A 72,089-nucleotide genomic window follows, 5' to 3' on the forward strand; every position below is an offset into this window, starting at 1 on the left:
TATGCATCATCGAAAATGATTTCATCAAACATAAAGTATTTTCAATCAAGTTCATTTTGTTTGTTGTAGTCATGCATTTTTCTTTTTAGGTGAATCTAACTTTTCATGCTTAGTTTCCCTACAAAAGCCATGCATCATTTTTAAAACCAAAAAAGTAATTTTCATTATAGTAAAAATCGATAATCCATAAATCGTAAGAATCATTATGTATAATTTTGAAAGATAAACTCATTAAGTACTATCATTATGCATCATTACATTATTTTATTAAGCATGATTTCATAAAGTGTTTTCAATCAAAAGTAATATGGAAATAATTAAGATACACATTATCATTAAAACATCTAGCATGATTTAAGTCTAACATTTTCTTCCTTTATCGTAACACATACAATTTTCATGATTATTTTTAAACTTACTAGATAAGCATGATTCCTAATTTTTGTATTTTCATTTATTAAACATGCAATTTTCATTATCATTTTTAAAATTTCTAGCATGATCATTTTTTTTTTGTATTTTCATTTTTAAATATACAATTTTTAAGAAAAATAATTATTCTAAACTAAATTAAAAATAACTCATAAAAAGCATCATGTAATTTCGAAATAAATTAAAGGAGTTTTGATTACCTCATCGTCGAAAGCCGTTAAGGCGTAATTTGCCACCTCGCCTTTGTTGATTTTCTCCTTGTCTTCGAATGAGCATGATTCATCCCAAAGTGCTTCCTTCATCTTGCGTTCATAGCAAGTAGTTGCATTCTTTTTTACTTTGGTTCTTTAACTTTTGTTTCATAAACTTTTTAAATTTCATGAGGAGTTCAAGTTCACCATCACTTGAGCTTATGCTCGAGTGGTCTTCAATTATTCTAGGCCCCAAATCCTTCCTATTCTTTGGAAGGTTGTTCTTGAGTTCTTCACGTGCATTGCACGTCAATTCATAAGTCATCAAAGACCCAATTAGTTCTTTAATCGAAAAATGGTTCAAATCTTTTGATTCTTGTATTATCATTACTTTCGAATCCCAATTTTTAGAAAGTGATCGTAAAATCTTGTTAACAAGTTCAAAATTCGAAAAGCTTTTACCAAGTCCTTTTAGACTATTGACGACATTTGTAAAATAAGTGTACATGTCTCCAATAGTCTCTCTTGGTTCCATACGAAACAACTCAAAATCATGCATTAAAAAGTTGATTTTCGAATCTTTAACTTTGCCAGTGTCTTCATATGTGATTTCAAGAGTATGCCAAATGTCAAAGGCTGTTTCGTAAATAAAAACCCGATTAAACTCAGTTTTGTCTAAGGCACAAAATAGAGCATTCATAGCTTTAGCATTTAAAGAAACGTATTCTTCTCTAAATTATTCCAATGGTTCATTTGAAGAGAAGACATTCAAAAACCATTTTCCATAATACTTCGTAAATTTAAATCCAAAAAAAGTAAGAAAACTCTCATTCGAGGTTTCCAATATGTGTAGTCCGTCCCATTAAATAAGGGAGGAGAAATAAGAGAGTGACTCTCTTGAAAGCTGAAAAGTGCCGTTTCTCATTGGGTGTTAAACCAAATGAGAAAACGTGGCTCTCATACCAACTATTAGGAAAGAGTCGGCACTAAGAAGGGAGGTGGAGGGGGGGGGGTGGCCGTTGGGAGGGTGAATTAGTATATTCCAAGTAGGAATTTGTGAGGTATTTATAGACCCCAAATGGCTTCAAAAACTTGGAGCCAAAATTCAAATCCTCGAGTTTTTGGGGTACGAGTGGTTCCATTGCCAACACTAGGTGGTACCACCACTTGCCAGTCTGACACTACGTGGTACCACTGCTTGACATATTGACATTTGGCTGTACCATCGCCCAATCCGACGCTACCACCGCATGACAATATGGAAAAGTGTGCTCTTGACTTTTCCAACTCATGGGTGGTTCCACCTAACCTTGGGTGATCGAATGGGCCTTCCACTTGGCCCAAAATAGTCCCAACTCAGGCCCAATGGGCCCCTAATTGAGTTGGAATGGTTACACTCGAAAATAACTCAATTACGATGTGAACTAATTCGATCTAGACAAATTATTGCAAAGCACAAATCATCTATTGTCCAGTATGTCATTGGTTCTTCTACCACTTCTTCTAATCCTTTGGCATATCATCCTCTCCTTCGGTGTATTTCCCAATCGGCATGTTGACACCCACAACTTCCGATCTCCTTGGTGCAATGTTCGATCCTTCGGCCTGATGCTCAAACTCACGGCATGAACCCTTCTGCTGACACATCGACCATTCCTCCGGTCTGATGTCCAATCTTCTAACATGTTCAATTCTGGCCCAACTTTTTATTCTTCCTACTTTAATCAATTTGCCTCTCCTGATCGAAGCTAGTCCTATATCACTCAAAACGTAGATTAAATCATAACATTAAAAATTGGTTTTATCATAAAAATATGAGATTCAACATGATATAGGAATGCTCTCTATAGTAAAGACTTAGTTATTTAGATACTTCTCTATGAAGGACTTAGGGGAAGCATCCTACATATTGAGAATTCGGATCTATAGAGATAAATCCAAGAGGATGCTTAGCTTGTCCTAGTTCAGGTTCATAGATACCATTGTCAAAAGGATTGTCATAAAAAATTCCAAGAGATGTCTCATACTGATGAGACAAGGGATATCACTTTCTAGGATTATGTCTACAAAGACTTCTGAATAAAGGACAAATATAGATAGGATACCTATGCCTTAGTGATATGGTCTATCAAATATGCTATGCTATATATTAGGCTTGATATAGTGCATGTTCTAAGTGTCATGAGCAGGTCTATCAAGCAGATCTAGGCTTAGAGCACTATGTGTATAGGAAAGTGCATCCTTAAGTACTTGAGAAGGACTAAGTGTATAGCCTTGTGTGTATAGGAAGGTAAGTGAGAGCGCTATCACCTTCTTGGTGTTATATCTGTTGAATCTCGTATTTTGATAATAAAACCACTTGATATGTGTTTATAATTTAAACTACATTTTGAGTGATGCAGGTCTACTCGATCAGGATTAGACAATTAACGCAGGAGGAATTGACGTTGCGCCGGAGGAGATCACGTTAGGATATTGGATGGCAGAAGACTTCGGACATTGGGCATCAGGCCAAGAGCGAAATTGCGCTAAGGATATCGAGGTTGTGGAGGTCAACCGCCGATTGGGCAACAAGCTGCAAGAGAGGATGATGCACCGAAGAATCGGACGAAGCACCAACCAATGACGTGCCGGGCAACAGAATGTCAATTCGCATTGTAATAATTATCTAGATCGGAGTAGAGTTTTAGCTTGTGTGTGCAGGATTAACTATGATAACGATGAAGACATAAATCAAAACAAAGTGTCGGAGTCAAGCACGAAGGATTCATTGCGAGTTTGAGAGTTCGACGGAAGTCCAAAGGTTCATCGGGAATGCTGCCGGAACTAGCCGAGAATGAGTAGGGAGCTTACCGAAGGGTTTTTCGGAAGCTCGCCAGAAGGTTCGTTGGAAGTTCGCGAAGCTCACCGAGAAAGATCGAAGCTTGCCGAAGAAGCTCATTGGAACTCGTCAAGATCAAATCGTGAAGTCTAGGAGCTTGCTGGGAGTCCGCAGAATGGTTTCCGAGAGTTTATCGGAAAACCGTCGGAAGTTCGCCGGAAGCTCGCTGAAAGAAGTCTTGACTTACGGACTTTGTAATAGCTTAGAAAATGTATTTAAATTCGTAGTTAGCACGTTACTTAGGGTTAGGATTAGGTGTTAATCCTATAAACCAAGTAGGGGCCAATTGGGCTTTAGTTCGGACTGGTTTGGGCTAATTTTGGAGCCCAACCAGTGAGCTAAAATAGTGTAGGCGGTGGCACCGCCAGCATCGGGAACCAAAGAGAATTCAAATTTTGGAGTCCAAATTTGAATCCTCTTGAGGCCTATAAATACCCCTCAAATCTCAACTGAGATTACAACCTTTTGAAAAGCAATAGTTTGAGTTAAGAGCCTTAGAATATTCTTTGCAAGCCTTGTTTTTCATATTGCTTAAGTGTTCACCTCCTCTCATCTTGTTGAAAAGAATTGTAAGAGTGTGAACCACTTGTAAAGGTTGTAAGAGGGGTATTAGTCCTTCCCCTACAAGAAATTTGCTAGTGGAAGTTGGAAGCCTCTTCGAAGAAGGCTTCGCAAGTGGATGTAGGTCATTTTGACCGAACCACTTTAAAAACTACTGCGTTATCTGGTTTGCATCCTACTCTTGCCATTTACATACTGCAAACTTCTCTACTTAGTTACTACGCTTCCATACGTTTCTAAGTTATCAAGCTTCTAAAATCGGTTTCCATTGATATTGCTTTTCATTGTACGAAAGATTTATCAAAACCGAAGTTTTAATCCGCTGCACTAATTCACCCCCCCTCTTAGTGCCGCTCCGATCCTAACAATATGTGAATGACATCCTGATCATTGGGAATGATGTAGGCATGCTATCTACAATAAAGACTTGGTTATCTAGACACTACTCTATGAAAGACTTAGGGGATGCATCCTATATCTTGGGGAGTCAGATCTATAGAGATATATCTAAGAGGATGCTTAGCTTATCCCAATCTATGTACAAAGATACCATTATCAAAAGGTTTAATATAGAAAATTCTAAGAGAGATCTCATACTGATGAGACATGGGACATCGCTTTCTAAGCGTATGACCCCAAAGACTCCTAAAGAAAGGGCGAACATGGATAGGATACCATATGCCTCAATAATAGGGTCTATCATATATGTCATGCTATGTATCAGGCCCAATATAGTGCATGCTCTGAGTGTCACGAGTAGGTATCAAGCGGATCAAGGCTTGGAGCACTAGAAAGCAGTAAAGTGTATCCTTAAGTTCTTGAGAAGGACTAAGGATCTTTTACTGGTATATGGAGGTAGTAGCCTCAAGGTTGAAGGCTACACGGACTCGAGTTTGCAGTCTGATGTCAATGATAGCAAGTAAAATTCGGGGTACGTATACACCTTGAATGGAGGAGCAGTAAGTTGGAAGAGTTCCAAGCAAGATACTATTACTAACTCAACCATAGGGGGGGGGGGGAGGTGAATTAGTGCAGCAGAAAACTTTCGACGATTAAAACTGCATTCGTACGATAAAAGTGAATTTGGTAAGAAAGCCGATTCGTAAATCACTTTAACTTGTGATCAAGCGAGATGCAGTTAAAGCAAGGATATAAAGGTAGTTTGCAATTATGATGGAAATCAGAATGTAAGCACAAACTGAAATATGATCGTACGATAAAACCGATTTCCGTCTTAACGCCGATTCAGAAAATACTTAATTATGAAACACGTTCGTAAATGAGCAGAAGGCAGTAAGCTACTAAGGAGGTTTGCAGTAAAGATAAGATGCTCAAAGTAAATGCAAACCAAGATTTAGAGTGGTTCGGTCAATCTTGACCTACATCCACTTTTGGCTTTCTCCTCCGATGAGGTCACCGACGTCCACTAGAGGCCTTCCTTCAATAGGTAAAGGCCAACCACCATTTTACAATTTCACTCCTTTTGATGGGCTTAGGAGACAACCCTTACAGAATTTTCTCTCCTCTCTTGAAAGATCAAAACTTGGAAGAAAAGAGGGAGAACTTCTAGCCTTTGCAACACTTTTGAGCTCTAAAATCACAGAGTAAGATTAAGCTTTCGATGCCCTTTCATGCAGGAAAGGGTGGGGTATTTATAGGTCCCAAACCAGTTTGAATTCCGAGCTCAAAACTATCATCTCCGAGATTTCCGGGGTCCTGGCGGTACTACCTCCTGACTGGGGTGGTACAACCGCCTGGCAGCTCGGAGATTGAGCCTCTAGGCAGTGCTATCGCCTGATAGGGGCGGTTGCACCGCCTAGTCTCGCTCGGAGACTGAGCCCAGGCGGTGCCACCGCCTGATTGGGGTGGTTGCATCGCTTGGCAAAGCTCAGAGACCGAGCTCAGGCGGTTCCATCGCTTGTCAGGGGTGGTTGCACCGCCCAGCCTAGCTCGGAGACTGAGCCTTGGGCAGTGCTACCGCCGACCCAGGCGGTGGCCCGACCCAAGCGGTGCCACCGCTGGCCAAGAAATCTGGGTCCGAATGGGCTGATCCATTCGGCCCAATTTGGGTCTGTCAAGGGCCCAATTGCCTCAAGATTAAGTTAATGGGATCACCTCCCATTTCTAACTTAATCATTGTGCTAACTACGATATTTCTTAAGACATTTACTGTAACTTGCTCCGGTGCGTCAATCGCTTCTTCCGGCAAGCTTCCGGCGAACTTCCGTCGATCATCCGATGAACCCTCGGTGATGCTCCTGCGGACTTCTGGCAAACTCCTGGACTTGCGACGATCCACTTGGCGAGTTCCGACGAGCTTCTTTTGGCAAGCTCCTGGACTTTTCGGATTTGTTCCCGTAGAACCTCCGACGACCGTCCGGACTTCCGTCAAACTCTCGAACTCCCAACGTGATCATAGTCTTGACTCCGGCGCAACTCCTACTGCATTTCTTTCTTCCATTGTAGTTAATCCTGCACATGTAAAATAAAACTTTGATTGAGACAATTAATCCTAAGCAATTAATCAAGTTGTCCGGTAGGTCATTGGTCCCTCGACGCTTCGTCCGATTCTTCGACGTATCATCCTCTCCTGCGGCCTATTGTCCAATCGGCCAGTTGACTCCGTAAATCTGATATCCTTGGCGCAATGCCCGCTCTTCTTGGCCCGATGCCCGAGTCCACGGCCCGAAGCCTTCTATCGATACGTCGACCGATCCATCGGCCCGACGTCCAATCTTCTGACATGTTCCTTTGGCACAACATGATTTTTCCTGCTTTAATTGTCTCATCCTTATCGAAGCATCCTGTTTCACTCAAAATGCAGATTAAATCATAAACATATATCAAGTGGTTTCATCATGAAAATATGAGATTCAATGATCTCCCCCTTTTTTATGATGACAACCACTTGATGACGGAGTTAACTTTAACTCCCGGAGTTTAAACAAACTCCCCCTATCAATATGCCATATTGATAGAACATTGAATTTAATCTGAATTCAAGTCATTGCAATATTCATCATGAACTTATGCATAAACTTATGCATAACATCATACTTCTCCCCCTTTATCATCAACAAAAAGGAGAAGTTCCAACTCTAATGTGTTTGTAGTATTAATTCAACTTATTGCATGAAAAACATAATATCAAGTTTTATCATCATGCAATCTAGCAATTAAAGATGTGCAAGTTTAGTATGTTTGCTTTTCATGAGATAGCAACTGTTTGTTTCTCTTTAGACTACAAGTTAGCAATTTTTACGATATGCAAGTTTTACTACATACAAGCTAGCAAAGATTTCGAAAGCTAATGCAAGATAGCTTTCTTATGTAAGCTCATGATTCTTGCTTCCTTTGCAATGTTTGAGCTCGTAATTTTGCTTTCGTTGCAAAGTGCATGTTTAGCATCTTGAGATAGGCAAGATAGAACATTTTTGCATTTTCTTGAGATTTCAAGCTAGCAATTATCGGTGATGTTCAAGATAGTAATTTCTTCTCTTTTGAGAAGTGAAATTTTTGCTTTCGTCTTGAATTGTGCAAGCTAGCTAGTTTGCCTCTTTTCATGATGTACACGCTAGAAATTCTTGCTCCCCTTTTGTCATTGTCAAAAAGAAGGGAAGACCCTTATATCAATTTTCAGATTATGACAAAGGTGAGTAATCATTCTTATTTCAAAATTCCATAATTGAGATAAATCTTGAATTCAAATTAAGGTAATTTTAATCATGATTCACATCATATGCAATACATCACATACATCATAATAAAAGGCATAAGTATTGCATGCATCATTTTAGCAACAAATCATAGCATTTCATCACATGGCAAGATATCAGCAAGTAAAATTACGATGCAAGTTCTTGATATCTTAACATGGCATATGGCAATCATAGCATTTCTATCATCAATTTACCATATATTTCGATGCAAGCTTCGTTTGATATCTTAACATAATTCAAATTCAAATATGGCACTAATAGTATCAATTCATATATTTCTCCCCCTTTGTCATCAACAAAAAGGAGAATGATATAAACAAATTTTAAATGTAAGTGTGGTAATGATTCATGCCATAACTAAGTTTATGTCATTTTTCAACAATGAGTGATAGGATATCAATTATACAAATATCTCAAGAAAAACATAACATGGAGATAGCTTTCATTACTTCTTCCTTTTTATTTGTTATTATCTTTTTGCATGGAGGAAAGTTACTTGTGAGCTTACTCGAATGAAGTTAAAATTGATAAGATATTAAAGCACACTTCATTTTTACAAGGATCAAGATATGTGTGTGAATCAAATCCTTGCACGTAAAACTATTTCTCTAAAGATATAAGAAGGAATCATCAAATCCATTTCTCGAAAGATATTTTTCACATGATAAGTCTATGAGAGATGCATTTGCTAGTTGATTCCATATTTCAAAAATCAATGATATGAATCAAACTCGATATGACATTTGTTTATTAAGTCCGGAAGAAAATAATGTATCAAGAAAATCCGATTGTTAGGATCAAGAATATCCGAAAATAAAATTTAACACTTTTATGCATTCGGACAAGGTTTTGCTATAGATTTTCAAGTTCAGTCATGAAGATAAAACATGCTCATGATCATGAAAATTTTTATATCCAAAACACATAATTTCTAACATGTTATTAAGGCATGTAATAGTGTAAAATCATCATGGCAATTAAGTGATTTGATCATTGAATCAAGAAAGTCCAAAAAATAATCTTAACAAGTTCATGCATTGGGGCACATTTTTGCCATAGTTTTTCAAATATACTCATGAAAATAACACATGCTTCTCATCATGTATAACTTAAAATCTCATGCATAAAATTGTCAATCAAAATATTTAATATTACATCATTATGCATTTCTTCAAATCAAACATGATTTTATTTAATCAAAATCAAGAAATAACAATGGAAATCAATGAGATACACATTATTACTTCTTAATCACATATAGCATGATATTAAACTTCTTAATATTTTCATTAAGACATCAAGCATGATTTTAATCAAAATCGGAAATAATCAAGATACACATTTTTTCTTCTTAAGAAAAACATACATATGATCATTAGATTTAAATATAACATTTTATTCCATTAACATAAAATATGTAATTTTTATTATTATTTTCAAAATTAAGAGCATGATCATATTCTTGCATTTTCAATTTTTTTTTAATATGTAATTTTTAAGAAAAATAATTATTCTAAAAAAGAAAATGCATCATGAAAAACATCAAGTAATTTTAAAAAAAATTAAGGGGGTTTCGATTACCTCATCGTTGAATGTCGTTAAGGTGTAGTTTGCCACCTCGCCTTTCTTGATTTTCTCCTCGTCTTCGGAGGAGCTCGATTCGTCCCACTTTGTGTTCTTCTTCTTGCGTTCAAAGCAAGTAGTTCTGTTCTTTTTGTTCTTAATTTTTTGTTTCTTTAATTTTTTAAATTTCATTTGTAGTTCTTGTTCACCATCACTTGAGCTTATGCTCGAGTGGTCTTCAAATGTTCTATGTCCCAAATCCTTCCTGTTCTTTGGAAGGTTATTTTGTTCATCATGTGCATTGCGCACCATTTCATATGTCATCAATAAGCCGATAAATTCTTTAAGTGGAAAAATATTTAAATCTTTTGTTTCTTGTATTACCGTTACTTTTGATTCCCAAGCTTTAGAAAGTGGTCGTAAAACTTTGCTAACAAGTTCAAAATTCGAGAAACATTTGCTAAGAGCTTTTAAACCATTGACGACATCCGTGAAACGGGAGTACATGTCAACAATGGTTTCGCTCGGCTTCATTCGAAAAAGCTCAAAATCTTGCATCAAAAAATTTACTTTAGATTCTTTTACATTACTTATGCCTTTGTGTGTGATTTCAAGAGTGCACCAAATATCAAAAGCCGTTTCGCATGTAGAAATCCGATTGAACTCATTTTTGTCCAAAACGCAAAATAAGGCATTCATAGCCTTTGCGTTTAAAGAAAAATACTTCTTCTCCAAATCTGACCATTCGTTCATCGATTTAGAGGGAAGTTGAAAACCATTTTCAACAATATTCCATAAATCCAAATTCATAGAAATCAAGAAAACTCTCATTCAAGTTTTTCAACAAGTGTAGTCCAATCCGTTAAACAACGGTGGATGAACAACCGATAAGCCCTCTTGAAAGCGATGAAGAGCCATTTCTCTTGGGTGTAAATCCGAAATGAGAAATACCGGGCTCTAATACCAATTGTTAGGATCAAGAGCACTAAGAGGGGGGGGTGAATTAGTGTAGCGGAAAACTTTCGATGATTAAAACTGCATTCGTACGATAAAAGCAATTTTGGTAAGAAAGCCGATTCGTAAATCACTTTAACTTATGATCAACAAAGATGCAATTAAAACAAGGATATAAAGGCAGTTTGCAGTTATGATAGAAATCAGAATGTAAGCGCAAACTGAAATATGATGTTCGTACGATTAAACCGATTTCCGTCTTAACGTCGATTCGGAAAATACTTAACTATGAAACACGTTCGTAAATGAGCAGAAGGTAGTAAGCTATTGAGGAGGTTTGCAGTAAAGATAAGATGCTCAAAGTAAATGCAAACCGAGATTAGAGTGGTTAGGTCAATCTTGACCTACATCCACTTTTGGCTTCCTCCTCCGATGAGGTCACCGACGTCCACTAGAGGCCTTGCTTCAATAGGCGAAGGCTAACCACCCTTTTACAGTTTCACTCCTTTTGATGAGCTTAGGAGACAATCCTTACAGAATTTTCTCTCCTTTCTTGAAAGATCAAAACTTGGAAGAAAAGAGGGAGGAGAACTTCTAGCCTTTACAATATTTTTGAGCTCTAAAATCATAGAGTAAGATCAAGCTTTCGATGCCCTTTCATGCAGGAAAGGGTGGGGTATTTATAGGCCCCAAACCAGTTTGAATTCCGAGCTCAAAACCGTCATCTACCGGATTTCTGGAGTCCTGGCGGTAATACCTCCTGACTGGGGTGGTACAACCGCCTGGCAGCTCGGAGATTGAGCCTTTGGGTGGTGCCACCGCCTGACAGGGGCAGTTGCACCGCCCAGTCTCACTCGGAGACTGAGCCCAGGCGGTGCCACCGCTTGACTTGGGCGGTTGCACCGCTTGACTCGGGCGGTTGCACCGCTTGTTAGAGCTCGGAGACCGAGCTCAGGTGGTTCCACCGCCTATCAGAGGTGGTTGCATCGCCCAGCCTAGCTCGGAGACTAAGCCTTGGGTGGTGCGACTGCCGACCTAGGCGGTGCCACCACTGGCTAAGAAATCTGGGTCCGAATGGGCTGATCCATTCGACCCAATTTGGGTTTATCAAGGGCCCAATTGCCCCAAGATTAAGTTAATGGGATCACCTCCCATTTCTAACTTAATCATCATGCTAACTACGATATTTCTTAAGACATTTACTACAACTTGCTCTGGTGCGTCAATCGCTTCTTCCGGTGAGCTTACGGCGAACTTCCGTCAATCATCTGATGAACCCTCGGTGATGCTCCTACGGACTTCCGGCAAACTCCTGGACTTACGACGATCTATTTGGCGAGTTCCAATGAGCTTCTTTTGGCAAGCTCCTAGACTTCTCGGATTTGTTCCCGTAGAACCTCCGACGACCGTCCGAACTTCAGTCGAACTCTCGAACTCCTAACTTGATCATAGTCTTGACTCTAGCGTAACTCCTACTGCATGTCTTTCTTCCATCGTAGTTAATCCTGCACATGTAAAAGAAAACTTCGATCGAGACAATTAATCCTAATCAATTAACTAAGTTGTCCGGCATGTTATTGGTCCCTCGACGCTTCGTCCGATTCTTTGGCGCATCGTCCTCTCCTGCAGCCTATTACCCAATCGGCTAGTTGACTCCGCAACTCCGATATCCTTAGCGTAATACCCGCTCTTCTTGGCCCGATGCCCGAGTCCACGGCCCGAAGCCTTCTGTCGATACGTCGACCGATCCACTGGCTCGATGTCCAATCTTCTGACATGTTCCTCCGGCACAACATGATTTTTCCTGCTTTAATTGTCTCATCCTTATCGAAGCATCCAGCATCACTCAGAACGTAGATTAAATCATAAACATATATCAAGTGGTTTCATTATCAAAATACGAGATTCAACACTATACCGGTCAACAAGGAGTTGATTCCCTTTTATTGCGATAACTACGAGGCGATTGCTCAAATGAGGGAACCTAGGTCTTATCAGAAGTATTCTGAGGCAGTTCTAGCTTATTAGAGAGATCGTGGCCCGAGGAGATATAATAGTGGAAAGAGTTTCATCCGAAGATAACATCATAGATCCACTATTAAAGCCATTATCTCAGATTGTCTTTGAGTGTCACAGGAGTCTAATGGGGATCAAATACATACATGATTGGATTTAGGTCAAGTGGAAGATTGCTAGTCATAGTTGCCTCACAAGCCAATCACGTGAGTGATGGCACATATGACATGTTACACATTCTTTTTGCTTATTATATTTTAGCATTTTTATCATTTTATATTGCTTCTTGCATATATACATATATATTATGATGTCTGTGGATTTTTACAATGAGAATCAGATCGTGATGAGATTATGATAATGAGACCGATTCGCCTTTAAACATAGACCCTAAATAATCCTGGTCATATGTTACTTAAGAGGGATATCGAGATAACCAGACAGACTGGTGTGCTATATACCTATCTATATAATGGAGGCAACTTGTCTCATAGTTGCTTGTGTGGGGATACTAAGGATACAATGCAGGTACTTATTGGAGAATGAGTTAACTGATTGATTCACTCATGGAATACTAGATAGTTAATGATGACTTATTGTCAAATAGTGATTTTGTAGTCCTAGTAGTGTATCTTGTCCTTAGACTTGAGACACCAAGGTTATTCGGATTGAGAGAGAAAGAGTTTTCCAAGAGAATCTGAATAGAGTGAGACTCGAGGGAAAACCGTATGGGCCTGATAACACCATGCCCGATATATGGTCTCTAGGATATTAGATGGATGAGGGATTATAAGTATACGTAATTAAGGATAGATAGGTCCAAAGGATTGGATTCCCATATATCGTTTGGGGACTATGGTGTAGTGGCATAGTACATCCGTAGTCGATGAGTCGAGTGAATTATTATGGAGATAATAGTTCACTAAGCCAGAAGGAGTTCTGATAGGTATGATTCACAGCCAGCTTGATATTGGGCCTAGAGGGCCACACATATATGATAGGTGTTGCGACGAGTAGATGTTTGGATATAAGATATCCGTTGGAGTCTCTATGTTATTGGATATCCAATAAACCCATGAATTGTTAGATCCCATAGATAAGATCCAATAAGAGCTAATAAGAGATTATTGGGTAGAGACACACTAATCTAAGAGACTTGGGTAATTGGATGGAGATCTAGCACCCAATAGGGCAGGATTAATTAGGGTTAATTGGGAGCCTCTGTAAATAGGAGGGAACTAAAGGTCCATAGGCTGAGGCTTCTTAGTAGCCACCTCCTATTCTCATCTTCCCTTCTCCTCCTCAAATAGCAGGCTTGGAGATTTAAGAAGCGTCGTTACAGCCCTGTTGTGTGGATCACCACTAGAGAGGAGGACGCTTTACCTCCTTCATCCACTCCTACAGATCTATAGGGATTCAAGGAAATACGATCTCCCTAGGTAAAATAATCTTTCATTAACGCAGTTTCATATTTCACGAATTTTGTGCACTAATATACTCACAACGATTAACACCTTTTTGGAAAATTTGGGGTTTTTTATTTTTTGTTCTTTCGTTGCGCATGTGATGTCGCCACTAGATTTTCCAATAGTAGTGTCTGAGCTAGGTTGTTCGTGCGAAAGATTGGTTTTAAACTATGTGTGTTGTGTTTTGGAGAATCTTTTGACATCAAAATCATTTATGCAAAAGCGAGAAAGGGTAATGACTATTGCTGCCCTCGCAGATGGCAGCATGCATGCAGCTGCCTACAGCGGTAGCCGTAGGCAAGCAACACAACACAGGCACTACGCTTACAGCAATCGGCTGACGACCTACTTGTAGTCGGCTTGCAGTCGGCAGGGGTTGCAGCCAGCGGGTGCCCCACCTGCGGGCGCTGCTTGCGGGCACAACACCCACAGGGGTAGCGCAGCTTGCGGGTGACCCGCTTGATGGGGTGACGCTCGCCCGTGGGTGAGCCACCTGCAAGGGCGGCACTCACTCGCTGGTGAGCCGCCCGCAAGGGGCGACACTTGCGGGCACTGCTTGACATAGTCTCAGAGACTGTGCCACGACGGTTTCACCTGTTGGGTCACTGTTTGAGCCTTTTCACTTGGCCCAACACAGCTCAAACTTGGGTCCAATTGACCCCTAATTGAGTTGGCCCAATTCTAACCCAATTATGTGCTTACTATAAATTTTAAGGCATACACTAAGCTAAATAAGTCCGATAAGTCTAGATTTCTTCTGGCGAGCTTCCAGTGATCTTCCGGTGAACTTCTGACAATCTCTCAGCAATGTTCCAATGGACTCCCGATAAGCTCCTGGACTTCACGACGATCTTCTTGGCGAGTTCTGATAGATTTTTTTGATAAGCTCCTGGGCTTCTCGGTTAATTCTGTAATATCTCTTACTTCTTAAATTTATTTATAAAGATGTATTTGTAAATCAGAGGACCTATATGTAAATATAGCAAATATAGTTATTAAACTGTTAGGCTGTAGAAAAAGAAAAATTATGGTTTTATCCCACCGCCTCCCACGCACTCTGTTTCCATCAGTGGGGCGTTGGGGAGAAGAAGAGACGTCGAGAAGAAGGGAAGAAGAGGAGAAGAGAATAAAAAGAAGAGAAGAAGAAGAAGAGGGAGAAGAAAGGGAAGAAGATGAAAAGAGGAAGGTGGCTGCGGCAAGGGCTGCAGCGAGGAGGTGTGAGGCGTCGGGGAGGAGAAGGGAAGAAGAGGAGAAGAAGAGAAGGAGAAGAAGAGGGCGAAGAGAAGAAAAGAAGAAGAAGAAGGAGAAGAGAGGGAAGAGGGAGAGGAAAGGGAAGTGGCTACAGCTAGGGCGACAACACCTCTGTTTCCTGCACGAGGAAACAAAAGAGGTGTGGGGTGTCGGGGAGGAGAAGGGAAGAAGAGGAGAAGAAGACGAAGAAGAGGAAGAGAAGAAGAAGAAGAAGAGGGAGAAGAGGCTGCGGCACCTCTGTTTCCCGTAGGAGGAAACATAGGAGAAGAGAGGCAGTGCGTTGGGGAAAAGAAGCGGAGGAAGGAGAAGAAGAAGAAGAAGAGGAAGGAGAGGGAAGAAAAGGAGGGAAAGAAGAAGGGGATGTGGCTGCGGCGGTGGCAGCTGCATCTGGAAGAGAAGAAGGAGAGGAAGAAGAGCAGGGGAGGAAGAAGAGGCTGCGGTTGTTGCTGCGGCTGAGGCTATGGCCGTGGTTGCTGCTGCGGCGGCTGCGGCTGCAGCAGCTGCATCAGTGAAATAAGAAGAGGAAGAGGGGAAGGCGACTGTGGCCACACCTGCGGTTGCAGCGGCAGCAACGGCGTGGCTGTGGCAGCGGCGGTTGCTGCGGCTGCTGCATTTGGGAAAGAGAAAGAAAGGAAGGAAAAAAAAAGAGGTTGTGGCCGTGTTTACGGCTACGGCTGCGATTGTAGCAGCTGCGTCTGTGAAAGAAGAGGACAAAGAAAGTAGTACAGTGGAAGGGGCTGCGGTTGTGAGAACGGCTGCAGTCGTGGCTGCGGCTACGACTGTGGCGGTGGCGGTGGCGGTGGCTGTGGCAGCTACGTTTAGGAAAGAAAAAACAAAAGGAATGAGACTAAGGGAGAGCAGGTGACTATGCCTCTATATACTGCACGAGCTGCAGTTGTGGAGGAAGAAAGAAGACAGATGTAGAAAATGAAATAGGGAGAGGACACGAAGGAAAAGTAGAAGAAGGATTTGGGCTTACACCTTCTTCGGATCTTTGGATCAAAACCTTCGAAAGGCAAGTGTTTTGATCCTTCCTATTATATATGTTTCAATCTTTTCTACTGCAATTTCATCTTTGCTTTTGCCTTGAATATGAAAACTTTGAATTGTTCTAGCCTTGCATTTGATACATCTCTTATTTAGACGTAATGATTTGAATATGGAAAACTTTCAAGATTCTGACCCTTCCACATAATTTTAGCTATAAATCCTTGCATAGATTTTCCATCTAGATAAAACTTATTTGATCAGAATATATACTCGTAAACATTTCTTTTGATAGCTTATTTGAATAATTTGGAGTAGATTTGCCTGCCTAAACTTCTGTTTCGATGGACCCTACGGATTCTGCAAAATAAAGTTCGTACCTTCTAACCTTTCGATACTAAACTGCTTGCTGGGAATTCTGATTTATGCAAAATTTACTTTGTTGGAAACTAGACTCCTAGATATTTTTTTTATACCTAGAATTAAAGATTTTGAGTACAAATACCTACCCAGCTATCTATTGAATCCGATCCTATGAATTCGACCAAACAGAGATTTTGTTCTCCGACCTTTGTTTACCAAATTATTTGTAACTCTATGTTGGGAACTTCAATTCTTATGAAGCTTGTTTTATATGAATGTAGGTTGAAATATCTTTTCAATGATATATTTCCTGAGTAAATTGGAGCATAATTGATAATTTGAATCATTTGTCCAATGTGCCTCTCGAATTCTGCCAAAAATTGAGCGTTGGTCGATTTCGCCTGTTCTTGTTCAATTCCTTTTGGAAATTGATTTCATTTAGAATTATTTCTTCAATTAAGCATTATATTACTGCTTTGAATTCTTGTATGATGTTGTTCTTAAATTATTTGCATTCTTGAAACCTTTTATGTAAAGTTTATATTGTATCACATTGTTTCGTATGGACACATGTATATTCTGTTGTTTCGCATGTGCTTCCGATATATGTGAAAATCCTTGTATACTCTTGCCTTTAGTTCCTTTCAAGTTTGAATGCATTTGTGTAAGATTATGTTTGCATTGTATTGACTCATAAAGGCATATGTACGTTTCGTTGTTCTGCATGTGCTTCCGATATGTGCTAATTTTATTATTCACACTGTCCTTTTGTACTATGGTGTTTGTGGGATACAGTGAACCTTTGCCAAAAATGGTAAAGAGAGTTATGTATAGAGCCTGCGATGCTCTATGGGCCCACTTTGACTTCACCTAAACATGGGTGGATGGAGCTCCCAAACGTAGGAGACTTTTGTCGGGTGGTCATTCAGAAATTGATGAATCATATTCTATCTGTGGTCCCAGTGCACCTTCTGTATGTTTGATATGATATCTAGAGATTTGGTTGTGTTTTTATATATGCTTTGGATAAGAATGATATGAATGCAACGTCAAATACGACATTTGAGTTTCTGTTTCGTATTTATTCTTTGATATACTCCGAAATGGTTTATATGACATTGATATGCTTAGAAATATTTCATATGCTATTGATATGTTCCGAAATGCTCCCTATGCCTCTGTAATGTTCATACACCATTGATATGCTTTGAAATATTTCATATACCATTGATATGTTTCAAAATGTTTCATTGTCATTGATATGCTCCGAAATATTTCATACACCATTGATAAGCTCCGAAATGTTTCATTCGTTATTGATATGCTACGAAACATTTCATACATTATTGATATGCTCCGAAATGTTTCATTTGCCATTATTATGCTCCAAAATATTTCATCTGCCATTATTATGCTCCAAAATGTTTCATCTGCCATTATTATGCTCCGAAATATTTCATTTATCATTGATATGTTCCGAAATGTTTCATACGCCATTGATAAGCTCTGAAATGTTTTATTCGTTATTGATATGCTCCAAAACATTTCATACACCATTGGTACGTTCCAAAATATTTCATCTATAATTGTTATGCTCTGAAATGTTTCATATGCTATTGATATGCTCCGGAACATCTCATATGCTACTGATATGCTCAAATTACTCTGTGCTCCATTTGTTATAAACCAAATATGTTTTGATTGAAATGACATTTATGATTTTGTATCTAATGAGATGGTATCCTTGAATCTCTTGTATTCTGCCTTGCATTGTGATACCTTATTTGTTTGAAACTGTCCTTTTTCGTTCTGGATATGTCTTGTCATTCTTTGAGATGTTTGAATTGGGTTGAGGTAGTGGAGAGCTATTCAAAATTTTGGGCAAGTCTTGTTGGTTGTTATGTTTGTTGAATCTTGAATTTTGATGATGAAACCAATCGATATGTGTTTATGTTTTAATCTACGTTTTGAGTGACGTAGGATGCTTCGATTAGGATGAGACAATTAAAGTAGGAAAAATCATGTTGTGCCGGAGGAACATGTCAGAAGATTGAATGTCGGGTCGGTGGATCGGTCGACATATCGACAGAAGGCTTCGGGCCGTGGATTCGGACATCAAGCCAAGAAGAGCGGATATTGCGCCAAGGATATCGGAGTTGTAGATTCAACTAGCCGATTGAGTAATAGGCTGCAAGAGAGGACGATGATTCATTTTATCAAATCTCTTATTTTTGTAAATAGCAAAAATTGTAGGTGTACAAGGAAGAGATCGTGATTAAAAAAAAATCTCAAGTAGTAAATCCAAGAAATCAAGATCATGATTTGAATACAAACTCATTCAAATTCAAATCGTCAAATCAAAATTATTTTCAAGAGATTCATAAAAAGATGATCAAATAAATTCATCAAAGTCAATAAGATAGAGAAAAAAAAAATTTAAGAAAAATACTTTTCTCTTTTTAATTGTTTCAATTCATGTGATTAACTTCATTCAAGTATGCCCTTTTTTTTATGCCAAATAAAAACATGCATCAACATTTAGGATCAAAAACTAAATTTCATAATAAAAACCATTTATCTTGCTTATAACAAAAAAAGCCACTTTTATTATCGTAAAAATCAATAATCCATAAATCTCAAGAATCATCATGCATAATTTTGAAATTTATTAAGCATGATCATTATACATCATTACATTATTTCATCAAACTTAAAGCATTTTCAATCAAGTTCATTGTAGTCATGCCTTTTCTTTTTAGGTGAATCTAACATTTTATGCTTAGTTTCCATACAAAAGCCATGCATCATTTTTAAAATCAGAAGGCAATTTGAAAATCATTAAGATATACATTATTACTTCTCCAACACATACATAAAATTAATCATATTTGGTGTGCAAGTATTAGATTAACATTTTATTATATTTTCATATAATTTTTATGATCATTTTCAAAAATTACTTAGAAAGATAAGCATGATTCCTAATTTTTGCATTTTCATTACATTATGTAATTTTTAAAAATAATTTTTTTAAACTAAATAAAAAAGAAAATACATCATGGAAAGCATCAAGTAATTTTAAAATAAATTAAGGGGATTTCGATTACCTCATCGTTGAAAGCAGTTAAGGCGTAGTTTGTCACCTCGCCTTTGTTGATTTTCTCCTCATCTTCAGAGGAGCTCGATTCATCCCAATTTATGTTCTTCTTCTTGTGTTTAAAGGAAGTAGTTGCATTCTTTTTGTTCTTGTTCTTCAGTTCTTGTTTCATGAACTTTTTAAAATTTTTAGTGAGTAGTTCATGTTCACCATCACTTGAGCTTATGCTCAAGTGGTCTTCAAATGTTTTAAGTTCGAAATCCTTCCTATTCTTTGAAAGGTGGTTCTCGAGTTCTTCACGTGCATTGCACGTCATTTCATTGGATCAAAGACCCTATTAGTTCTTCGATCAGAAAAGTATTTACATTTTTTGATTCTTGAATAGCGATTACTTTTTAATCCCAAGTTTTAGAAAGTAAGTGAAAATTTTGTTAACGAGTTCAAAATTTGAAAAACTTTTACCAAATGCTTTTAGACTATTGACGACATCCGTAAAATGGGTCTACATGTCTTCAATAGTCTCTCTTGGTTCCATACAAAACATCTCAAAATCATGCATCAAAAAATATATTTTAGAATCTTTTACACTACTTGTGCCTTCGTGTGTGATTTCGAGAATATGCCAAATATCGAAGGTCATTTCGCACAAAGAAACCCGATTAAACTTCGTTTTATCTGTTGAATCTTGTATTTTGATGATGAAACCAATTGATAATTATGTTTATGTTTAACTGCATTTTGAGTGATGCAGGTCTACTCGATCAGGATTAGACAATTATCGCAGGAGGAATTGACGTTGTGCCGGAGGAAATCACATCAAGATATTGGACGGCAGAAGGCTTCGGACGTCGGGCATCAGGACAAGGAGAGCGAAGTTACGCCAAGGATATCGGGGTTATGGAGGTCAACCGCCGATTGGGCAACAAGCTGCAAGAGAGGACAATGCGCCGAAGAATCGGACGAAGCGCCAACCAATGACGTGCCGAGCAACAGAATGTCAATTCGCTTTATAATAATTGTCTAGATCGGAGTAGAGTTTTTTGCTTGTGTGTGCAGGATTAACTACGATAATGACGAAGACATAAAGCAAAACAAAGTGTCGGAGTCAAGCGCGAAGGATTCGTTGGGAGTTCGAGAGTTCGACGGAAGTCCGAAGGTTCATCGGGAATGTTGCCGGAACTAGCCGAGAATGAGTAGGGAGCTTGCCGAAGGGTTTTTCAGAAGCTTGCTGGAAGGTTCGTTGGAAGTTCGCGGAGCTCACCGAGAAAGATCGGAGCTTGCAGAAGAAGCTCGTTGGAACTCGCCAAGATCAAATCGTGAAGTCTAGGAGCTTGCCGGGAGTCCGCAGAATGGTTTTCGAGAGTTTATCGGAAGACCGTCGGAAGTTCACCGGAAGAAGTCTTGACTTACGGACTTTGTAATAGCTTAGAAAATGTCTTTAAATTCGTAGTTAGCACGTTAATTAGGGTTAGGATTAGGTGTTAATCCTATAACCCAAGTAGGGGCCAATTGGGCCCGAGTTCGGACTAGTTTGGGCCAAGTTTGGAGCCCAACCAGTGAGCTGATTTGGCCTAGGCGGTGGTACCGCCCAGCACCCGAGAGCTGGGCGGTGACACCTCCTGGGTTGGGCGGTTGCACCGTCCAGCACCCGAGCGCTAGGCGGTGGCACCGCCAGCATCGGGAACATAAGAGAATTCAAATTTTTGGAGCCCAAATTTGAATCATCTTAAGGCCTATAAATACCCCTCAAGTCTCAGCTGAGAAGATAACTTTTTGAGCAGCAAGTGATTGAGAGAAAAGTCTTAGAAGAGTCTTTGCCTTTCTTGTTTTCAATTTTCTAGTGTTCACCTCCTTCTTTCTTGCTGAAAATCTGTAAGAGAGTGAACCGCTTGTAAAAGTTGTAAGAGGGGTATTTATCCTTCCCTTTCAAGAGATTTGCTAGTGGAAGGTGGGAGCCTCATCGAAGAGGGGCCTCGCAAGTGGATGTAGGTCATTTGACCGAACCACTATAAAATCGGCGTAATCTCTGGTTTGCATTTACTTATTGTCATTTATATTATTGCAAACCATTTGCACTTTAATGCTATACTGCTTTGTCTCCGTCTTACTTATCTCTTCAAGTTAAAACGCAATCGAAACGATTTTAAACGAAAACGTTGCTTTTATCGTATGAAGTTTCCGAAAAGTGTTTAAATCGTGAAAAGTTTATCGCACTTCACCGCTGCACTAATTCACCCCCCCCTCTTAGTGCCGCTCCGATCCTAACATTATCTAAGGCGCAAAATAGAGCATTCATAGCTCTAGCATTTAAAGAAAAAAGCCTTCTTCTCCAAATCATTCCAATCTTTCATTAGAAGAGAAGACATTTTAAAACCAAATTCAACTATGTGCCATAAATCGAGATTCAATGAAAGCAAGAAAACTCTCATTCGAGTTTTCCAATAAGTGTAGTCCGTCCCATTGAAAAAGGGAGGACGAATGAGAGAGTGACCCTCTTGAAAGCCAAAAAGAATCATTTCTATTTGGGTGTTAAACCAAATTAGAAAATCGTGGCTCTGATACCAATTGTTAGGATCAAGGGTCGGCACTAAGAGGTGCAGCGGTAAAATAACGATGGTTTAAAAACTTTCGTATGATAAAATTGTTTTCGTCATAAAAATGTTTTCGAAAACTTAACTTGAAAGCAAGTTCGTAAAAGTAATGAAGGCAGTAAGCATTTAGAAAGGTTTGCAGTAAAGATAAATTGCACAAATGTAAATGCAAACAAGATTTTAGAGTGGTTCGGTCAACGTGAACTACATCCACTTTCGGCTTCCTCCTCCGACGATGTCACCGGCGTCCACTAGAGGCCTTCCTTCAATAGGCAAAGGCCAATCACCTTTTACACCCCTCTTCTCCTTTTTATCGAGTTTAGGAGACAACCCTTACAAGCACTCACTCTCATCTCTAAACAAATATCTAAGTTTAAGCTAGAGGAGGGAATACACTTATGATCGTAGCAGCATTTTCTCTCTTTTAATCTCTCTATGCTTGTGTGCTTTAACTAGGGATGAGAGGGGGTATTTATAAGCTTTAAGTTGATTCAAACTTGGAGCCTAAAACATTCCCATCCTTGGTTCCCCGAGCATGGGTGGTACCACCACCTACGTTGGGCGGTACCATCGCCCAGTGTCAGTTTGGCTAACACTGCCCTAGGCGGTACCACCGCCTGGGGTGCTGTGTCGGGCGGTACCACCGCCTGGCATCCTGCTAGGGGTGGTACAACTGCACAGACTTGCGGTACCACCGCTTGACACAGTCTCGAAGACTATGCCACGACGGTGAGACTTCTTGGGGCATTGTTTGGGCTTCTTATTGGGCCCAACACAATTCTTACATGGGCCTAGCTAGCCCCTAATTGGGTTGGCCCAAATCCAAGCCCAATTACGTGCTAACTACGAAATCCTAGGACATTGGCTAAGCAAAACAAGTCCCTATGTCTATTCTTCTAGCGAGCTTCAAGAGAACTTCTAGCGAACTCTTGGACTTCACGATGATCTTCTTGGCGAGTTTCGACGAGCTTCTCTAGCAAGCTCTGAGACTTCTCGACTGGTTCCTCCAGAACTTCCGACAAACGTCCAGACTTCCGACGAACTCTTGAACTCCCAATGTAATTGCATCCTTGACTCCGGGACTTCATTTTGCTTTATGCCTTACTATCGTAGTTCTATCAATAAGCCATATTGATAGGAGGAGTTTTTTTAAACTCCGAGAGTTAAGGTTAACTCCGTCGTCGATTGATTGTCATCATAAAAAAGGGGGAGATTGTTGAATCTTGGATTTTGATTATGAAACCAATCGATATGTGTTTATGTTTTAATCTACGTTTTGAGTGATGTAGAATGCTTCGATTAGGATGAGACAATTAAAGCAGGAAAAATCATGTTGTGCTGGAGGAACATGTTAGAAGATTGGACGTCGGGCCGGTGGATCGGTCGACGTATCGACAGAAGGCTTCGGGCCGTGGATTTGGGCATCGGGCCAAGAAGCGCGGATATTACACCAAAGTTATCTGAGTTGCGGAGTCAACTGGCCAATTGGGCAATAGGCTGCAAGAGAGGACGATGAGCCGAAGAATCGGACGAAGCATCGAGGGACCAATAACATGTCGGGCAACTTTATTAATGCTTAGTATTAATTGTCTAGATTGAAGTGTGATTTTACATGTGCAAGATTAACTACGATAGCAAGGCATGAAGCAAAATGAAGTCCCGAAGTCAAGGACGCGAATACGTTGGGAGTTCGAGAGTTCGTTGGATGTCCAGACATTCGTTGGAATTTCTAGAGGAACCAGCCGAGAAGTCTCGGAGCTCGCTAGAGAAGCTCGTCGGAACTTGCTAAGAAGATCGTCGTGAAGTCCAGGAGTTCGCCGGAAGTTCTCCGAAAGCTTGCCAGAAGAATAGACATAGGGACTTGTTTTACTTAGCAAATGTCTTAGGATTTCATAGTTAGCACGTAATTGGGCTTGGATTTGGGCCAACCCAATTAGGGGCCAGCTAGGCCCACGTAAGAATTGTGTTGGGCCCAATAAGAAGCCCAAACAATGCCCCAAGAAGTCTCACCGTCATGGCACAATCTTCGAGACTGTGTCAAGCGGTGATACCGCTAGTCTGGGCGGTTGTAGCGCCCCTAGCAGGGTGCCAAGCGGTGGTACCGCCCAGCACTGCACCCCAGGCGGTAGTATCGCTAGACCTTAGTGATGGTACTGCCAGACTTGGGCGGTGGTACTGCCCATGCCCGGGGAACCCGGGATGGGAAAGTTTTAGGCTCCAAGTTTGAATCAACTTGAAGCCTATAAATCACCGCCTAGGGCAGTGTCAGCCAGACTGACACTAGGCGGTGGTACCGCCCGTGCCCGGGGAACCCGGGATGGGAAAGTTTTAGGCTCCAAGTTTGAATCAACTTGAAGCCTATAAATACCCCTCTAATCCCTAGTTAAAGCACACAAGCATAGAGATATTAAAAGAGAGAAAACGCTACTGCGATCATAAGTGTATTCCCTCCTCTAGCTTAAACATAGATTTTTGTTTAGAGAGGAGAGTGAGTGCTTATAAGGGTTGTCTCGTAAACCCGGCAAAATGAGAAGAATGGTGTAAAAGGTGATTAGCCTTCACCTATTGAAGAAGGCCTCTAGTGGATGCCGATGACCTCGTCGGAGGAGGAAGCCGAAAGTGGATGTAGGTCACGTTGACCGAACCACTCTAAAATCTGGTTTGCATTTACATTTGTGCAATTTATCTTTACTACAAACCTTTTTAGGTGCTTACTGCTTTCATTACTTTTACGAACTCACTTTCAAGTTATGTTTCCGAAAATGGTTTTATGTCGGAAACGGTTTTATCGTACGAAAGTTTTTAAACCGTCGTTATCTTACCGTTGCACTAATTCACCCCCCCTCTTAGTGATGACCCCTGATCCTAACAATTGGTATCAAAGCCACATTTTTCTAATTTGGTTTAACATCCAAATAGAAATGACTCTTTTCGGCTTTCAAGAGTGTCACTCTCTCATTCGTCCTCCCTTTTTCTGTTAGGATCAGGGGTCGGCACTAAGAGGGGGGGGGGGTGAATTAGTGCAGCGGCAAGATTACGTCTCTATTAAAACTTTGTTCGATTTAAACCATTTTCGACGAAAAATCTTAACTTTGAAATCGTACGGAAACGTATTTGATATAAAGGAAGACAGTTTGCAATTAAGATAAATAGCACAAAGGAAATGCAAACCTGATTTTAGAGTGGTTCGGCCAACGTGATCTACATCCACTTTCGGCTTCCTCCTCCGACAAGGTCATCGGCGTCCACTAGAGGCCTTCCTTCAATAGGCGAAGGCCAATTACCTTTTACAACTCAATTCTCCTTTTACCAGGATTAGGAGATAACCCTTACACCCCCACTCACTCCTCTCTCAAACTATTCTAACACTTTAGATCTTTGAGAGGAGCTCACACAAGATTGCAGCAGCGTTTCTATACCTTTTTTTCTCTCAATACTTGTGTGCTTTAACCAGGGATGAGAGGTGTATTTATAGGCTTCAAGTTGATTCAAACTTGGAGCCTAAACCTTTCCCATCACGAGTTCCCCGGGCACGGGCGGTACCACCGCTTGCGCTAGGAGGTACCACCGCTTGCGCTAGGTGGTACCACCGCCCAATATCAGTCTGGCTGACATTGCCTTGGGCGGTAACACCACCTGGGGGGCAGTGCTGGGTGGTACCACCACTCAGACTGGCGGTACCACCGCCTGGCACCCTGCTAGAGGTGGTACAATCGCCCAGACCGGCGATACCATCGCTTGACACAATCTCGAAGACTGTGCCACGATGGTGATACTTTTTGGAGCACTGTTTGGGCTTCTTATTAGGCCCAACATAGTTCTTACATGGGCCTAGCTAGCCCCTAATTGGGTTGACCCAAATCCAAGCCCAATTACGTGCTAACTACGAAATCCTAAGACATTTGCTAGGCTAAACAAGTCCCTATGTCTATTCTTCTAGTGGGCTTCCGACGATCTTCCGACGAACTTCCGATGATCTCTCAACAATGTTCCGGCGGACTCCCGGTAAGCTCTTGGACTTCACAACGATCTTCTTGGCGAGTTCCGATGAGCTTCTCTGGCAAGCTCTGAGACTTCTCGGCCGGTTCCTCCAGAACTTCCGATGAATGTTCGGATTTCCGACGAACTCTCGAACTCCCAACGTGATCTCAATCTTGACTCTAGGACTTCATTTTGCTTCATGCTTTGCTATTGTAGTTAATCCTGCACATGTAAAATGAACTTCGATCTAGACAATTAATACTAAGCATTAATAAAGTTGTCCGGCATGTCATTGGTCTCTAGACGCTTCGTCCGATTCTTCAGCACATCGTCCTCTCTTGCGGCATATTGCCCAATCGGCCAGTTGACTCTGCAACTCTGATATCCTTGGCGCAATATATGCTCTTCTTGGCCCGATGCTCAAATCCACGGCCTAAAATCTTCTGTCGATATGTCGACCGATCCATCGGTCCGACGTCCAATCTTCTGACATGTTTTCCTCTGGCATAACATGATTTTTCCTACTTTAATTGGCTCATCCTAATCGAAACAACCTACGTTACTCGAAACATAGATTTAAACATAAACATTATTAATTGGTTTCATCATCAAAATCCGAGATTCAATAATTTCAATGAGACGGACTACACTTATTGGAAAACTCGAATGAGAGTTTTCTTACTTTCATTGAATCTCGATTTATGACACATAGTCGAATTTGGTTTTAAAAGATCTTTTATTCCAATGAAAGATTAGAATGATTTGGAGAAGAAGATTTTTTCTTTAAATGCTAGAGCTATGAATGCTCTATTTTGCGCCTTAGATAAAACATAGTTTAATCGGGTTTCTTTGTGCGAAACGGCCTTCGATATTTGGCATATTCTCGAAATCACACACGAAGGCACAAGTAGTGTAAACGATTCTAAATTATATTTTTTGATGCACGATTTTGAGATGTTTTGTATGGAACCAAGAGAGACTATTGGAGATATGTACACCCGTTTTACGGATGTCGTCAATAGTCTAAAAGCACTTTGTAAAAGCTTTTCGAATTTTGAACTTGTTAATAAAATTTTACGCTCACTTTCTAAAACTTGGGATTCAAAAGTAATCACTATTCAAGAATCAAAAAATTTAAATACTTTTCTGATCGAAGAACTAATAAGGTCTTTGATGACCTATGAAATGACGTGCAATGCACGTGAAGAACTCGAGAACCACCTTCCAAAGAAGATTTCAAACTTAGAACATTTGAAGATCACTTGAGTATAAGCTCAAGTGATGGTGAACATGAACTACTCACTAAGAAATTTAAAAAGTTCATGAAACAAGAATTAAAGAACAAGAACAAAAATAACGCAACTACTTTCTTTAAACACAAGAAGAAGAACATAAATTGGGATGAATCGAGCTCCTCCGAAGACAAGGAGAAAATTAACAAAGGCGAGGTGGCAAACTATGCCTTAACCGCTTTCAACGATGAGGTAATCGAAATCCCCTTAATTTATTTTGAAATTACTTGATGCTTTTCATGATTCATTTTCTTTTTTATTTAGTTTAGAAAAATTATTTTTTAAAAATTACATAATGTAATGAAAATGTAAAAAATAGGAATCATCCTTATCTTTCTAAGTAATTTTTGAAAATGATCATAAAATTGTATGAAAAATATAATAAAATGTTAATCTAATGCTTGCACACTAAATATGATTAATTTTATGTATGTGTTTGAGAAGTAATAATGTATATCTTAATGATTTTCATATTGTCTTCCGATTTTAAAAATGATGCATGACTTTTGTATGGAAACTAAGCATGAAAAGTTAGATTCACCTAAAAAGAAAAATGCGACTACAATGAACTTGATTGAAAATACTTTATGTTTGATGAAATAATATAATGATGCATAATGATCATGCTTAATAAATTTCGAAATTATGCATAATGATTCTTGAGATTTATGGATTATTGATTTTTAGGATAATAAAAGTGGCTTTTTTGGTTATAAGCAAGATAAATGGTTTTTATGATGAAATTTAGTTTTTGATCTTAAATGTTGATGCATATTTTTATTTGGCATAAAAAAAAGGGCATGCTTGAATGAAGTTAATCACATGAATTGAAACAACTAAAAAGAGAAAAGCATTTTTCTTGAATTTTTTTTTTCTCTATCTTATTGACTTTGATGAATCTATTTGATCATCCTTTTATGAATCTCTTGAAAATAATTTTGATTTGACGATTTGAATTTGAATGAGTTTGTATTCAAATCATGATTTTGATTTCTTGGATTTACTACTTTGAGAGTTTTTTTTAATCAAGATCTTTTCCTTGTACACCTATAATTTTTGTTATTTATAAAAAGAAGAGATTTGATAAAATGAATCATGTCTTTTGTAATTCAACGGGTCTTATCTTTCATGACATGATGTCTTTGTATTTATGACTTGTATGCATTGAAATGATTGAAATATTTTACACTATTTTGTTCTTCCCTTATTCTTTTTTGTTTACAATGATAAAAGAGGGAAAAGTTATTATCATGGTAGGAAGTAATTTGACAAATTAATACCATCATGATTTGAAACATTTATGATTTGGAATGATGCATGCAATACTTATGCTTTTTATTGTGAAGATATATGTGATGCATATGATGTGTATTTCCAGCGTGCACATCACAAAAAGAGGCAAACTTACTAGCTTGCAATCTCAAGAAGCAAAAAGTTGCAATCTCAACAAATGCAAGAAATGCTATCTTGCGATCTCAAGCAAAAGTGCTATCTTGCCTATCTCAAGAAGCAAAACATGCTAACTTGCACATCTAGCAAAATTGATAAATTTGCATATTTCTAGAAGCAAGAGTTGCCTTCTTGAACATCTCAAAACTGCTAGTTTGCATGTTCTAAAATGTTGTAAAATTTGCTAGCTTGTATGTTGTAGAACTTGCTATCTTACTACCTTGCATATCTACGATGATAGCTAAATTGCATGATGATAAAACTATAGATTATGTTTATCAAGCAATGAGTTAAACTTATATTTCCAAACACATTAATCGTGGACTTCTCCTTTTTGTTGATGACAAAGGGGGAGAAGAATGTTGATGTCATGCATGATTTGATCATGACATGTTTGCTTAGATTTTTGAATCCAAGAGTTTCTATCAATAAGCCATATTAATAGGGGGAGTTTGTTTAAACTCCGAGAGTTAATGTTAACTCCGTCGTCGATTGGTTGTCATCATCAAAATGGGGGAGATTGTTGAATCTCGGATTTTGATGATGAAACCAATCGATATGTGTTTATGTTTTAATCTACATTTTGAGTGGCGTAGGATGCTTCGATTAGGATGAGATAATTAAAGCAGGAAAAATCATGTTGTACTAGAGGAACATGTCAGAAGATTGGACGTCGGGCCGGTGGATCGGTCGACGTATCGACAGAAGGCTTCAGGTCGTGGATTCAGGCATCGGGCCAAAAAGAGCGGATATTGTGCCAATGATATCAGAGTTGTGGAGTCAACTAGCCGATTGGGCAATAGGCTGCAAGAGAGGACAATACACCAAAAAATCGGACGAAGCATCGAGGGACCAATGACATGCTGGACAACTTGATTAATGGTTAGTATTAATTATCTAGATCGAAGTGTGTTTTTACATGTGCAGGATTAACTACGATAGCAAGGCATGAAGCAAAATGAAGTCCCAGAGTCAAGGACGCGATTATGTTGGGAGTTCAAGAGTTCGTTGGATGTCCGGACGTTTGTCGGAAGTTCTAGAGGAACGAGCCGAGAAATTGTTAGGACTCTAGCTAGGAGAGTCCTAATTGAGAGGGATATTCATGTAAAATCTACCTAAGCCGACCCTTATTAAAGAGGTGAAGAGGCCGGCTAGGGTTAGGAGGTTATTTCTTAGAGAAGAATTAGGAGTTGTAAAGGAATAGGAGTCTTGAGTAGAAGTCCTATTAGGAGTCTTGAGTAGGAGTCCTATTATGAGTTAGGGTTTAGAAACCCTATAAATAGCCATGTATTCCTCCTCTTTTGGATAAGTAATAGATGAATCTTTTCTGCAGCCTTTGAGCAGCAACTTGGAGGGAGGAACCCCTATCGAGTTCCAAGGAGGCTGATCCCCTAAAGAGATCAACCCCAAGTTTAGAATCTGCAAGGGTTCTAACACTTGGTATCAGAGCAGCGTTCTTGGCGTCTTGCTGCCCTTCCACAGCCATCTATCAACCCTCCACAATCATCCAAAGCAATTCCCACAATTGCTTAAAAGATCGTATTGGAAGACTCGAATGAGGATTTTCCTCATTTCCATGGATTTCGAGCTTTGGACTATTGTCAAAAATGGATTTAAAAAATCTTCTCTTTCGATGAGCGAATGGGATAAATCGGAGAAGAAGGTTTTTGCTTTAAACGCAAAGGCTATGAATGCCTTATTTTGTGCATTGGACAAAAATAAATTTAATCGCGTTTCAATTTGTGATTCGACTTTTGATATTTGGAGAACTCTTGAGGTCACTCATGAAGGCACTAGTAGAGTGAACGAATCCAAAATCAACATTCTTGTGCACTCTTATGAACATTTCCGAACGAAACCAAGTGAGTCCATCGGAGACATGTACACCCATTTTACGAATTGCATCAATGGACTCAAAGCTCTTGGTAAAGGTTTTTCTAACTTTGAACTAGTAACTAAAATATTAAGATCCCTTCCAAAAAGTTGGGATCCAAAAGTTATGACTATTCAAGAGGCTAAGGACCTTAAAACATTTCCTCTCGAAGAACTTATTGGGTCTCTAATGACCTACGAAATGACGTGCCATGCTCATGAAGAGCTCGAGAACCCCATTCCAAAAAACAGGAAGGATATAACACTTATAACACAAGAAAACCATTTGAAAGGAACATCAAGTGATGAGGACAGTGACAATGAAATTACACTTTTAACTCAAAAATTTTAAAAATTTATAAGAAAGAATAAATTTAAAAATAAAATAAAAAACAAACTTGAACATAAAAAGGACCAAGTAATATGCTACGAATGCAAAAAGCCGAGACACTTAAAAAATGAATGCCCCTAAGCCAAGAAGAAGCAACCGAAGAAGATGAAAGCTTTAAAAGCAACTTGGGACGATTCAAGTGATTCCGAAAGTGAAGAAGCTAGAGGAGGCAAACTTCGTGCTAATGGCTTTAGGAGAAGAGATATGTGATTTAATTAATGAAGATTTATCTTTCGATGAACTTTCTATCGCTTTTCATGAATTATTTGATGAGTGTAGAACTATTAGTAAGAAGTTCAATCTATTAAAGAAAGAGCATGTCTTACTACAAAATAAGCTTGATAGTCTTCAGACTCCTCCATGCTCTAAGTGTGAACACTTAGAAGCAATAAAAAATAAAAATTTGCTACTTAAAGAGACCTTAAATAAGTTTAAGGTTGGTAGCAAGGGCTTGGACATGATCCTTGCAAACAAGAGTCACGTGGCAAATAGAAGTGAAATTTGTTTTGTGATAGGATCTCACCAAAATCCTACCACTTTCATTAAAGGACCCACATTACATGTTTCACCTCATTTGAAATGCAATTTTTGTTGTAAATCCGGACATGTTGCTTACAAATATCTATTTAGAAAAATTAGTCCACATAAGTTGATATGGGTTCCTAAAGGACCTATAAATAGTTCAATGATGAATAAACAAATTGGTAGATCAATTTTTGAGGCACCCAAAATCAAATGGGTACCTAAAAACCATCCTTTTTTGTAGACAAACCCACAAGCTAGGAGCAAGAGATGGTATCTTGATAGTGGATGCTCAAGACACATGACTGGAGATCCATCTCATTTCTCTATGCTCACTAGCAAAGAAGAAGGGTACGTCACCTTCGGAGATAACAACAAAGGCAAAACCATTGGCAAGGAAACCATAGGTAACAAATTAAGTTTTTCAATTGATGATGTATTGCTAGTTGATGAATTAAAATATAATCTCTTAAGTATTAGTCAATTATGCGATAAAGGTTACATCGTTAGATTTGAATCTAATATGTGCATTATTAAAAAACCAAACAATAACATGTCAATGATTGCTTTAAAACAAAATAATGTCTACACCATCAACCTTGATGAACTTGGTAATGAAATGTGCTTCTCCGCTTTAAATGATGATGCTTGGCTTTGGCATAGGAGATTAGGCCATGCAAGTATGAAACTAATATCTAAGATCTCATCTAGAGAATTAGTACGAGGGATTCCCAATATGAAGTTTGTTAAGGACAAAGTATGTGATGCGTGTCAACTAGGTAAACAAATAAAAACTAGTTTCAAACCAAAAAATCAAATTAGCACCACTAGACCATTACAATTGATTCATTTGGACTTATTTGGACCAATTGACACGACGAGCCTAGGAGGAAGCAAATATGCCTTTGTAATTGTAGATGACTATAGTAGATATACTTGGACCTATTTCTTGGCTTACAAAAGTGATTGTTTCAAATGTTTCTCTAAATTTTGTAAACTTACTCAAAATGAAAAAGGCTTCATGATTTCATCAATTCGGAGTGATCACGGTGGCAAATTTTAAAATCATGACTTCCAAAGATTTTGTGAATCTAATGGATATAACCACAACTTCTTCACTTCAAGAAATCCTCAACAAAATGGAGTAGTTGAAAGAAAAAATAGAAATCTACAAGAAATGGCAAGAACTATGTTGAATGAACATAGTCTACCTAAGTATTTTTGGGCCGAAGCCGTTAATACGGCTTGCTACGTCATGAATAGGGTTCTAATAAGACCATCTCTATCAAAAACTCCCTATGAATTATGGAATAACAAAAAACCAAATGTTTCTTATTTTAAAGTTTTCAGTTGCAAATGCTTTATTTTGAATGAAAATGATGCCTTAGGAAAATTTGATGCCAAATCCGATGAAGGCCTCTTTCTTAGTTACTCTTCTGTTTCTAAGGCTTTTTGTGTTTTTAACAAAAGAACCTTAGTTATAGAAGAGTCTATTCATGTAGTTTTTAATGAAATTTTTGAGTTAAATAAAAATAATTTTGATGATGATCTTGGTTTTGATAATTTGAATTTAAATGAACCCCCTCCTCAAAATAGCAACTTGGATACATTTTCTTCCTTACCTAACGAATGAAAGTATGTGGATGCTTATCCAAAAGAGCTAATTATCAGAGATACATAAAAAGGGGTTCAAACTCGTTATTCCTTCAAGAATTTTTGTACTAACGCCGCCTTCCTTTCTCAAATTGAACCTAAATGCATTGACGAAGCCTTGAAAGATGATTCATGGGTTATTGCAATGCAAGAGGAATTGAACCAATTTGAGAGGGATGAGGTATGGAAGCTTGTTTCTAGATCTAGTGGCTATTTAGTCATTGGTACTAAATGAGTCTTTAGAAACATGCAAGACGAATGCGGTATCGTGGTTAGAAACAAGGCTACACTAGTGGCCAAAGGTTTCAACCAAGAAGAATGTATCGACTACGAAGAAACCTTCGCTCCTGTGGCAAGGTTAGAAGCCATTAGGATGCTCCTTGCCTATGCTAGTAGTAATAATTTTAAACTATTTCAAATGGATGTCAAAAGCGACTTCTTGAATGGTTTTATTTCTGAAGAAGTATATGTCGAACAACCTCCCGGATGTGAAAATTCTCTTCTTCCTAATCATGTATTCAAATTGACTAAGACTCTCTATGGCTTGAAACAAGCTCCTAGAGCTTGGTATGAAAAGCTTAGTTCCTTTCTTATTTTAAATAATTTTACCAAAGGCAAGGTTGATACTACATTGTTTATCAAACACTTTGAAAACAATTTTCTTATTGTGCAAATTTATGTTGACGATATTCTTTTTGGTTCTTTGGATGAATCACTATGTGAATCATTTGGTAAGTGTATGAGTCATGAATTTGAAATGAGTCTAATGGGTGAATTAACCTTCTTTTTAGGATTACAAATTAAACAACTTAGTGATGGTATATTTCTTAATCAATCTAAATATACATTAGAATGATTAAAATGATTTAACATGGATGGTTCAAAAGCGATAAACACTCCTATGAGTACTTCCACTAAGTTAGATATGGATGAAAATAGTGAAAACTTTGATCAAAAAACGTATAAGGGAATGATAGATAGTCTACTTTATCTCACCGCGACTAGACCGAATATAATGTTTAGTGTAGGACTTTGTGCTATGTTTCAATCTAATCCTAAATTATCCCATCTTAAAAGTGTTAAAAGAATTTTTAGATATCTTAAAGGAACTCCCAATTTAGGATTATGGTATTCAAAATCTGATAAATTTGATTTAATAGCTTATGCAGATGCCAATTTTGGCGGATGCAGGATAAATAGAAAAAGGACATCCGGAACATGTCAATTTTTAGGACATGCACTTGTTTCTTGGACTTCCAAGAAACAAAATTTGGTTACACTATCTACGGCGGAAGCCGAATATATAGCTGCAAGTGCATGCCATGCACAAGTTGTTTGGATGAAAAATACATTGGAAGACTATGAAATTTACTTGAAGAACATTCTCATAAAATGTGATAATACAAGTGCTATTTGTCTTACCAAAAATCCAATTCAACACTCTAGAACTAAGCATATCGACATTAGGCATCATTTTATATGTGATCATGTCCTTCACAATAATGTCATTCTATAGTTTATTGACACAAAGCATCAATTAGCAGACATTTTACAAAAGCCTTAAATGAAGATCAATTTGACTTTATTAGAAGAGAACTAGGCATGTTAAATTGTCCTTGTGAATGAGCTTGATTATATGTATTTTCCAAAATTTTTCATCCTCTTTCCAGTTTTCGTGGATTTGACTTCTTCTTTATTTTTCGATTCTAAATGATATCTTAAAGAGCAATCCAAGACCCTATCCTATCTTGAATCAAACACCTTTGAAAACAAAAAAAAAAAAAGGGAGGGAAAGAAAAAAAATTTTTTGGCACGCCAGCGGTGGCACCGCTAGAATTGGCGGTAGCACCGCCTGGGCGCTCGGTCCCTAAGAGGTGGCATTGCCCGATAATCCTCATATAAGTAGATGAGTTAGGGTCGGCGGTGGAACCGCCCCCAACCCATGAGAACCCTCCCTAGAACTCCCACAAAACCCTAAACCTCTCTCACCCTCATTCTAACCTCTAGAAGCCTAAGAGAGGGATTCTTGTTGATTTAAGCTCTCTACCTCCCAAGGAAATCTACATAGGGTAAGATCTAAAATCTTTCTTTCTTCCTCTCATTATTTAACCTATTCTTTACGGTTCCTTCATGATCTATCATCTTGATTAGATATGGCTCCTAAGAGATCATCAAGAACCAAAGGGAATAGGGTGGAAGGAGATTCCTATGACCAAAACCTTTTTAGATCTAATGAAGTAGCTCTTAGGTTTCCTAATTTCGAAACAAGAACAATACATAAGGGCAAACATGTTGATCTAGATGAACTTGGAAACCTAGAACCCATTAGATGATTTGCACATTTAGATGCCTTACCTCTCCTACAAATCAATGAATAAATTTATCTTAGGTTAGTTAGGTTATTTTACGCAAACTTATGTGTGGACAATCATAGCTTAACTACCTACCTCTTTGGAACACAAATTCAAATCTTTGATAGTGTTGAATCTCGGATTTTGATGATGAAGTCAATTGTCATTTGTTATCTAATCCATATGTTGAGATAAGTGTGCAGGATTAAATATGATGAAAGAAAGACATGCAGTAAGAGTTGTGCCAGAGTCAAGACCTTGATCACGTTGGGAGTTCGAGAGTTCGACGGAAGTCCGGACGATCATCGAAGGTTCTACGGGAACAAATCTGAGAAGTCCAAGAGCTTGCCAAAGAAGCTCGTCGAAACTCGCCAAGTGGATCATCGCAAGTCCAAGAGTTGGCCAGAAGTCCACCAGAGCATCGCCGAAGGTTCGTCGGATGTTCGCCGGAAGTTTGCCGGAAGAAGCGATTGACGCACCGGAGCAAGTTGCAGTAAATGTCTTAAGAAATATCATAGTTAGCATGTAGATTATGTTAGGAATGGGAGGTGATCCCATTAACTTAATCTAGGGGTAATTGAGCCCTTGATAGACACAAATTAGGCCGAATGGATCAACGCATTCAGACCAAAATTCCTGCTAGGTGGTGGCACCGCCCAAGAGATGGTCTCCCAGGAAAGCTGGGCGGTGCAACCGCCCAGGTCAAGCGGTGGCACCGCCTGGGCTCAGTCTCCGAGCGAGACTAGGTGGTGCAACCGCCCCTGACAGGCGGTGGAACCGCTTGAGCTCGGTCTCCGAGCTCTGCCAAGAGGTGCAACCACCCCAGTCAGGCGGTGGCACCGCCTGGGCTCAGTCTCCGAGCGAGACTGGGCAGTGCAACCGCTCCTGTCAGGCGGTGGCACCGCCCAAAGGCTCAGTCTTCGAGTTGCCAAGCGGTTGTACTGCCCCAATCAGGAGGTAGTACCGCCAGGACCCCGAAAATTCAAGAAATGACATTTTTGAGCTCTAAATTCAAACTAGTTTGGGGCCTATATATACCCCACCCTTTCCTGCATGAAAGGGCACCAAAAATCCAATCTTACTCTGTGATTTTTAGAGCTCAAAAGTGTTGTATGAGTTAAAAGTTCTCCATCCTCTTTTCTTCCAAGTTTTGATCTGTCAATAGAGGAAAGAAAATTCTGTAAGGGTTGTCTCCTAAGCCCGTCAAAAGGTGTGAAACTATAAAAGTGTGGTTGGCCTTCGCCTATTGAAGGAAGGCCTCTAGTGGACGTCGGTGACCTCATCGGAGGAGGAAGCCAAAAGTGGATGTAGGTCAAGATTGATTGAACCACTCTAAATCTCGATTTGCATTTACTTTGAGCATCTTATCTTTACTGCAAACATCCTCAGTAGCTTATTGCCTTCTGCTCATTTACGAACGTGTTTCATAGTTAAGTATTTTTCGAATCGGTGTTAAGATGGAAATCGGTTTTATCGTACGAACATCATATTTCAGTTTGCGCTTACATTCTAATTTCCATCATAACTGCAAACTGCCTTTATATCTTTGCTTTAACTGCATCTCGCTTGATCAAAAGTTAAAGTGATTTACGAATCGACTTTCTTACCAAAATCGCTTTTATCGTACGAATGCAATTTTAATTGTCGAAAGTTTTTCGCTGCACTAATTCACCCCCCCCCCTCTTAGTGCTCTTGATCCTAACAATTGGTATCAGAGCGGGGTTAACTCTCAAATAGATTAAAACCCAAGAGAGATGGCATACGTCGGAAACCAAGAGGGCCACTCTATTACACGTCCACCCATGTTCAATGGGACGGACTACACCTATTGGATGACCCGAATGAGGATCTTCCTTATTTTAATGAATTTTGAACTTTGGAATCTTGTCAAAAATGGATTTTTGAAGCCTTCTCTTCCAATGATCGATTAGAATGAATTGGAGAAGAAGACTTTCTCTCTTAATGCAAAGGCTATGAATGCCTTCTTTTGTGCGCTTGATAAAAATGAGTTTAATCGTGTTTCGGTTTGTGAAACCGCGTTTGATATTTGGCATACATTCGAAGTGACTCACAAAGGCACAAGTAGAGTGAAAGAGTCAAAAATCAATCTTTTGATACATTCTTTTAAACTTTTCCGAATGAAACCGAGTGAGACTATTGGCGACATGTACACCCATTTCACGGATGTCGTCAATGGTCTAAAAGGACTCGGCAAAAGTTTTTTGGATTTTGAGCTCGTAAATAAGATTCTAAGATCCCTTCCTAAGAGTTGGGACCCTAAAGTCACTGTTATTCAAGAGGCTAAAGATTTAAATAACTTCCCTCTTGAAGAACTAATCGGGTCATTAATGACCTATGAAATGACTTGCAAGGCTCATGAAGAGCAAGAAGACATCCTTCCAAAGAACAGGAAGGATATGACATTTAGAACTTTAGATGACAACTTGAGAGAAAACTAAGTGATGAGGACTATGATGATGACTTGGCACTTCTAACAAGGAAATTAAAAAAATTTATTAAGAGAAACAAGTTTAAAAGTGACACAAAAAATAAACTTGAACCCAAAAATGACCAAGTTATTTGCTACAAGTGCAAAAAGCTGGGACACTACAAAAGTGATTGTCCCTAAGCCAAGAAGAGAGCATCAAAGAAGAAGGCGCTTAAAGCGACGTGGGATAACTCGAGCATGTCCAAATAAGAGGAGTCCAACACTAAGCAAGTTGCTCATTACACCTTAATGGCCATCGGAGAAGAGGTAACAAATTTAATTGATGCAGATTTATCATTTGATGAATTATTAAATGCCTTCCATGACTTATTTGATGAATGCAAAACAATTAGTAGAAAATAGAAATTACTGAAAAATAAGCATGATAGTCTTGTTAGCAATTTTGATAAATTAAAAACTGAATATCATGATAGTTTAGCTCAATGTGAAAAATGTCATGATCTAGAAACTCTCCAAAAGGAAAACTTACTACTTAAGGACACCTTGAAGAAATTCGAGGTTGGTAGCAAGTCTTTGAACATGATCCTTGCAAACAAGGGTCACATTCCCAAAAGAAGTGGAATCGGATTTGTGAGAAGTCCTCACCAAAATCCAACCACCTTCATAAAAGACCTCATCTTACATGTTCGACACCAAAGCAAATGCAACTTTTGTTGCAAATATGGACACAAAACACATCAATGTTCATTCAAGAAAATTAGTCCGAACAAATTAATTTGGGTTCCTAAAGGAACCATGATAAACTCTATGCAACATGATAAACAATGTAGATTAGTTTTTGAGGCACTCAAAAGCAAATGGGTACCTAAAAATTATCCTTTCTTATAGAGACATACACCATCACAAGCTAGGAGCAAGAGATGGTACCTTGATAGTGGATGCTCAAGGCATATGACCGGAGATCCATCTCAATTCTCTAAGCTCACTAGCATAGACGAAGGCTATGTCACCTTCGGAGACAACAACAAGGGTAAAATCATTGGCAAAGGACCATAGGTAACAAATCCAACTTATTTATTGAAGATGTTTTGTTAGTTGATGGTTTAAAACATAACCTCTTGAGTATTAGTCAATTATGTGATAAAGGATATATCATCAAATTCGAATCTAATGCTTGCATCATTGAAAAACCACACAAAAACACATCTATGATTGCATTAAAACATAATAACGTATACACCATTGACATCAATGATCTTTGCAATGAAATGTGTTTCTCGGTTTTGAATGAGGATGCTTGGCTTTGGCATAGGAGATTAGGTCATGCTAGAATAAAACTAATCACTCAAATATTATCCAAAGAACTTGTACGAGGAATTCCTCATATCAAGTTCTTCAAATATAATATGTGTGATGCTTGTCAATTAGGAAAATAAAATAAGGGTAGTTTCAAATCTAAGAATCAAATAAGCACTTCTAGGCCCTTACAATTGATCCATATAGACTTGTTCGGACCAATCTCTACATCAAGCCTAAGAGGTAGCAAATACGCCTTTGTCATTATAGATGACTATAGTAGATACATATGGACTTATTTCTTGAAACACAAAAATGAATGCTTTAGATATTTCACCAAGTTTTGTAAACTTGTTCAAAATGAAAAGGGTTTTATGATTTCATCAATTTGAAGTGATCATGGTGGTGAATTTCAAAACCGAGATTTCCAAGAATTTTATGAATCTAATGGATACAACCACAACTTCTCTACTCTAAGAAATCCTCAACAAAATGAAGTAGTAGAAAGAAAGAATAGAAATTTACAAGAAATAGCAAGAACCATGTTGAATGAACAGAGCCTACCCAAATACTTTTGGGTCGAAGCCGTAAACACTACATGCTATATTTTGAATAGAATTCTAGTAAGATCCTTACTCACCAAAACTCCCTATGAGTTGTGGAATAATAAAAAACCCAATGTTTCATATTTTAAAGTTTTTGGGTGTAAGTGTTTTATCTTGAATGAAAAAGATGCCTTAGGAAAATTTGATGCTAAATCCGATGAAGAAATTTTTCTTGGTTATTCTTCGGTTTCTAAAGCTTTTCGTATCTTCAATAAAAGAACTTTAATTATAGAAGAATCCATTCATGTTGTTTTTAATGAGATTTTCGAAATCAAGAAAAATGATTTTGATGATGATGTTAATTTCGACTCTTTGAATTTAAATGAAACCCCTTCTCCAACTAGTAACTTGGATGCATCCACTTCTGAAACACCCTTACCCAAGGATTGGAAGTATGTAGATGCTCATCCTAAGGAGCTAATCCTAGGAGACACATCTAAGGGGGTCCAAACACGTTCTTCTCTTAAAAAATTTTGTGCCAACGCTGCTTTTCTCTCCCAAATTGATCCTAAATATATTAACGAAGCCATGAAAGATGATTCATGGATTATCGCAATGCAAGATGAGTTAAATCAATTTGAGAGAAATGAGGTATGGAAGCTTGTTCCTAGGCCAAATGACCATTTAGTTATTGGTACTAAATGGGTCTTTAGAAACAAGCAAGATGAATCTGGTATCGTGGTTAGAAATAAGGCTAGATTAGTGGCCAAAGGCTACAACCAAGAAGAAGGTATCGATTACGAAGAAACCTTCGCTCTTGTGGCTAGATTAGAAGCCATAAGGATTCTCCTTGCCTATGCTAGTAATAATAATTTTAAGTTATTTCAAAAGGATGTTAAAAGCGCTTTTCTTAATGGTTTTATTTCTAAAGAAGTTTATGTTAAACAACCTCTCGGATTTGAAAATAATAGCCTCCCTAATCATGTATTTAAATTAACCAATGCTCTCTATGGTTTAAAACAAGCCCCAAGGGCTTGGTATGATAGACTAAGTACTTTTCTTATTGAAAATAATTTCACAAAAGGTAAGGTCGATACTACATTGTTTATTAAGAATTTTGAAAATAATTTTCTCATTATTCAGATTTATATTGATGATATTATCTTTGGTTCTACGAATGAATCCCTTTGTGAATCTTTTGCTAAAACCATGAGTCTCGAATTTGAAATGAGTTTGATGGGAGAATTAACCTTTTTCTTAAGCTTAAAATTAAGCAACTAAGCAATGACATCTTTATTAGTCAAACTAAATATGCTTTAGATCTGCTGAAAAGATTTAATATGGATAGCTCAAAAGCTATTAATACTCCTATGAGCACCTCCACTAAGTCAGAATTTGATGAAAGTGGAGAAAGCTTCGATCAAAAAACTTATAGGGGTATGATAGGAAGTTTACTTTACCTCACTACAACTAGACCAAACATCATGTTCAGTGTAGGACTTTGTGCTAGGTTTCAATCGAACCCTAAGATATCTCATCTCAAAGTAGTTAAAAGAATATTTAGATATCTTAAAGGTACCATAAATCTAGGATTATGGTATCCAAAATTCGAGAATTTTGAGTTAATTGCTTATGCTTATGCGGATTTTGCTGGGTGTAGACTAGATAGAAAAAGCACATCAGGAACATGTCAATTTTTGGGACATTCTCTTGTTTCTTGGTCATCTAAGAAATAAAACTCGGTTGCTCTATGAACAACCGAAGCTGAGTATATTGCAGCTAGTGCATGCTATGCACAAGTTGTGTGGATGAAAAACACCTTAGAAGATTATAAAGTCCATCTTAAAAATATTCCCATTAAATGTGATAACACAAGTGCAATATGTTTAACAAAGAATCTCATTCAACACTCAAGAACAAAACATATTGATATTAGACATCACTTTATACGAGATCATGTCACAAATCATGATGTAATCATAGAGTTCATAGATACTAAGCATCAACTAGCATATATTTTTACAAAACCACTAAGTGAAGAACAATTTGATTTCTTTAGAAGAGAATTAGGAATGTTAATATGTCCGAATGCATGGACTTGTTAAGATTATTTTTTATATTTTTTAATGATCAAATCACTTAATTGCCATGATGATTTTACATAATTACATGCCTTAATTACATGTTGGAAATTATGTGTTTTGGATACAAAAATTTTCATTATAATAAGCATGTTTTATCATCATGATTGAATTTGAAAATCTATAGCAAAACCTCGTCCGAATGCATGAAAGTGTTAAATTTCATTTTCGGATTTTCTTGATCCTAACAATCGGATTTTCTCGATACATTATCCTCTTCCGAACTTAATAAGCATACATCATATCGAGATTGATTCTCATCATTAATTTTTGACATATGGAATCAACTAGCAAATACAACTCTCATACACTTATCATGTGAAAAATATTTTTTGAGTAATGGATTTGATGAAATGATTCCTGCTTGTAAATTCCTTCTTATATAGATGATAGTGTTTTTATTTGCAAGGATTTGTTTCACATACATATCTTGATCCTTATAAAAATGAAGTATGATTTAATCTCTCATCGATTTTAACTTCATTCAAAGTAAACTCACAAATAGCTGGTATCACAAATAGCCTTCCTCCTTCATGCAAAAATATAATAACAAATAAAAAGGAAGAAGTATTCAAAGCTATCTCCATGTCATGTTTTCCTTGAGATGTTTGCATAATTGGTATCCTATCACTCATTGTTGGAAAATGACATGAACCTAGTTATGACATAATTACCGCACTTATGCTTAAAATTTGCTTATATCGTTCTCCTTTTTGTTGATGACAATGGGGGAGAAATATATGAATTGATGCTATGAATGCCATATTTAAATAAGAAATATATGAATTGATGCTATGAGTGTCATATTTGCATTATGTTATTGCCATATTTGCACTATGTTATTGCCATATCATGATAAGATATCAAGAACTTGCATAGCAACTTTACTTGTTGATATCTTGCCATGTGATACTACGATTGCTAAACACTTGAAACGTTTGTATTATGTTAAGATATCAAGAACTTACATCGCAGTCTTACATGTTGATATCTTACCATATGATGAATTGCTATGATTGCTATCTTTCACATTTGAAATGTAAAACCTGAAAATGGGTGTCAAGCCTTGACATCATTTTCAGAGAAATACATCATGATAGGAATCATGATGGGAGTATTGATAAGGTTAAACGATCTTAACTTATCAATATGTCTCTTGAATTCAAAGGCTTTGAATTCAAGAATGATTTATCTCAAGTATGACATATAGATAGGGGGAGTTAAGGTTAACTCCGTTATCAATTGATTGTCATTATCAAAAAGGGGGAGATTGTTGAATCTCGGATTTTGATGATGAAGCCAATTGTCATTTGTTATCTAATCCATATGTTGAGATAAGTGTGCAAGATTAACTATGATGAAAGAAAGACATGCAGTAGGAGTTACGCCGGAGTCAAGACCTTGATCACGTTAGGAGTTCGAGAGTTCGACGGAAGTCCGGACGGTCGTCGGAGGTTCTGCGGGAACAAATCTGAGAAGTCCAAGAGCTTGCCAAAGAAGCTCGTTGGAACTCGCCAAGTGGATCGTCGCAAGTCCAAGAGTTGGCCAGAAGTCCGTTGGAGCATCGCTAAAGGTTTGTCGGATGTTCGCTGGAAGTTCGCCGGAAGCTCACCGGAAGAAGCGATTGACGCACCGGAGCAAGTTGCAGTAAATGTCTTAAGAAATATCGTAGTTAGCATGTAGATTAAGTAAGGAATGGGAGGTGATCCCATTAACTTAATCTGGGGGCAATTAGGCCCTTGATAGACCCAAATTAGGCCGAATGGATCAACCCATTCGGATCAGAATTCCTGCCAGGCGGTGGCACTGCCCAGGAGATGGTCTCCTAGGAAAGCTGGGCGGTGCAACCGCCTAGGTCAGGCGGTGGCTGTTAGGATCGGAGCGGCACTAAGAGCGGGGGGTGAATTAGTGCAGCGGTAAAGTACGATAAACTTTTGACGATTTAAACACTTTCGAAAACTTCGTACGATAAATGCAACGTTTCATTTGAAACCGTTTCGATTGCGTTTTAACTTGAAGGGATACGTAAGAAGAAGACAAAGAAGTAGAGCATCAATGTGCAAATGGTTTGCAATAATATAAATGACAATAAGTAAATGCAAACAAGAGATCATGCCGATTTTAAAGTGGTTTGGTCAAATGACCTACATCCACTTGTGAGGCCCCTCTTCGATGAGGCTCCCACCTTCCACTAGCAAATCTCTTGAAGGGGAAGGGTAAATACCCCTCTTACAACTTTTTACAAGCGGTTCACTCTCTTACAGATTTTCAGTAAGAAAGAAGGAGGTGAACACTAGCAAATTGAAAACAAGACTAGCTAAGACTTTTCTAAGACCTTTCTCTCAATCAATTGATTCTCAAAAAGTTGTAATCTCAGTTGAGATTTGAGGGGTATTTATAGGCCTTAAGAGGATTCAAATTTGGGCTCCAAAATTTGAATTCTCTTTGGTTTCCGAGGCCGGCGGTACCACCGCCTGTCAGTGGCGGTGCCACCGCCCAGCTCTCGGGTGCTGGGCGGTGCTACTGCCCAGTCTAGGCGGTGCCACCGCCTAGGCCAATTCAGCTCACTGGTTAGGCTCCAAACTTGGCCCAATTCAGTCTAAACTCGAGCCCAATTGGCCCCTAATTGGGTTATAGGATTAACACCTAATCCTAACCCTAATTAACGTGCTAACTACGAATTTAAAAACATTTTTTAAGCTATTACAAAGTCCATAAGTCAAGACTTCTTCCGGTGAGCTTCCGACGAACTTCCGACGGTCATCCGATAAACTCTCGGAAACCATTCTGCGGACTCCCGGCAAGCTCCTAGACTTCACGATTTGATCTTGGCGAGTTCCAATGAGCATCTTTGGCAAGCTCCGATCTTTCTCGGCGAGCTCCGCGAACTTCCAACGAACCTTCTAGCGAGCTTCCGAAAAACCCTTCGGCAAGCTCCCTACTCATTCTCGGCTAGTTCCGGCAGCATTCTCGACGAACCTTCGGACTTCCGTCGAACTCTCGAACTCGCAACAAATCCTTCGCGCTTGACTCCGATACTTTATTTCGCTTTATTTCTTAATCGTTATCATAGTTAATCCTGCACACACAAGCCAAAACTCTACTCCAATCTAGACAATGATTACAAAGTGAATTGACATTCTATTGTCCGGCACATCATTGGTTGGCGCTTCATCTGATTCTTCGGCGCATTGTCCTCTCTTGCGGCTTGTTGCCCAATCGACGATTGACCTCCGCAACCCTGATATCCTTGGCGCAATTCCGCTCTTGGCCCGATGCCTGATGTCCAAAGCCTTCTGCCATCCAATATCCTAACGTGATCTCCTCTGGCGCAATGTCAATTCCTCCTGCGTTAACTGTCTAATCCTGATCGAGTAGACCTGCATCACTCAAAATGCTTTTAAACATCTAAACACAATCAATTAGTTTCATCATCAAAATCTGAGATTCAACAATCTCCCCCTTTTTGATGATGACAACTAATTGATGACTAATGGAGTTAAACTTAACTCCCCAGAGTTTAACTAAACTCCCCCTATCAATATGCCATTGATAGAACACTTGGATTATCCCAAATCCAAGTAACATTCATCATATGTTATGAAAAACATTTAAACCATCATGCAAATATATATAAAATATTCAATTCAATGTATGAAGTCATCAATATACTTCTCCCCCTATGTCATCAACAAAAAGGAGAAGTAGCTCTAGCTATTTTAAAAGATATTCAAGTTTTTGTAACATGAAGCTAGATTTTTATCACAACATATAAACACAAAAGCATAGTAAGATTCTTAAGTTCAATCATGGCAATTCAACACTTGCTTCTTGTGCAAGATTGCACTTTGCTTTTCTTTGCATGTTCTAACTAGCAAAAGCTTTCTCCCCTTTGTTTTTGTCGAAAAGAAGGGAAGAGTACAAGCTAGCCAGCATTTGCCTTGAGCTAGCAATCTTTCTCCCCCTATGCCATTGCCGAAAAGAAGGAGAGGAACCAATGATTTAGACTTTTACATAAATTATGAATTTGCATCAATCAATATTTCAATCATCACATGATATATACAAGACAAAAATGCAAAGAAATCATGTCATGAAAGACATCAATTGTTAAACATGATATGATAATAGTCTAAAAAATTTTAATTTGTGATACATGTGATACATCGCGATACTAAAAAATTTAATGCGATGCTTTTAAGGATATCAACCTATTTTTGATACAAAGCATGGCAAGAGCAATTTTGTTGCAAGTTTTCTAAGTTTTGCATTTTTGCTTCTTTCGAGATAGCAATTCTTTGCTTCTCTACAAGCTAGCAACTTTTACGATATGCAAGTTTTACTACATAGAACCTAGCAAATTTAAAAATGTGCAAGTTGGCATATTTTCTTTTCTTTGTAATGTGCATGATAGTATTTATTTGTAATGTTCAAGATAGCAAATTGTACATCATGCTAGCTAGCAAATTAAAGATGTTAAAGAAAGCAAGCTCTTTCTTCTCTTTTGAGAAGTGTCATTTTTGCTTCCTTAGCAAAAAAACCAAACTAGCAAGGGACCATATTTTACATGAGGCAAGCAAACAATTTGGCAAGTGTTACATTTGTATCTTTTCTTTAGATGTGCAAGAAGGTAAGCAAGTTTTTGCATTTTTTTTTTGACTTGTGCAAGGTAGCTAATTTCTCTTTGAGATGACCCTTTACATCAATTCAAGATAGCATATTAGCAACTCTTTCTCCCCCTTTGTCATTGGCAAAAAGAAAGGAAGATTCAAGTTATGAATATCAAAATAATAATTTTATCATGAATATTTTATCACTGCATGCATCATTATTGCATGCATAATACAAAATCATCATATATATTTTCAAAACATATAAACTCATCATTATATGCATGATTCCAAATCATCATTCATATCATTTCAATCATTGTTTCAATCATCACTATAACTCATCATGCACAAAATATAAAATCATCTAACATGATACAAACATTTATTTTCAAAATATTTATCACGAGTTTTATGTATGATACCATTTTTCATATTGAATATATCATCACAATAAAAAGCAATTGCGTGCATAATTTCAAATCATAAATGTTTCAAATCATGATGGTATTAACTTGTCAAATTTCATCTTACCATTCATAATCATAACTTTTCATTTGTATGCATCAAAATAATATCAAGAGTTTTTCATGCATAATTTTATATCACCACATAAGGAATATCAAGAAGAAAGTAATTGGGTGATGTGATAAACATTTCATGAATACAAGGAATTGCATAAAAATTATATCATGAAAGATTAGAACATGTGAATACCAAAAGACATGATTTCTTTTTGAAAAAAAAACTACTCATAATTAATCAAAAGAAAATCTTAAGAGATCGATTAATGAAAAAATTTTGATTCATAATAAGTCTTAATTTGTAAATATCACGGAATCAAGATCATGATTTTGGATAAAACTCATTCAAATTCAAATCACCAAAAATCATTTTTATGGTTCACAAAATTCGTAACATAAGTAGATTCATGATTTCATTAATAATATAGTTTCCCGTTTTTAGGTATTTCATTTTAAGTGATTGATTTCATGTTAGTATGCCTTTTCATTTATGTTAAATAAAAACATGCATCAACATTTAGGATCGAAAAATGAATTTCATCATAAAACCATCAAGATCAATAAATTCTCAAAAATGAATTGTTAGGATCAAGAAAATCCGAAAATAAAATTTAAAACTTTCATGCATTCGGACATGGTTTTGCTATAGATTTTCAAATTCAATCATGAAATTAAAAATGCTCATGATCATGGATATTTTTGTATCCAAAACACATAATTTCTAACATGTTATTAAGGCATGTAATAGTGTAAAATCATCAAGATACACATGCATGGATTAATCCTAAGCACTATCACATATCATATAATTATCATCCCTAATGTTGCATACATCATTCAACATTTCAAAACATAACATGCATGAAACCTTAGCAATATACTTTTCATGATCAAATTTAAAATTTTTCAAAGATGTAAAAAAGAAAAAATGATATAATTTTTGAAAAATAATTTTTTATTTCCTATTCTAAATTAAGCACTCATGAAAGACTTCAAGTAATTTCAAAATAATTCAAGAGAGTTGAGTTACTTACCTTGTAGTCGAAGCCCGTCAAAGCCCAATTCGTCGTTTCACCTTTGGAAGTTCTTGATTCATCCTTGGTTCCCTTCCTCTTCTTTGGCCTCTTCCTCCGTTCAAGTTCATTTTTTATTTTAGATTTATGTTTAATAAACTTATTAAGATTTAGTGTTCGAAGTTCAAGTTCATTATTGTCCTCATCACTTGAGTCATCGCTCAAGTGGTATTCATTTGTCCGGAGTTCCAAATCCTTCCTGTTCTTTGGAAGGTGATTTTGTTCATCATGTTCATCATGTGTTTTGTACAACATTTCATATGTCATCAATGAACCAATTAGTTCTTCAAGTGGAAAAATATTTAAATCTTTTGTTTCTTGTATTGCGGTTATTTTAGGATCCCACCTTTTTGGAAGGGATCTTAAGATCTTGCTTACGAGATCAAAATTCGAAAAAGATTTACTAAGAACTCTTAGATTATTGACGACATCTGTGAAACGGGTATACATGTCGCCTATAGTCTCGCTTGGTTGCATTCGAAAAAGCTCAAAATCATGCAATAAAATGTTAACTTTCGAGTCTTCGACTCTACTAGTTCCCTCGTGCGAGATTTCAAGTGTTCGCCAAATATCAAAAGCCGTTTCGCACGTAAAAATCCGATTGAACTCATTTTTGTCCAAAGCACAAAATAAGACATTCATAGCCTTTGTGTTTAAAGAAAAATATTTCTTCTCCAAATCCGACCATTCGTTCATCGGTTTAGAGGGAAGTTGAAAACCGTTTTCAACGATATTCCATAAATCCAAATTCATAGAAATCAAGAAAACTCTCATTCGAGTTTTCGAATAAGTGTAGTCTAATCCGTTAAACAACGGTGGACGAAAAACTGATAAGCCCTCTTGAAAGCCATAAACAGCCATTTCTCTCGGGTGTAAGTCCGAAATGAGAAATATCGAGCTCTGATACCAATTGTCAGGATCGAAGCGGCACTAAGAGGGCGGGGTGAATTAGTGCAGTGGTAAAGTACGATAAACTTTTGATGATTTAAACACTTTCGGAAACTTCGTACGATAAATGCAACGTTTCGTTTGAAACTGTTTCGATTGCGTTTTAACTTGAAGGGATACGTAAGAAGGAGACAAAGAAGTAGAGCATCAAAGTGCAAATGGTTTGCAGTAATATAAATAACAATAAGTAAATGCAAACTAGAGATCACGCCGATTTTAAAGTGGTTCGATCAAATGACCTACATCCACTTGCGAGGCCCCTCTTCGATGAGGCTCCCACCTTCCACTAGCAAATCTCTTGAAGGGGAAGGGTAAAGACCCCTCTTACAACTTTTTACAAGCTGTTCACTCTCTTATAGATTTTCAGCAAGAAAGAAGGAGGTGAACACTATCAAATTGAAAACAAGACTAGCTAAGACTTTTCTAAGACCTTTCTCTCAATCAATTGCTTCTCAAAAAGTTGTAATCTCAACTGAGATTTGAGGGGTATTTATAGGCCTCAAGAGGATTCAAATTTGGGCTCCAAAATTTGAATTCTCTTTGGTTTCCGAGGCAGGTGGTGCCACCGCCTGTCAGTGGCGGTGTCACCGCATGTCAGTGTCTGACACTGACAGTGGACTGGCAGTGCCACCGACCAGTCAAGTGGTGCCACCGCCCAGCTCTCAGGTGCTGGGCGGTGCTACCGCCCAGTCTAGGCGGTGCCACCGCCTAGGCCAATTTAGCTCACTGGTTAGGCTCTAAACTTGGCCCAAACTAGTCCGAACTCGAGCCCAATTGGCCCCTACTTGGGTTATAGGATTAACACATAATCCTAACCTTAATTAACGTGCTAACTACGAATTTAAAGACATTTTTTAAGCTATTACAAAGTCCATAAGTCAAGACTTCTTCTGGCGAGCTTCCGACGAACTTCCGACGGTCTTCCGATAAACTCTCGGAAACCATTCTACGGACTCTCGGCAAGCTCCTAGACTTCACGATTTGATCTTGGTGAGTTCCAACGAGCTTCTTCGGCAATCTCCGATCTTTCTCGGTGAGCTCCGCGAACTTCCAATGAACCTTTTGGCGAGCTTCCAAAAAACCCTTCGGCAAGCTCCCTACTCATTCTCGGCTAGTTCCGACAGCATTCCCGATGAACCTTCGGACTTCCGTCGAACTCTCGAACTCGTAACAAATCCTTTGCGCTTGACTCTGATACTTTATTTTGCTTTATGTCTTCATCGTTATCGTAGTTAATCCTGCACACACAAGCCAAAACTCTACTCCGATCTAGACAAGTATTACAAAGCGAATTGACATTCTGTTGCCCGGCACGTCATTGGTTGGCGCTTCGTCTGATTCTTCAACGCATCGTCCTCTCTTGCGGCTTGTTGCCAACTTGGCTGTTGACCTCTGCAACCCCGATATCCTTGGCGCAATTCCGCTCTTGGGCCGATGCCCGATGTCCGAAGCCTTCTGCCATCCAATATCCTAACGTGATCTCCTCCAGCGCAATGTCAATTCCTCCTACGTTAAATGTCTAATCCTGATTGAGTAGACCTACATCAATCAAAATTCTTTTAAACATCTAAACACAATCAATTAGTTTCATCATCAAAATCCGAGATTCAACAGTGGCACCGCCTGGGCTCAGTCTCCAAGCGAGACTGGGCGGTGCAACCGCCCCTGACAGGCGGTGGAATCGCCTGAGCTCGATCTCCGAGCTTTGCCAAGCGGTGCAATCGCCCTAGTCAGGCGGTGGCACCGCCTGGGCTCAGTCTCCGAGCGAGAATGGGCGGTGCAACCGACCTTGTCAAGCGGTGGCACCGCCCAAAGGCTCAGTCTCCGAGCTGTTAGGCAATTGTACCGCCCCAATCAGAAGGTACTACCGCCAAGACCCCAGAAATCTGGGAAATGACATTTTTGAGCTCTAAATTCAAACCAGTTTGGGGCCTATATATACCCCACCCTTTCCTGCATTAATGGGCACCGAAAATCCAATCTTACTTTGTGATTTTTAGAGCTCAAAAGTGTTGTATGAGTTAAAAGTTCTCCTTCCTCTTTTCTTCCAAGTTTTGATCTGTCAAGAGAGGAAAGAAAATTCTGTAAGGGTTATCTCCTAAGCTAGTCAAAAGGAGTGAAACTGTAAAAGGGTGGTTGGCCTTCGCCTATTGAAGGAAGGCCTCTAGTGGATGTTAGTGACCTCATCAGAGGAGGAAGCCAAATGTGGATGTAGGTCAAGATTGACCGAACCACTCTAAATCTCGGTTTGCATTTACTTTGAGAATCTTATCTTTACTGCAAACATCCTCAGTAGCTTACTGCCTTCTGCTCATTTATGAACGTGTTTCATAGTTAAGTATTTTCTAAATCGGCATTAAGATGGAAATCAGTTTTATCGTATGAACATCATATTTCAGTTTGCGCTTGCATTCTGATTTCCATCATAACTGCAAATTGTATTTATATCTTTGCTTTAACTGCATCTTGCTTGATCACAAGTTAAAGTGATTTACGAATCGGCTTTCTTACCAAAATCGCTTTTATCGTACGAATGTAGTTTTAATCGTTGAATGTTTTCCACTGCACTAATTCACCGCCTCCCAATGGTCTTGATCCTAACAGATAGTACTTTATGTGAGTTAATTAGAATTACCAAAGAGGATATGGGCTGTTATTTTAGAAATAAATGGGATATCAATGCAATAGGAGCAACTTACTCCGAAGCCTTAGAAACTATTTTTGTAAATCTGAACCTAGGCATCATTCCCAAAAGTTACGAGCACTTATTGCCCTTTAACTCTAAATTTCTTCATCACATCATGACTAGCATACTACTTCCCAAACAATTTCATCATGATGAAATTAGTCAAATAGAGCTAAGCACTATGTATTGGATTATGACCGGCCAACATAATTGTTTTGGATACTTAATCCGGCAACATATACAGGACATAATAGCTAAAGACACAATGTTACCATATGGGGGGTTAGTTACTCGATTAGTACTTGCCCATAATATTTGTGTCTCACCCGATGAAGAAATAATTCAAGTTGATCGATTTATCACTATCAATAGAAACCTACTCAAAAGACTTTGGTGCACTTTTAGCAATGGTATATCGATTAGGCAACCTAGAAGGACTGATCCAGTTCCCCCACCAATAGAATGCCCCGAAATACCAATTTTTAGGAAAAATGAATCTCCTCCTCCTAGTCCCTTTGGTGCAGCACCTTCAAAATCAGCTCCTACTTCATCTTCTGAAGATCTCATTATGGTAGAATTACATCAGATCAAATCACAACAAGAGAAACTCAAATCACAGCAAGAGCAAATTCAATTACATGAATCAAAAGATAGATGTCATGTCTAAGAACTATGGATTTCCTCCTAAGGATTAATCGATATGCCTTCTTATTCTGCTACCTTGACATGCGATCCTTGTATGATTAATCTTAATGCCAAGTTAAAGCTTTGTCAATTTTTTTGCCATCTCCTTTTTATGAATGTTGAATTTTTCTAATGAGATGAATTTTGTATGATCAATCTTAATGCTGAATTCCTTTCTAATGATTTTATGATCACAAATTGTACGCTTAAAGTCTCATCTCTTTTTTGTTGATGACAAAGGGGGAGAAGAATGAGCAAAAGATTGATGACTTATGCAAATGTGATAGCATGACTTATATGAATTGCAAAAGCTAATATGTTGTGTAATGCAAATGTCTTTTATGCATCGCAAATATGATAACATGACTTATATGAATTGCAAAAGCTAATGTCTTATATACATCACAAATGTGATAGCATGACTTATATGAATTGCAAAAGCTAATATGTTGTGTAATGCAAATGTCTTATATGCATCGCAAAAAATGTCTTATATGCATCGTAAAACTTTTTGAGAATATCGCAATATGAAAGTTTTTAGATTGGTTGTCGCTTCATCTCATGATCATATGAAATCATGCCTTACATTTATATCATGAGATTCATGTTCAAAGTTCATATCTCTTGTCAAAATGTTAGTTGTCTTTTACCATTCGACTTGAAAATAATTTTCATAGCTTGAAATTATGAGAAATATGAAGTTTTGTATTTGCTCATGTTTATAGAGAATAACGATAAGTTCAAAGGATAGAACTTATCGGTTTAGGCTTGAAGTCAAAGAGATTCAATTCAAGTGTTTTTATCTTCTCATTATATGTCATATAGATAGGAGGAGTTATGTTTAACTCCGTCATTAATTGATTGTCATCATCAAAAAGGGGCAGATTGTTGAATCTTGGATTTTGATGATGAAATCAATTGATGGGTTAATTGATCTAATCCATATTATTGAGTTAAGTGTGCAGGATTAACTACAATAGCTTGAAGACATAAAGCAAGTCTACCGGAGTCAAGTTCGATGGGTGTTCGAGAGTCCACCAAGAGTCCGAAGATTCGTCGGAAGTGCTACCAGAACCAACCGAGAAGAAATCGGGGACTTGTCGAAGTTTCCGGAAGTCCACCGAAGAGATCGTCGGAGGTTTGCGGAGATCACCAAGAAGGTTCGGCTACTTGTCAAAGACTCGCTGAACTCGCCACAAGATCGGGAGCCTGTTGGGAGTCCGTTGGAAGAAATCCGAGGGTGTATCGGAAGTCCGTCGGAAGATCGTCGGAAAGCTCGTTGGAAGGAAACTCGATGTTGCCGGTTAAAAACCTGCTTAGGACTATGTCTTAATTTCATAGTTTGCATGTAATTAGGGTTAGGATTAAGAGTTAATCCTATAACCTGGTTAGGGGCCAATTGGGCCCTAATATGAAATGGTTTGGGCCAAATTTGGAGCCCAACCAGTGACCCATAAGGATGGGCGGTGGCACCACCAGACTGGGCGATGGCACCACCCAGAACTCGAAGGATCGGGTGGTGGTACCGTTGGACTAGGCGGTGGCACCGCCTAGCACCCGAAAGGTCGGGCGGTGCACCGCCAACTCCGGGAACCCAAAGGAATTCAAAATTTAGAGCCCAAATTTGAATCCTCTTGGGGTCTATAAATACCCCTCAATTCTCAACAGAGAAGACACCTTTTGAGAAGTTAGAAATTGAGAAAAAGCCTTAGCAAAGTCTTGTTTTTTCAATAGCTTAAGTATTCACCTCCCTCTTTCTCTTTGAAAAATCTGTAAGAGTGTGAACCACTTGTAAAAATGTTGTAAGAGGGGTATTTGGTCCTTCCCCTTCAATGTGATTTACTAGTGGAAGTTGGGAGCCTCATCCAAGAAGGCTTCGTAATTGGATGTAGGTCATTTGATCGAACCACTTTAAATTATTGTGTTCCTTGAATGTGTGAGTGTTTAACTTTCTGAAACCTTTATATACTCGAGCTATTTTTACTAAGTCATTCTTTGTCGAATCGAAATCTCTACACATTTACAAAATCGTTTTCAAACTTATGAGTTTTAATCCGCTGCACTAATTCAACCCCTCCTCTTAGTGCCGCTCTAATCCTAACAGGTCACGACGACCGAACCACTATAAAATTGGTGTCTTCTCTTCTTTGCCTTTTTCCTTTATATTGCTTACTGATTTGGCTACTCACTCCACTTCACACTTTCTCTAAGTTCAAAAACATTTCTTATATGATTTTATTGAAATGATTTTTCTAAATACTTGATGTTTTTACGTAAGCACTAATTCACCCCCCTCTTAGTGTCAATTTCGGTCCTAACACATTTGATAAAACTCGTATTGAAAATACGTTTAACTTGAAATATAAGTAAAAGTAGTAAGCAACAAAATCAATTAGTAATTGTAAAAAAAAAAGCATAAACAAAAATGCAAACCAGATTTATAGTGGTTCGGTTGTCCTGACCTATGTCCACTCTTGATTCCTCTTCACTCGAGGCTATCGACTTTTACTACCGATCTTTTTTTCAACGGACGAAGACCAACTATCCTTATTACAACATTTTTTTCTTTTTACAAGCTCAGGAGAGAACCTTCACACTTCTCTTTTATAATAAGACCTCACTCCTTCCTTAGAAAGACTTCTAAACGGTACGAAGAAGAGACAACAATTTAAGAGAGATTACATACTTTTTTCTTAAGAATTCTTTCCCCTTTCTACTCTTTTTCTTGCTATCCCAAGCAAGAATAAGTGGGGTATTTATAGGCCCCAAATGGTTTCAAAAATGGAGCCAAAAATTCAAATCCCTAGGTTTTCGATGTACTAGCGGTAGCACCACTTGCATTGGGCGGTACCACCGCCTGCCACCCTATGCACTAGCGGTATGACTGCCTATGCTGGGTGGTACCATCACCTGACACAGTCTGGGAGACTATGTCTAGGTAGTACCATTGCTAGTCTAGGCAGTACCACCACCTAACACTCGGCGATACCACCGCTAACCCTAGCAGTACTACCGTCGGGTTTTTTGAAAAGTATGCTTTGTACTTTCCAGCTCATATGCAGTTTCACTTCTTGGCTTGGTGGTGCCACCGCTTGACTCAACTTTCGGTCATTGAATTGGCCTACCAATAGGCCCAATTCAGTTTTGATTCAGGCTCAATAGGCCCCTAATTAAGTTGGCATTGTTACACCTAAAACCAACTCAATTAAAACCTAACATACTTCATTCAAAACATAAATAATTATAAACATGAATTCTATGTTATCCGGCATGTCATTATTCATCTGACGCTTCGTCCGAACCTCCATCACTTCGTTCGAACCTCCGACGCTTCGTCCGAACCTTCAACGCATCGTCCTATCTTTCGGCGTATTGCTCGATCCATCAACATGTTGACCTCCCGTAAAATCTGATCTTTTTGGTGCAATGTTTGATCCTTCTGAACCGATGCCCGAACTCATGGCACAAAGTCTATCTTCCGGCACATCGACCAATCGTTTGGCCCGATATCCAATCTCTAACATGATCTATTCTAGCTCAACGTCTGATTCTCCTACTTCAGTCAATTTACCTTTCCATAATTAAAGTTAGTCTTGTGTCACTCAAACACTCATTAGATCATAACTTCATTAATTGATTTAATCATCAAAATCCGAGATTTAACACATTACGATCTATAATCAATGTGCTACAATATTTAAAGATCAATTTAAATTTATTGATAAGTTATTGGCTAATACTTTAATGAAAGAACTGATTGAAATTCAAAATGATAGTATTTAAGGAATTTAATATTATATCCTTAATATAACTAATAAAGTTGTAAGCTCAAGAATCAAGAATATTGAGCATTATTGTAATTGAGTCTTTTTTGGTATAATTTATTCTTAATCCTCTTTCTTATTAGTTTGACTCGTTTAAAATTTACTATAATAAAATTAAGGATAAGTGAAGCTTAAATGTGTTTACTAGTATATATATATTTAGAAATAATTAAGAAAAAGTAAGGAAGATTCTTAATATTTTGGATACTATAAGGAGTGGGTAACAATAAAAGAAAGTTGAAGCATAAATCACCTGAGTTTATAAATACTATATAAACTCATAAAAGAAAAATCTTCATACTAAAGTGCTACTTTTGTAGTAAGGAAAGTCACGTGAAGAAAAACTACAAGGTTTAGTTTAAAAGGAAATATATAAGTCTGACCTTTATATATTTCAAATCAAACGTTAGAAAAATTCTTTTTCAATACTCGATAGATTTATTTTGATGTTTCAACATACGTTACCAATAATAGATATTTATTTCAATGTGAAAACTAAAAAAGAATGAAATATTCATTGTTACAAGAATCATCTTAAAGCAAAAGCAATGGTAGTTGGCACTTATCGCCTATGCCTAGAGATAATTTATTTGATGGATCTTGGTGATATATTTTTATAATTCTAGAAAATTTAGGTTTTTTACCTAGAATTGTTATAATATTATTTATCTCTTGATAGTTGTAAACTTAGTATGATTCAATATAAGTTAACCTTTGAATTATGTATAATAGTTTATACAAAATTAATGTAAATTTTGAGTTTACAATGATCTTATAATAAAATATTAGAATGAAATATAGTTTCATAGACTCCTTCAGATTATATATGCTTATATATATAGTTCACTCTATGGTTTTAAGAGATATTTTATCACTTTTATAGATAATCCATAGATATATACTTATATATATCTAATCCAACTATTGACACCTTAGGGTATACATAAATGAAGTTGATAGATAATTAGATTAAAAAAAAGTCAAAATTATCATATCTAATAAGGATAATAATTTTATGGCAGTTATGAAGAACTTGATCATAATTCTAGTTCTTTTGTTAAATTCTTGAAAAAATAGGGTATATGTGCCTAATATGATTTATCAAACGTGCCATATTAGAATATGATTGTTGAAAAGTGAAATCATACTATTATGGATATGGTTAGGAGATGATGGGGTTATTCTTCTATACCTGAATCATTGTGAGGAGAAACTCTAAGGACAATTATGTACATCTTAAATAGGGTTTCTAGTAAGTTAATTCTATTAACTTCTTTTGAGCTATGGATCGATAGGAAACTCAACTTAAGATATTTACATATTTAGAATTGTCATGTAGAGATAACGGACTTCAATTCACATGAAATAAATTGAATTCAAGGGCTACTTTTAAATATTTTATTATTTATTCAAAAAATTCAAAGGGGTACATATTTTATTACCCTAATCATATGTTAGGACCCTTTTTTTTGAGCTTTTGAATAATGTTTATTGAGTCTGTTTAGTCTAGTTGTTTATTGAGTCTGTTTAGTTCAAGTAGAGGTTTATTTAATATTTATTTATTATTAAGAGTCGAAGTCTTGGTGGAACTCTATAAATAGTGATGTAACCCTTTCTTTAAATCAATCAATCAATGAACCAATCAATGAATGAAATATTATTCTAATATGTGGACAAACCCTAGGAGGCTGATCCCCTCGAAGTGATCAAGGAGGCTGATCCCCTCGAAGCGATCAAGGAGGCTGATCCCCTCAAAGTGATCATCCCCTTTTCTTTCATTTCTTCTATTTCTTTTACGATAAAACCTTAGAGTTCTATCATTTGGTATCAGAGCAGCAAGGTTATCTTCATCTTAAAAAAAAAAAAAAAAGGAGAGAGAAGAAGAAGAAGCTGCAGACACCCTTGCTTCCCCTGCTTCCAACCAGCCCACCCGCCGCCGCTGCTCTCCGGTCAGCGATCATTGTCGCCGTTGCTTGGAGGCCGACGGACCACCATTGCCACCGCTGCTACTCAGCCAGCAGCAGCCACCACCACCACCGCTGCCTCCTTCTCCACCATCACCTACCTCCCCGTGCGTCGCAGTCGCAATTGCTTGACCTCCCCTCCTCGGCGATCTTTGGTGATGCTGCTCCCAGCCGCGCCACCACAGCTGCCTCCTTCTCCACCGACACTCGCCTCCCCTTGGGTCGCAGCCACAATCGCTGGTTGCCTCCCTCCTCGCGGTGACCAAAACAGGGCAACTCATCGATTGCCCTTGTTTCCAACCACGTCACCACCACTGTCCATCACTTTTCCCAATGGCCTCGCCGTCGCCCGCCCCCCAATCACAACCCTAGCTGCCTCCCCTTGGGTCATAGCTGCAGACGTCGGTTTCTCTCTAGCACCACCGCCCCTGCTTCTTGGCAGCCAGGACCCTTGTTTCAGCCCGCCGCACTGTTGCTTCCCTTCTTCCCCACCGCCGCTGCAAGGCAACTCCTCCACCATCGCCGCTCGACCACCGCTGACGCTGCTCCCCGGCCAATGACCTTCACCTCCTCGCCGGCCCATCTCGCTCGAGTGAGAAGGGCCACGGCCGCTACTTCGTAGCCAGCGGACCACCCCCTCGTCGCTTCTACCATCGGCGACGCTACCCCAACCATGCCACCATTGCTGCCCCCCTTGGGTTGCAGATACAGTCGCTCGACCATCCTTTCTCATGGCGATCAAAACAAGGCAACCACGAACGTCGCAACCACCGCCATTTCCTCAACCGCACGTGATCCCTCGGCGTCACCAACGCCTCCTTCTGCAGTGCGCTAGAGACAGAGCAATGTTGCCTTCCATCCATGCTGTCACAGCCACCGCAGTGGCACTACCCCCAGCCACACCACCATCATTGCCTCCTAGCCCTCAATAGCAGCGATCCCTCCATGCAGCAACTGCAACAAGCATCGTTGCTCCCACCCGCACCGTCGCAGCTGTTGAATCTCGCATTTTGATGATGAAACCAATTGATAATTATGTTTATGTTTAATTGCATTTTGAGTTATGCAGGTCTACTCGATCAGGATTAGACAATTAAGGCAGGAGGAATTGACGTTGCGCCGGAAGAGATCACGTCAGGATATTGGATAGCTGAACGCTTTGGATGTCAGGCATCGGGCCAAGGAGAGCGAAATTGCGCCAAGGATATCGGGGTTGCGGAGGTCAACCACCGATTGGGCAACAAGCCGCAAGAGAAGACGATGCACCGAAGAATCGGACGAAGCGCCAACCAATGACGTGCCAGGCAACAGAATGTCAATTCGCGTTGTAATAATTGTCTAGATCGGAGTTGAGTTTTGGTTTGTGTGTGCAGGATTAACTACGATAACGATGAAGACATAAAGCGAAACAAAGTGCCGAAGTCAAGCGCAAAGGATTCATTGGGAGTTCGAGAGTTCGACGGAAGTCCGAAGGTTCGTCGGGAATGCTGCCGGAACTAGCCGAGAATGAGTAGGGAGCTTGTCGAAGGGTTTTTCGGAAGCTCACCGGAAGGTTCGTTGGAAGTTCACGGAGCTCGCCGAGAAAGATCGGAGCTTGCCGAAGAAGCTCATTGGAACTCACCAAGATCAAATCGTGAAGTCTAGGAGCTTGTCGGGAGTCCGCAGAATGGTTTCCGAGAGTTTATCGGAAGACCGTCGGAAGTTCACCGGAAGATCGCCGGAAGAAGTCTTGACTTACGGACTTTATAATAGCTTAGAAAATGTCTTTAAATTTGTAGTTAGCACGTTAATTAGGGTTAGGATTAGGTGTTAATCCTATAACCCAAGTAGGGGCCAATTGGACCCGAATTCGGACTGGTTTGGGCCAAGTTTGGAGCCCAACCAGTGAGATGAATTGGCCTAGGCGGTGACACCTCCTGGGTTGGGCAGTGGCACCGCCAGCATCGGGAACATATGTCACGCCCCTCAAAATATCGACAATATTTAAAATTTTCATTATAACTAACCCAGGATCCAAACACACATTTGAGGTCACTAAGAAAACATTCAGATCAAAATTTTCACCTCTATAGTTTACAAATTCAGAACCCTGTGCAGTTCATAAACATCCCACACATCACTCGATAATTCAAACAAACTGAACTTAACTCATCAAAATAATAACCACAACATAAAATTCACAAGTGGGGAAGTCTCTGCAGTCACCAAACCAACGATTACCATAAGATCATATCATTACATAAATTTAACTTAACATTCCAAAATCCTATACATGAGGGATCCTTTATCTTACACAAAATCCACATGTTTAGATTTATCGTCACATTTCATAAGATGCAAAGTATCTTATACAACAAATACACATATGCTAACAAAGATCTGTCCAAAATCTTCTAAACTTTCCACCGCCTCAACCCAATCTTAACATTTAAGCAAGCGATACGCAATCCTGAAAAATTTATCAACAAACGGGGTGAGCATAAAGAGCTCAGCAAGTGACTAACATATCAATATCAAAATAGTACAATTTTCAAAGAGATACAGTTTCAAAATACAAGGCAGAATATACGATTTCGTAGACATAATATCATTAGGAGCAGAAACACAATTGTCCTTTCAATCTTACATATTTGGTTCCTAACAGATGGGGCATTGAGTAATTGGAGCATATCAGTAACAAAGGAAACATATCGGAGCTTATCAATGGCATATAAAATGTTCCGAAGCATATCAACGGCATATGGAACATTTCGAAGCAAAATCATCAGGGAATGAAGCATTTCAGAGCATATCAAAAATAAATATCATACAGAAGCTCAAACGTCGTCCTTGACGTTGCAATCATATCATTCTTATCCAAAGCATGAACAGAAACAACTCACCAAAACTTTGGATGTCATATCAAACATATAGAAGGTGTAGTGGGATCTCAGTCAGAATGTGATTCATCCATTTCTGAGTGACCACCTAACAAAAGTCTCCCACGTTTGGGAGCTCCATCCACCCACGTCTAGGTGAAGTCAGAGGGGGCCAGCAGAGCATCGCAGGCTCTAAGCACATACCCTTTACCATTTCTGGCAAAGGTCCAGAATATCCCACAGAGCGGGACCCCACAGAGCGGGCAATAAGCGCATACCCTTTACCATTTCTGGCAAAGGTCCAGAATATCCCACAGAGCGGGACCCCACAGAGCGGGCAATAAGCGCATACCCTCTACCATTTCTGGCAAAATTCCAGACAATCCCATACACCAGAGTATAAGAGGACAGTTTTAACAATAAGTAGCATATATCGGAAGCACACGCGGAACAACGAAACGTGCATGTGCCTTTTTGAGACAATACGAAGCAAAGAACAAATCTCTCACAAATGTATTCAGATTTGGAATGAAATAAAAACAAGAGTGTACAGGGATTCCAAGCAATCATATTTAGCTCAATTCCAATAAGAAGGTTAGACGGATTCAAATATCCAAAGGAACGGAACAGAATACGCGAAATCGGCCAAAGCTCGATTTCGGATAGAATTCCAGTGGCACATCAAACAAATACTTCAGAATATCAATTATGCTCCAATACCCATAAGAAAGCTATGGTCAGACCATATATCGATCTGTATTCTGATGGAACAAATTTCATATGAAACAGGGTTCCCAACACGGAGTTACCTTTGATTTGGTAACACAAGGTCAAAAACACAATCACTGTTTTGTAGAATTTATAGGGTCGGATTCAACAGATGATAGGGTAGGAAATTGAATTCCAAAATTTTCAAAATATATTTCAAAAGAAATATTTTTAAGTCTAGTTTCAAATAAAATCAGTTTAGTACAAATCAGAAATTTCAACAGGGAGTTATAGGCATTTTAGTATCGACAGGTCAGAAATCTTGAACCCTGTTTTACAGCGTCTATAGGCTCATTTGAAACAGATGTTTGGGTACGTATTCGGTGTCCAAAATCTACAAAATCAGTGTCAAAAGGAAGATATAAGAGTCTAATTTCAAACAAAATAGTTTCTGCCCGAATTAACATTTTGTACAAAAACTTATAGCTGAAACAGTGTATAGGGGTCAGTTTACCGAAAAAACTTCAGAATCCATGGTTCTATGTCCAAAGAGAGACATATCAGTTTCTAAATAGAAATCCTTCAATTTATTTTGAATCAACATAAAAACAGAGACTAAAAATTCTATAGGATGGGGTTAGAACACTTGCCTTTGAGAATTTTGACCCGGAGTGAAAAGATTAAAGCAAGAACCCTAAAAACCCCAATTTCTTCTTCTTCTTCTTCTTCTTCTTCTTCTTCTTCTTCTTCTTCTTTCTTTCTTTCTCTGTTCTTATACACAGCAGCTGCCTTCTCTGGTTCCGTAAGAACGAAGGCAGAGAGGCTTAGGCGGTGGGATTTGTTATTTTGTACATTTTGCAGTTTAGTCATTGTTTTTATTATATTCACGATTAGGTCCTCAGGGTTTACATATAGGTCCTCAGATTCTTTTTTGAACAAATCTCCCAAATCTTAAAAATAAGTTACCTCTAATTCATACTCTATTTCTTTTGTCAATTTAAAATAGATGCTTACATTATCACTAGAAATTTATACGAACATTCGGAAACGAGGGATGTTACACTCTCCCCCCCTTAAAAGAAAAATTTAGTTCTCTAAATTTATCGTACCTCTATCGGTGAAAAGACGGGGGTACACCTTTTTCATTTCCTCCTTTAGCTCCCAAGTTGTCTCTTCTCCAGAATGATGTATCCAATTTACTTGAACCAGTGGGATGACCCGATTCCTTAGGACTTTTTCTTTCTTATCAACAATCTGAATAGGCTCTTCCACATAAGATAAATCTTTATCGATCTCTACCAGCTCATACTTAATGATGTGAGAAGGGTCATATATATACTTCCTAATCATCGAGACATGAAATATATCATGGACATGGCACAATGCTGGTGGCAAGGCAATCCTGTAAGCGACAGAACCAACCCTCTTAAGAACCTCAAAAGGTCCAATAAATCTTGGGCTTAATTTTCCTTTCTTCCCAAACCTTATAATGCCTTTGGAAGGGGAGACTTTTAAGAATACAAAATCTCCGATTTCAAACTCAATATCTCGTCTTCTATTGTCGGCATAACTCTTTTGACGACTCTGAGTAGTTTTTAACCTTTTCCTTATAACTTGAATTTTCTCGGAAGTTTCTTGTACCTTGTCCGGTGCTAACAGCTTTCTATCACCAGCTTCCTCTCAACATATAGGTGTTATGCACTTTCGCCCATATAAAGCTTCATAAGGAGCCATCTGAATACTTGAATGATAACTATTATTATAAGTGAACTCAACAAGTGAAATATCCTTATCCCATTCACCTTTCCAATCCATAACATAGGCTCTAAGCAAATCGTCAAGTGTTTGAATTATTCTTTCTGACTGACCATCAGTCTGAGGATGATATGCAGTACTAAACTTAACTTTAGTGCCCATAGTTTCCTGTATTCTTCTCCAGAATCTAGAGAGAAATCTGGAGTCTCTATCAGAGATGATCTCCTTTGGAATACCATGAAGTCTTACTATTTCACTGACATATAAATCTGCAAGTCTATCAAGCGAATAAGTCATATTAATCGGTAGGAAATGTGCAGATTTTGTTAACCTATCAATGATAACCCAAATAGCATCATGCTTTTTAGAGGTTCTGGGTAGTCCTGAAACAAAATCCATAGTAATGCATTCCCATTTCCATTCAGGAATATCTAAAGGTTGTAACAACCCTCCAGGTCTTTGGTGTTCTACTTTGATTTGCTGACAAGTCAAACATTTTGAAACATACATTGCAATTTCCTTCTTTATGCCTTCCCACCAATAATGACTTTGAAGATCTCTATACATCTTAGTGCTCCCAGGATGTATGGTGTCCTTTGAAGTATGACTTTCCTTTAGGATTTGATTCTTGATATCTGGTTCATTTGGTACACATACCCTCTCCCCAAATCTCAATAGGCCATCCTTTGAAACTTGAAATTGTGTCTTTAATTCCTTTTCTACTTCACTCCTCAAGTAGATTAAATGTGGATCTCGTAATTGTCCTTCCTTAATTTGTTGAATAAGATCAGATTGCACTTGAATGGAGGCCATCAATATCATTGAGTCTTGCTCTTTCCTCAAAGCTTTCAAATCAAAATTTTCTTCTAATAACTTCCATTGCTTCACGACCAGACAAGCCATAAAACTTGTAGATTTCCTACTAAGTGCATCAGCTACAACATTGGCTTTGCCCGGGTGATAACGGATGGCACAATCATAATCCTTCAGAAGTTCTATCCATCTTCGCTGCCTCATGTTTAACTCTTTCTGAGTGAAAATGTATTTTAAACTCTTGTGATCAGTAAAGATTTCAACTGTCGACCATACAAATAATGTCTCCAAATCTTTAGAGCAAAAATAATTGCTGCCAATTCCAAATCATGAGTTGGATAATTCAATTCATAACCCTTAAGTTGCCTAGAAGCATAAGCAATTACTCTCCCTTCCTACATCAAAACACATCCTAGGCCCTTTCTTGAAGCATCAGTATAAACTACAAATCCCTCACTACCACTTGGAATAGTGAGAATAGGGGTACTAGTCAATCTTCTTTTTAACTCTTGAAAACTTTGCTCACAATCATCACCCCACACAAATTTCGTATTCTTCTTAGTGAGTTTGGTGAGAGGTTGAGCGATTCGAGAAAATCCCTCCATAAATCTCCTGTAATAACCTACCATGCCCAAAAAGCTTCTAACTTATGTTACATTTGTTAGTACTTCCCATTCAACTACAGCTTCTATCTTCCTTGGATCAACAGATATACCCTTCCCTGAAATCACATGGCCTAAGAAAGCAACTTCATTCAACCAAAATTCACATTTGCTGAACTTTGCATACAACTTCTTTTCTCTTAGTATGGACAATACATTTCTCAAGTATTCCTCATGCTCTTGATTACTCCTTGAATACACCAATATGTCATCAATAAATATAATTACACAGATATCCAAGAGCGGTTGAAATATCCTATTCATTAGTTCCATAAAAGCTGCAGGGGCATTTGTCAAACCAAAAGGCATCACCAAGAATTCATAATGACCATATCGAGTTCTGAAAGCTGTTTTTGAAATATCCTCCTCCTTGATCTTCAACTGATAGTAACCTAACCTCAGGTCAATCTTAGAGAATACTTGTGCACCCTGCAATTGATTAAACAAATCATCAATTCTAGGTATGGGATACTTATTTTTTATGGTCACATGATTCAACTGTCTATAATCATTACAAAGCCTCAATGTTCCATCCTTCTTCTTCACTAATAGTATCGGAGCACCCCATGGGGATACACTGGGTCGTATGAAACCCTTATCTAATAATTCTTATATTTGCTTCTTTAATTCCCCTAGCTCGAGTGGTGCCATTCTGTAGGGAGGCTTAGATATTGGGGTTGTACTAGAGACCAGATCAATAGCAAATTCACCCTCTCTATCTAGAGGTAAACCAGGCAAGTCATCTGGGAATAGATCAGGGAATTCTTTGACCATCACAATTTCATCTAGGTGGGTTTCCTGATTTGAATGCTCCTTTACACACACCATATAACAAAAACAACCTTTCTGCATAAGACGATAAACTTGAAGTGCTGATATCAAGCAAGGAGGCAAATCATGCCTAATGGCCTCAAAGAAAAATATAGGCTGATCTAGTATGCAGAAAGTAATTATTTTCTTGTAACAATCAATACTAGCGTGATGAGAAGATAACCAATCCATGCCAAGTATAATATCAAAACCCTGGATCTCTAGGATAATCAAATCAGCACAGAGTTCGTGTTCTCCAATAGAGATCAAACAAGATGGGTAAACCAAGTTTGTTGCCAATGAATCTCCAACAGCAGTTGTTACATATAACATATAATCCAGGGGTTTAGGTAGAATATCCAAGTGACAAGCAAAGTATTGTGAAACAAACGATATGTTGGAGCCGGGATCAAACAAAACTTTTGCATTTCTTTTAGAAACATGAAGAATACCTTCCACCACTGATTTAGAAGCTTTAGAATCTTGTTCAGTGATAGCGTACACTCTAGCATGGGCTGAGGGTCTAGGAGACAGTGGCTCTTTCTTCCTTTTCAGTGGGCAATATCTTAATTGATGATCTAGCTTTTTATAACCAAAACATGCTCTAGTCACCCGAAAACACTGACTTGTTTCATGATTTAATCCACATTTTGCACATAACTGAGTCCTCCATAATGGTTTCCTTTTCTCAAATCCAGATGTCTTAAACCTCTTGTTACTAGCTTCATATTCATTTTCTCTCCTGCTTTTGCCAGTATATTTGTCCCTTTTGTCCTTGCCAATGATTTCTTGAATTTCCTCCATGTCTCTTTCAATTTTCAAAGCTCTTTCTACCGTATCTGCATATGTTTGTAGTTTTAAAGCTGATATTCGGCTTCTTATTGCTGGCCGTAATCCCCTTTCAAACCTTCTTGCTTTTCTAGATTCATCATCAGTCATATGTGTGGCAAACCTGGAGAGCTCAGTGAATTTAGATTCATACTTTGTAACCATCATACTTCCCTGGATAAGATTCAAGAACTCCAATTCTTTTTGCTCTCTCTTACAATCTAGAAAATAATTATCGTTAAACTTTTCTTGGAATAACTTCCATGTCATTGGCTCATGTTTGATTTCAGACATCCTCTTAATCATTCTCCACCAGTGTTCAGCTTCTCCTTCCAGCATAAAGGTGGCAAGAAAAACCTTTCGATCATCAGGGTAATTTAAAGCATCAAATATTTTCTCTATCTGCATCATCCATCGTTCTGCCATCATTGGATCAGACTCACCATAAAACTGGGAGGACTAAGCTTCTTAAACTGTCCAATTCCCAACCCCGTCTGGTTTATTGTCTCTGTTCCATCATTAATTCCTTGTTGGACAGGTTGTTGTTTTTGTTGCTGTTAGGATCGAGAGCACTAAGAGGGGGGGGGTTTGAATTAGTGCAGCGGAAATCTTACAGCGATTTTAAAAACGAAAGCTGCGTTCGTCCGATAAAAAATGATTTCGATATAAAAGCAGAATCACAGTGCAGTTTGCGTCTAAGCGCAGTTTGCGTCTAAGCGCAGTTTGCGTCTAAACACAGTTTGCGTCTAAGCACAGTTTGCGTCTAAGCGCAGTTTGCGTCTAAACTCAGTTTTACGTCCAAACGCAGTTTTACGTCTAAACGCAGTTTTACGTCTAAACGCAGTTTTGCGTCTAAACGCAGTTTTACGTCTAAACGCAGTTTTATGTCTAAACGCAGTTTTACGTCTAAACGCAGTTTTACGTCTAAACGTAATTTTACGTCTAAATGTAGTTTTGCGTCTAAAAGCAGTTTTGAACCTTGAAAAGCGTTTTACGTAGAAAGCAATTTGCAGTTATAAATGGAATCCGAATGTAAGCGTAAACTGCAGTGTGAAGATCGTACGAAAACATGATTTACGATTGAATGCAGATTCTGAAAGATCAGAGCTTAGAAACTCGTTCGTAAAGGCGCAGAGGGCAGTAGCAATGTAGGAGGTTTGCAGTAATGATAAAGTGCTCAAGGTAAAAGCAAACCAGAGATTTAGAGTGGTTCGGTCAGTCTTGACCTACTCCACTTTTGGCTTCCTCCTCCGACGAGGTCACCGACGTCAACTAGCTGCCTTCCTTCAATGGGCGAAGGCTAACTGCCCTTTTACAGTTTCTCTCCTTTTGACAGGCTCAGGAGACAACCTTTACAGATCCTTTCTCTCCTCTCTTTACAACTCAAGACTTTGAAGAACAGAAAGAGGAGAACTTTTGGACTTTACACAATTTTGAGCTCTTAGAATCACAGAAAAGATCAGGAATTCGGAGTGGATCTGTTATCCTTTCAGTGCTGAATGGGTGGGGTATTTATAGGCCCCAACCCAGCTCAAATTTGGAGCTCAAAACGATCAAATCGATCAAATCCCAGAATTCTGGGATCAGGCGGTTGCACCTCTTGACTGGAGAGGTGGCACCGCCTGGCAGAGCTCGACGACTGAGCTCAGGCGATTGCACCTCTCTGCCAAAGCTCGAAGACTGACCTCGATGGTTGAACCGCCTGGTAGAGCTCGAAGACTGAGCTCAGTGGTTGCACCGCCTGGCAGAGCTCGAAGTCTGAGCTCGGTGGTTGCATCACCTGGCAGAGCTCGAAACTGAGCTCAGGCTGATGCACCTCTCTGCCAGAGCTCGAAGACTGAGCTCGGTGGTTGCATCACCTGGCAGAGCTCGAAACTGAGCTCAGGCTGATGCACCTCTCTGCCAGAGCTCGAAGACTGAGCTCGGTGGTTGCATCGCCTGGCAGAGCTCGAAACTTGAGCTCTAGCGGTGCTACCTCTTGACAGAGGAGGTTGCACCGCCCAGTCTAGCTCGAAGACTGAGCTCTGGGCGGTTGCACCGCCTGGCTGGGGCGGTTGCACCGCCCAGTCTAGCTGGGAGACGCAGCCCTGGCGGTTGCACCTCCTGGCCTGGGCGGTTGCACCGCCTGGTGCAATCAGGGTCCGAATGGTTCGCTCCATTCGGCCCAATTTGAATCTTTTCAGGGGCCCAATTGCCCCAAGATTAAGCTAATGGGATCACCTCCCATTTTCAAGCTTAATCATCGTGCTAACTACGATTAACTCTAAGACAACTTCTGCAGCTTTGCTCCGATGCGTCAATCGCTTCTTCCGGCGAGTTTCCGGCGAACTTCCTTCGATCATCCGATAAACCCTCGGTGATCCTTCTGCGGACATCCGGCATACTCCTGGACTTTGCGATGATCCACTTGGCGAGTTCCGACGAGCTTCGCTTGGCAAGCTTCTGGACTTCTCGGATCTGTTCTCGCTGAACCTCCGACGACCGTCCGAACTTCCGTCGAACTCTCGAACTCCCAACGTGATCATGATCTTGACTCCGGCGCAACACCTGCTGCTTGTCTTACTCTCATCGTAGTTAATCCTGCACACCAAAACAAAACTTCGATCGAGACAATTAATCCTAAGCAATTAACCAAGTTGTCCGACATGTCATTGGTCCCTCGACGCTTCGTCCGATTCTTCGGCGCATCGTCCTCTCCTACAGCCTATTGCCCAATCGGCCAGTTGACTCCGCAACTCCGATATCCTTGGCACAATATCCGCTCTTCTTGGCCCGATGCCCGAGTTCACGGCCCGAAGCCTTCTGTCGATACGTCGACCGATCCACCGGCCCGACGTCCAATCTTCTGACATGTTCCTTCGGCACAACATGATTTTCCTGCTTTAATTGTCTCATCCTGATCGAAGCATCCTGCGTCACTCCAAAACGAAGATTAAATCATAAACATATATCAAGTAGTTTCATCATCAAAATACGAGATTCAACAATCTCCCCCTTTTTGATGATGACAACTACTTGATGACGGAGTTAAACTTAACTCCCGGAGTTTAAATAAACTCCCCCTATCAATATGCCATATTGATAGAACCTTGAATTCAAACTGAATTCAAGTCATTGCAATATTCATCATGAATACTTGCAACACGTCAACATGAACATATGCATAAACTTATGCATCACATGTCATGTCATCAACATACTTCTCCCCCTTTGTCATCAACAAAAAGGAGAAGTATCACAATCAAGTGTTTGTGATATTGGTTCAACTCATTGCATGAAAAACATAATATCAAGTTTTATCATCATGCAATTTTGCTAGAAAATATAGCAAGTGTTGAATCATGCTTAGAACATTCATGCTATCAAGTTTTAGATATGCAAGTTTTATGGCATATAAGATAGCACTTTTGGTAATGTTCAAGATAGCAAGTTCTACATCATGTAAGCTAGCAAATTAGAGATGTTCAAGAAGGCAACTCTTGCTTCTTGAAAATTTTGTTCACTTTGCTAGATGCGCAAGTTAGCATTTTTGCCTCTTGAGATAGGCAAGATAGCGCATTAGCTTCTTTTGAGATAGCAACTTTTTGCTTCTCTTTAGACCAACAAGCTAGCAATTTTTACGATATACAAGTTTCACAATATATAAGCTAGCAAAAATTTCGAAAGCAAATGCAAGATAGCTTTCTTGTGTAAGCTCATGATTCTTGCTTCCTATTGCAATGTGCAAATTGCAAGTTTTGCTTCTTGAGATATTCAAGATAGTGATGTTCAAGAAGACAATTTTTCTTCTTGAAATAAGCAAGTTAGCAATCTTTGCTACTTAAAATAGGCAAGCTAGCAATCAAGTTTTTGCATCTTCTTGACTTGTACAAGCTAGCTATCTCCCCCTTTGTCATTGTAAAAAAGAAAGAGAGAATACAGTTTTGTAGTTCTCTTTTCCTTTTACAACGATTTCAAAATCATGACAAATGATGAATAATCAAGTTATGAATGTCAAGGCAATTTTTCATCATGAATATTTTATCATTGCATGCATCATTATCATAAATTGAAGTATTACATGCATGATATCATATCACCATTCATAATTACATTAATGTTTCAGTATAACAATTTCTTCTCAAAATGTGTAACTCGGCACTCATAGCATTTTAAATCATGATTTACATCATATGCAATACATCACATCATAATTAGAAAGCACAAGTATTGCATGCATAATTGCACATCATAAATGTTTCATATCATGATGGTATCAATTTTGTCAAATTATATCCTACCATGCATGATCAAAACTTCTCCCTATTTTATCATTGAAAACAAGAAGAAAGTAGGGGGAAGAGCATAAAAGTGTTAAATATTTCAATCATTTCAAGGCATTTATATCATAGATCAAGTCATGATTTGTGATTCATCATAAGGCAAGTTAGTTTTCAATCATCACATAAGGCATTTAAGGAATTTTTGAAACATAGTAGAATGATTAATTTAAGTATACAATGTTTCAATCCAATTCAAGTCATGAATATCAATGCTTTCATATTGTGAGTATCAATTCATGAATACCACAAGATATTATTTGTGACTTCAATTTTGCAAGATCAAGATTATGATTTAGATAAAACTTATTCAAATCATTAACTTGAAATTCATAATCAAGTCATTAAAATTAATTTCGAGATTCACAAAATATCATGAAATCATTAATCTCGATCAGATGGGAAAAGCAATTTTTTAAGAGATTCTTTTTCATCTAAGCATGCCTTAGTCTTTATATGCCAAATTAAGATAAGCATGAAAGTTCAAGACATAAGGCAAAGAAATCTTGTATTATGAAATATATGATATCAAGGCTCATGATTCATTTGAAAAGATATAGTACAAAGAGCAACTTGAAACATTCTTATCAAATATCACATTTTAAAATATTTCAAGTTTCAAGATATCAATATGACACTTCATTGAATTGCATTTCATTTGAAGAAACCCTTTTTGATAAATGTAGGGAGCATAATGAACGATCTTGATTTATAAAGAGCTTCATGTTATAATTATCAAGATCATGATTATGATTATTCTCTTTAGCAAAGAATCACAAAAGCACTTTATTTTTGCATAAGAAATCTCATTGTATTATGATTTATAAATTCTTTTTCTGCACATGAATCATAGGAGATATGAATGTGAAACAAATCTTTGCAAGCAAAAACACTATCATTCATATTTCAAGATGGAATTTATAAGCAGGAATCATTTCATCAAATCCATTTTAGAAAAATGTTTTTCATAAGTGTATGAGAAAATCTGATTGTTAGGATACCAATTGTT

The sequence above is a fragment of the Musa acuminata genome, chromosome BXJ1-7, assembly GCF_036884655.1.
Source record: "Musa acuminata AAA Group cultivar baxijiao chromosome BXJ1-7, Cavendish_Baxijiao_AAA, whole genome shotgun sequence".
Lineage (NCBI taxonomy): Eukaryota > Viridiplantae > Streptophyta > Magnoliopsida > Zingiberales > Musaceae > Musa > Musa acuminata.